This window comes from Lampetra planeri, chromosome 52 (genome assembly GCF_965212315.1).
Source record: "Lampetra planeri chromosome 52, kcLamPlan1.2.h2, whole genome shotgun sequence".
In the NCBI taxonomy this organism is placed as follows: Eukaryota; Metazoa; Chordata; class Hyperoartia; order Petromyzontiformes; family Petromyzontidae; genus Lampetra; species Lampetra planeri.
Window position 1 is genome coordinate 5,299,271 of NC_136158.1, and position 72,089 is coordinate 5,371,359.

Genomic DNA, 72,089 nt, shown 5'->3' on the forward strand with positions numbered 1-72,089 from the left:
TAAAACATAACAAAATAATTCTCACGACGTTTCGGCCACAACGCAAGTAGCCGTCTTCAGATGGAGAACAGGTTTGTCGAGAAGGCAGAGTCGACAGACCTGTTCTCCACCTGAAAACGGCTGCTTGCGTTGTGGCCGAAACGTCGTGAGAATTATTTTATGTTTTATCATTTTATTACTACCCTTCTACCCGACTTTACCGAAAGAACCAAGAAGATGAATCCCTGCAGTCACGAAAGCTTTAAATCGAAATTTATAACTAATAATCAAAACTGCTTCGATTTGGTATCAGTCATTTTAAATGTTGATCAGCACACAATGTATGTGCGATCAATGCTCCATTGCTTGACACATTACTCGATACTAAGTGTACATCACTTTTATACATTTACAGGTGTCCCATAAGTGCTAAACTTGAGGCAATAACCACACATCGCTGCGTTGTACACAGCGAAACAATACATTAAAGGAGTGTAACTCAAGTTTCCAACACGACCGTATTGCCAAATACTTACTTGATACAGCAATCGTGCTGTGACTGTTCCACCTAAAGACGGAAGCTTGTGTTGCCTCCGAAACGTCGTGATTTACTATTTTATTTCTATTATTACTTTTAATTTTATTTTTTACCTACGTGACTTTACCGAAAAAACCTAAGAGTATGAATCCTTGCAGTTACGAACGTTTCAAATCTAGAATTAGTGAATAGCAATCTACAAAATGTTACTAATTTGCCAAATCATAAACCAAGACTGATTAAAAACTCACAACAGCAGCAACATGACTACTGTTACACCAAGTGACTTTTTTATTGTCATTTAAAACAAAACAAAAAACATTACAGGAATGCTTTAAGATGCAAAAAAACAGCCTGAACCCAAAACTGGATCATACTGTCTGGAAAGTAGCAACGCACCGCACATTGCAGACATGTCCACGGAGATTTGGTATCATGACCGACACTTACGCACACATTGCCAAGTCGCTTGTGAGTGTAAGTGCCACACACTTGCATAGAACTCGGCTGGACTGATGACGAAAAAAGGTGCTTCAATTCTGAATGTTCCCTTTGTAGGCCCACGATAGGATTGTGGGTTGCAAGAATCGCTCTGTAAATGTCTCAGGTGAAGGCATTCATAATCACAGGTCTATATTGTAAATACATTTCAGTCAGTATTGAAAATACCCAAAATAGTTACTTATACGTATTCTAACATAGGTTACTGTCATACATATTTACATTTACTTATGTAACTAAACTACATGAGTACGTTTGAAGAGCAGTAGCTCATTTATAAAAGTACTTATCTAACTGAAAGACGTGTCTACATTTTATGAAACCTACCATTGCCTCTTGAAAGGAAATATATTGTTTTGCTTTTCAAAATGGTTTAACAAGCGTGCTTTTGTTGCAACACTGCATTACTCATTTTCTACTGGTGTTACTGCCACACCACCGAAAGATTTGGTTGAATGATCACTACGCACCATTGGAGGAGTGTGGGTCACGAATAACGACCAGGCAAGAAAGTCCATCTCTCCACTTTAAATAATATTTGTATTGTCCATCTGCCTATTGGTCCTTTGAAGGAAACATTTCTAGCGGCATTGTTCCAGCAGGCAAATGCTAGAACGGTGTCGACATTTTTGGTCTCATCAGCAGTCAGCCCTGTCAAACAAATGCTAGAATCATATATTTAAGATATCGTGCCCTTCCTGGTTCTTTCGGTAAAGTCACATAGAAGGGAAATAATAAAATAATAAAGATAAAACAATAAAATAATTCTCATAGTGATAATTCTCATAGTGAGAATTATTATGTTTTATCTTTATTATTTTATTATTTCCCTTCTACGTGACTTTACCGAAAGAACCAAGAAGATGAATCCCTGCAGTCACGAAAGCTTTAAATCGAAAGATATCGTGCCCATCAAGGTCAACAGGAAAACAAACGACCAATGGGCATTCATATTTACTGTGGAGGCCTTCCAATCGGTTCATTACTCATTTGGTTGAATACAATACCCATGCAGAGTTCATAGTATCCTAAGGAGTATAACTTGAAAGGTCGTTGCCTCCAATATGCTTTCTCATTAACAGTTCTTTAAATATAATATATGGTGTAACAATAACGCATGGTCATTATAAACTATTGGCAAAGAGCATCAGGTACTGTAAAATTAAGCAATCACCAGTGTAGCTTATTTTAATATTTCAGCAACTCGTGTCGATTTGTTTCGTGATTTCAGGACGAGACAATGGAGCAGTAATTTTACGACTCATCTTTTAATAACGAGAATGCCATGTCAGCAGACGTAACAACCACCTTACTAGAGCTCGGCAATTTAACACTTAACACGTTAACAAAAAAGGCAAGCATAAACCTGGTGAGCTCTTAAGAATCTTAATTTGGAGCTTACCACGCATCGTCCTACTCATTGACATGCTATTTTTTCTCTAACCCCTCCCTCTCTCCGCCCCCGCCCCCTCTCTCTATTTAAGGCCTCGTCACAGAGACGTTCTCTCTCTGTGTGCCTATGTGTGTTCTCTCTTCATGTATCGTTGTGATATCTGTCTGCTTATATGTCCGTCTATAGTTTTCTGGTTAGATTTTAGTTGCTATGTATTTTATACCTGATGATGATTGCTTGTGTTGCAATCGAAACGTCGTATGCTATTATTTAATTTATTATTTTATCTTTATACGTGACTTTACCGAAAGAACCAAAGAGAAGCTCCTAAGAAGTCATACACAACAGTTCATTAATCATGACCTAATGAGCATGCATGCTTCACCCACTTCGTATGTATAGTGGTCCACGTTCAGGGACTGTCGTCTGGACAGCAATAATAACTAGCGCGCTTGTGGCAGCTGCTGCATGCAAAACTATTGGGGCGTTTCAAGTGCAATTGCAGATTCTCACAGCCAATCGCGTGACATTTAAGTTCTCTTTGGGGAGACTTGGCTGTTCATTCTGCACCATTCTGCACACTCAAGAGGTGGAAAAACTTAACAAAAACACGAGAATAACAAAAATAGTGGGTTCATGGTGCATACTTGGATGCATTTGGGATGTATTTACATGTACAGCCCTTATTGTAAACCCACCGTTAGATGAGGGCTTCCCTACGGGTTTTCGAACACTCTACTAAGTTTCGATTTAAAGCTTTCGTGACTGCAGGGACTCTTCTTCTTGGTTCTTTCGGTAAAGTCACGTAGAATGAAAGTCACAGACTCTGTCTTATCGACAGACCTGTTCTTCACCTGAGGACGGCTGCTTGCGTTGTGGCCGAAACGTCGTGAGAATAATTTAATTATGTGTTATTTTTATTATTTTATTATTTCCATTCTACGTGACTTTACCGAAAGAACCAAGAAGACACTCTACTAAGTTTAACACACAAGCTGTTGCGACCAATATAATCCGAGGTTTTTATGGGTTAGATCGCGTAAATATAAAAGTGTCGTTAAACCTGCCGCCACTGCCCAGAGTGCACTAGTAACGAATTGGCATGTTTTGTTTACTTGATAAACATAAATTTTGATTTAAAGCTTTCGTGACTGCAGGGATTTATCTTTTTGGTTCTTTCAGTAAAGTCACGCATATATTTAAGCCAGCTTAAATATATGCTCCAAGCATGGTGCTGTTTCATTCAGACGCTGTCGCCTCGACAGACCTGGTTATCACCTGAGGACGGCTGCTTGCGTTGTGGCCGAAACGTCGTGAGAATTATTTTATTATGTTTTATTTTTATTATTTTATTACTTCCCTTCTACGTGACTTTACCGAAAGAACCGAGTTGATAAACATAATTGGCTGTGTCGATTGGTGGCTGGTTTGACGACTCATATTTCCGTGACCTAACCTAAAATAAAGTCTATTATGGATAACTCTCCTAAGTTAGTCAGTGGGTTTCTCATGAAGGTGGGACAGCAGTTTACGAGCCCGCACTTCCGATTAGCACGGTTGGATACGTACGGTGCGAAAGAAGTTTAACATACGTAAGTAATGCATAGGAAATGTAGTAGGATCTAAGTGGAAGCATATAAGTATTCTAATGATTTTTGTACAGCACTATTCTTTGCTGCCCACGATGTAACCTCAAAACATAACACCTGTTATGTATGTTGGTCTGCCCATGTAAGGAGTGGGTTCAACCCTAACTTCCGCCAAATATTTATGAGATCAGATGCATTATAGGTGATTTTTGTTCGGATTTAGGATGTAAATGCAGTCTTATTTAAATGATTAACACGCAACAGGGAGTGTTGTCTCCACACTCAAGACTCACACACACAAGATTCTCAACTGTTTACATTAGTCAATTTCAAATTTGATCTTACGAGTTAAGCTACGCGTAGGGTTAAACAGCAGGCAACAACTTGTGGGTCAAATTTCGATTTAAAGCTTTCGTGACTGCAGGGATTCATCTTCTTGGTTCTTTCGGTAAAGTCACGTAGAAGGAAAATAATAAAAATAAAACATAATAAAATAATTCTCACGACATTCAGACGCTGTCTCCCCAACAGACCTGGTCTTCCCCTGAGGACGGCTGCTTGCGTTGTGGCCGAAACGTCGTGAGAATGATTTTATTATGTTTTATTATTTTATTACTTCCCTTCTACGTGACTTTACCGAAAGAACCAAGAAAACTGTGGGTCAGTGCTTTATTTTCTCACTCCAGTCCTTGTGGGCCCAGCAAGGTCTAGGTTTACCAATCCACTCGTCCTTGTGAAGGGGAATTGATGAAGAGATGCACTCACTCTTTTGAGTTGGACGAAATATATATTTGTTGTGATGCTGCGTTGGCACCAGTGCATACGCGCACAAATAACAAAAAAACTCTCATTTGTAAATAACTCTGCCCAAAAAAGGGAAACTATGAATTAGCAACGTTTCAGACAATGACCCTCATCCATTACCAAGTAGTGCTATTGCTCAAAACCTTGCATACCATGTTTCCTTTTAGGGAAGTCATTGACTTTTAAAGTTGGGATACATTTGGGCAACAAGCCTTGCGGTTAAAATCCACTGCTCGCGTGAATCTCATAAAATGTTACATCGATATAACCCTTACTCTCAGTAATTCGCTGTTATCTCCCTGTTAAGTTACCTAATGTGATTTTTACATTTCATGTTATAATTATTCCAATTGTGCATGGATATTTTTTTAACGAAAAAATACATTTGCATAAACCATTCCAGGTAAACCTTGTACATAGCATTGCATATTTTTGACTTCCACTAAGAAAGTGCATACAAGATCAACTTCATAATTTCTATCCACCCTTTCAAGGAAACCAATAACCACTCATGTACAAATGGCAGCAAATCAAGTACATGAGCAATTTTGACTGGCCGCTACGTTCTTGAGTAAATATCATGGGCCGAGTTGAATGGAAGGACGCAATCGCTGATGTCTTTGAGAAGGGACATGGCACAGAGAGACACTGCAAATTATAGTGGCGTGTGTACTAATCCATATGCTTTCACGGTTGTGCCGTACAGCTCTCTGGTATGTGTTTTGGGTTGCATTGCGTGTTGTTTGCCATGTCATGTGTGTCGATCCATGGGCTGGGAAGCTTCCTCAGGAACTGAAAGGAATTCAGTGCCTGAACAAGTGTAATTGGTTGTCTGCGCTGTTGGTTGCCTGCGCTGTTGGTTGCGTGGTTTAATTCAAGCCACAGAAAGGGGGACGCAGCTTAGGACATTTGGTGAACTCCTGTGCGCTTCCAGTTTTTACTCTCTTGCATTTCCACCGAACACAATTCTAATATAGGAATGGTATCATAATACGACTTCAAAATCGATAAATAAGACTGAGGTGTGCCAATCTTTAAAGTTAATAACATATCAATTTAACATAATTGGCAAAAATATCACTTTGTTTCCTCAATTACAATGAGACCCTATGCGAAAATCAGTTGCCATGACCCAGAAATGGAAGATTTTTTTCTGTATTTTATTGCATTTACATAGGGAAAATACAGTAAACAAAAGTTTTTTTTAACACTCCTTTCAGTGATGCTTGTCAGGATTTATAAACGTACAACGTGCCCTCATGTTGTGACACACAACGCGTGCGGAAGATACAAATATTCGTGACTACTTGGTGCCTTCAAGCGTACATCCATCCATTGGTCCCCTAACAGTTCTGAAGCGCTGTCAGGCTGTTGTTCAGCATCTGCAAACTGGCCTGTACGACACAACACACGGCATTAAAATTCGGTAGTTCACGCACACTGTACTAATCTAAAAAACTAAAGTATGTTTTATCTTAATTGGTTTTTTACCCTTCTATCTGGCAACAAAACTGACACCTTTTTTACAAGGAGTCATGTTTGCATAGACCACAATACCTGCAGTCATAATGCAAACAAAAAACATAACTATGATAATGTATGCACTGTCCTTGAAAGTTGATTGGTCCACACCCGAGGTAGCTTTCCTTAGAGCGCGCCTTTTGGCGTCATCTGGTCTAACCCATGTGAGACTAGGCTCTAAGGAAAGCTGTCTCGGGAGTGGACCAATCAACTTTCAAGGACGGTGCATACATTATCAGAGTTATGTTTTTTGTTTGCATTATGACTGCAGGTATTGTGGTCTATGCAAACATGACTCCTTGTAAAAAAGGTGTCAGTTTTGTTGCCAGATAGAAGGGTAAAAAAACAATTATCATATTTTTTACTGCCAAATGAGGTTCCAATGGTATGTTTTATCTTACCATGCAAGGCCCACTTGAGCTATAACAGCTCTTTTTCAGAAGCGACCTGGCCACAAATGATAGCTCAACAAAGCGACGTATCGTCGCGTCGAAATGTATAGCAGCCAAATAGTTTGAACGCATGTTTCTGAGCTTGGAGGGAAAAACCGGATGACCCAGGGAGAACATGCAAACTCCAAATACACAGGCGTCAGGGTCGGGATCGAACCCGCAACCTCTTGCGTACCAGGCGAGGTAGTTAACATTGCTGCTTCTGTTCAGTGTATATACAGCGCTGGATATCCGTATAATCGGTGGATATTCTGTATGCATGTATCTTAGTCCAGAGAACTTTTCCCAGATCGCTGCACCAATTATAATGAATGGGGGAGTCATTTGAAAGCTTAAAATGTAGTTGATGCAAACGAGGTCGAGATGAACAAAAAAATATCCATGACCTGATAATTTGGTTTATCCACTCGAGCATTTGGAAGAGCATGGCACGTGAGGAACCTCATTAAAAAATCAAGTCGGCGTGTTCACGAGAGCAGTGGGTAGTAGCTCATCTCCATTGGCGACCCTGAGGCCATTGTTGGATATTCCACATTCCGACGTGGGGGGGGGGGCAGATAATCCACAGAATACGGAGTGGTAGCTCTTGTAATCTCTCATTTACTTGATACAGCTATCGTGCTGTGACGGTTCCACCAGAAGATGGAAGCTTGTGTTGCCTCCGAAACGTCGTGATTTTTATTTTATTTTACTTTTATTAATTTACATTTTTTACCTACGTGACTTTACCGAAAAAACCTAAGAGTATGAATGCTTGCAGTCACGAAAGCTTCAAATCTAGAACTCCACAGGATGACCACCGCTAACTTCCAACAAAGTGATAGTCAATTTATTGACCCAAGAAAAAGTGATCGGGCGAGTTGAATTGATCTCATGGCTTTTCAACAGTGGGTAAGGTGCACTGACCATTCTAGATTTGAAGCTTTCGTGACTGCAAGGATTCATACTCTTAGGTTTTTTTCGGTAAAGTCACGTAGGTAAAAAATGAAATTAAAGTTAATAAAAGTAATAATAGAAATAAAATAATGATAAAAATCACGACGTTTCGGAGGCAACACAAGTCTCCGTCATCAGGTGGGACCGTCACAGCTAGATTTGCTGTATCAAGTGAGGCAGGGATTCCAAGATGCATCTTGGAATCCCTGCCTCACTTGATACAGCAAATCTAGTAAATCACCTGATGACGGAGAATTGTGTTGCCTCCGAAACATCGTGATTTTTTAAAATTTATTTTTTTATTTAAAAAAATTTCTATTATTACTTTTATTAATTTTAATTTCATTTTTTACCTACGTGACTTTACGGAAAAACCTAAGAGTATGCACTGACCTTGCCACATGAGGTCAGATTGCTGCCACGTGTGACCGTCATTTTGTTTAGGTATGACGGCCATCACGCTTCTATTATATCCCCCGTCGTAAGTTTCATCCCACGGAACAGGCGAATCCTCATAAGGCTGATTACTGCACATCTGAGAAAAATATCTTCAAAGCGCATCGGAATTCTCCAGGATGAAATAAAGATTCTGATTTGCATTTACAGGGTGCTTAAACACTTCATCATCTCAAGAGCGCATTACATCATAATCTCATGTCAACCATACCAAAGGCCCTGTAGCCGACTGGCTTGTTAGTATCATCTGTTAGTATCGTCTGCCAGTGTTAGTATCGTCTGCCAGTGTTAGTATCGTCTGCCTGTGTTAGTATCGTCTGCCAGTGTTAGTATCGTCTGTGTTAGTATCGTCTGCCAGTGTTAGTATCGTCTGCATGTGTTAGTATCGTCTGCCAGTGTTAGTATCGTCTGTGTTAGTATCGTCTGCCAGTGTTAGTATCGTCTGCCAGTGTTAGTATCGTCTGCCTGTGTTAGTATCGTCTGCCAGTGTTAGTATCGTCTGTGTTAGTATCGTCTGCCGGTGTTAGTATCGTCTGCCGGTGTTAGTATCGTCTGCCGGTGTTAGTATCGTCTGCCAGTGTTAGTATCGTCTGCCAGTGTTAGTATCGTCTGTCAGTGTTAGTATCGTCTGCCAGTGTTAGTATCGTCTGCCAGTGTTAGTATCGTCTGCCAGTGTTAGTATCGTCTGCCAGTGTTAGTATCGTCTGCCAGTGTTAGTATCGTCTGCCAGTGTTAGTATCGTCTGTCAGTGTTAGTATCGTCTGCCAGTGTTAGTATCGTCTGTCAGTGTTAGTATCGTCTGCCAGTGTTAGTATCGTCTGCCAGTGTTAGTATCGTCTGCCAGTGTTAGTATCGTCTGCCAGTGTTAGTATCGTCTGCCAGTGTTAGTATCGTCTGCCAGTGTTAGTATCGTCTGCCAGTGTTAGTATCGTCTGCCAGTGTTAGTATCGTCTGTCAGTGTTAGTATCGTCTGCCAGTGTTAGTATCGTCTGCCAGTGTTAGTATCGTCTGCCAGTGTTAGTATCGTCTGCCAGTGTTAGTATCGTCTGCCAGTGTTAGTATCGTCTGCCAGTGTTAGTATCGTCTGCCAGTGTTAGTATCGTCTGCCAGTGTTAGTATCGTCTGCCAGTGTTAGTATCGTCTGCCAGTGTTAGTATCGTCTGCCAGTGTTAGTATCGTCTGCCAGTGTTAGTATCGTCTGCCAGTGTTAGTATCGTCTGCCAGTGTTAGTATCGTCTGCCAGTGTTAGTATCGTCTGCCAGTGTTAGTATCGTCTGTCAGTGTTAGTATCGTCTGCCAGTGTTAGTATCGTCTGTGTTAGTATCGTCTGCCAGTGTTAGTATCGTCTGTGTTAGTATCGTCTGTGTTAGTATCGTCTGCCAGTGTTAGTATCGTCTGTGTTAGTATCGTCTGCCAGTGTTAGTATCGTCTGCCAGTGTTAGTATCGTCTGCCAGTGTTAGTATCGTCTGCCAGTGTTAGTATCGTCTGCCAGTGTTAGTATCGTCTGCCAGTGTTAGTATCGTCTGCCGGTGTTAGTATCGTCTGCCGGTGTTAGTATCGTCTGCCAGTGTTAGTATCGTCTGCCAGTGTTAGTATCGTCTGCCGGTGTTAGTATCGTCTGCCAGTGTTAGTATCGTCTGCCAGCGTTAGTATCGTCTGTGTTAGTATCGTCTGCCAGTGTTAGTATCGTCTGCCAGTGTTAGTATCGTCTGCCTGTGTTAGTATCGTCTGCCAGTGTTAGTATCGTCTGCCAGTGTTAGTATCGTCTGCCAGTGTTAGTATCGTCTGTGTTAGTATCGTCTGCCAGTGTTAGTATCGTCTGCCAGTGTTAGTATCGTCTGTAGTGTTAGTATCGTCTGCAGTGTTAGTATCATCTGCCAGTGTTAGTATCGTCTGTCAGTGTTAGTATCGTCTGCCAGTGTTAGTATCGTCTGCCAGTGTTAGTATCGTCTGCCAGTGTTAGTATCGTCTGCCGGTGTTAGTATCGTCTGCCAGTGTTAGTATCGTCTGCCAGTGTTAGTATCGTCTGCAGTGTTAGTATCATCTGCCAGTGTTAGTATCGTCTGTAGTGTTAGTATCGTCTGCCAGTGTTAGTATCGTCTGCAGTGTTAGTATCGTCTGCCAGTGTTAGTATCGTCTGCCAGTGTTAGTATCGTCTGCCAGTGTTAGTATCGTCTGCAGTGTTAGTATCGTCTGCAGTGTTAGTATCGTCTGCCAGTGTTAGTATCGTCTGCCAGTGTTAGTATCGTCTGCCAGTGTTAGTATCGTCTGTAGTGTTAGTATCGTCTGCAGTGTTAGTATCGTCTGCCGGTGTTAGTATCGTCTGCCGGTGTTAGTATCGTCTGCCGGTGTTAGTATCGTCTGCCAGTGTTAGTATCGTCTGCGAGTGTTAGTTTCGTCTGCCAGTGTTAGTATCGTCTGCCAGTGTTAGTATCGTCTGCCAGTGTTAGTATCGTCTGCCAGTGTTAGTATCGTCTGCCAGTGTTAGTATCGTCTGCCAGTGTTAGTATCGTCTGCCAGTGTTAGTATCGTCTGCCAGTGTTAGTATCGTCTGCCAGTGTTAGTATTGTCTGCCAGTGTTAGTATCGTCTGCCGGTGTTAGTATCATCTGCCAGTGTTAGTATCGTCTGCCAGTGTTTGTATCGTCTGCCAGTGTTAGTATCGTCTGCCAGTGTTAGTATCGTCTGCCGGTGTTAGTATCGTCTGCCTGTGTTAGTATCGTCTGCCAGTGTTAGTATCGTCTGCCGGTGTTAGTATCGTCTGCCGGTGTTAGTATCGTCTGCCAGTGTTAGTATCGTCTGCCAGTGTTAGTATCGTCTGCCAGTGTTAGTATCGTCTGCCGGTGTTAGTATCGTCTGCCAGTGTTAGTATCGTCTGCCAGTGTTAGTATCGTCTGCCAGTGTTAGTATCGTCTGCCAGTGTTAGTATCGTCTGCCAGTGTTAGTATTGTCTGCCAGTGTTAGTATCGTCTGTGTTAGTATCGTCTGTGTTAGTATCGTCTGCCAGTGTTAGTATCGTCTGCCAGTGTTAGTATCGTCTGCCGGTGTTAGTATCGTCTGCTAGTGTTAGTATCGTCTGTGTTAGTATCGTCTGCTAGTGTTAGTATCGTCTGCCGGTGTTAGTATCGTCTGCCGGTGTTAGTATCGTCTGCCAGTGTTAGTATCGTCTGCCAGTGTTAGTATCGTCTGCCAGTGTTAGTATCGTCTGCCAGTGTTAGTATCGTCTGCCAGTGTTAGTATCGTCTGCCAGTGTTAGTATCGTCTGCCAGTGTTAGTATCGTCTGCCAGTGTTAGTATCGTCTGCCATTGTTAGTATCGTCTGCCAGTGTTAGTATCGTCTGCCTGTGTTAGTATCGTCTGCCTGTGTTAGTATCGTCTGCCAGTGTTAGTATCGTCTGCCAGTGTTAGTATCGTCTGCCAGTGTTAGTATCGTCTGCCAGTGTTAGTATTGTCTGCCAGCGTTAGTATCGTCTGCCGGTGTTAGTATCGTCTGCCAGTGTTAGTATCGTCTGATGTCGTCGCTGTACCTTGGCGTGCTTCAGTTCCAGCTCGGCCATCTCCACGAGGTTTTTGCGGAACGCTGCCACTCGCCTCATCTTGAAGTCCATCAGTTCTGAAACAGCGCAATAAAATGCAGGTCAAACGTGCACGGCGAACACACGCATATACGTTCCCATCATCATCAGCCACGATCAATCCTATCTCTGAATAAAGTTCTCACCAAACCATGGTCAATATTTCCCATCCTGCAATGCAACAATCCATCTACACGCTGCCGATTAAACCGGATTTAGTTAAAATTAATCCCTTCGGGGGAGGGGGCTTCTCGTTTGCAAGGGTGTAATAGTTGCAAACTTTGCCAACAAGATTTGTGCAATTTAAAGATTGGTGGCACATACTCTTTGGTTCTTTCGGCAAAGTCACGTAGGATAAAATAAAATGAATCACGATGTTTCGATTACAACACAAGCAATCATCATCAGGTGGGAAAACCTCAAATCTAGATTGGTGGCACATGTTAAAGAGTATTTGGCTGAAGTAAATTTCCACATAAGCCACTTGTGGTTGAACTATAATCTGTGGCCAGGTTGCTTCTGAAAAATATCTACATAGCTCAGTGGGCCTTATCCTGGTAAAATAAAAATAGTAAATAGTTTAAATAGATTTAATCGATCCTTCTGAGCAGTGTATACCCACTCGGGCATATTTTTTTTCCTTCGGGCCCCCACACCATTGTTAGTTTGAACCACCAGCCATTATTCCGCTTACATACGTGTCCTGCACAAGCCCATTTACTTATTTTTGAACAGTCAATACGATTGCTCTAACTCGTGCAAATTGTTTAATCCATGTTCCTTTGTTTCTCAGTGTAATTCTAAGCATGCATTGCGGCATGCTACCATGGCAGGCATTATTCATAATGAAAATTGCCATGATTGTTCAACATCATATTTAGCATTCCAAAAAGCACGCAAACACTCTCGTCCGCTTCTTTATTTTTTATAATTTTTATTCCAGTCCACCTTCAACAGCTGTCCTATGTAAAACTTTGTTGCTGTGCCGTCCCGTTGTGCGATGGGTAACCAAATGGCAACAATCCAAGTGCTGCAAATACTACGACCACTACTTTTATTGAGCTATATTAGCTATTTTTCCGAAGCGACCAGGCCACAATTAGTAGTAGCTCAAGGAAGTGGCTTATCACGTGAGTATTTATAGTAGCCAAATACTCTCAACACACACGCCGATTCTACATGTGGAGGGAAAAACAGGAGGACCTGCAGAAAAATCCACGCGATCAGAGAGGACATGCAAACTCCAAATACACAACAATCGGCATCAGGATTGGGATCGAACCCACGCCCTCCCGCACATCGGGGGCGAGGGAGTTAACATCTCGCCAGGCGTGTACCCTGTCGTGCCGACGTGGAGAGGCTGTCGAACTTGTGCATGGCGACCTTCTGCTGCGTCTCCGCCTGCTGCACGTCCTTGCCCTTGGCACGCGCCTTGTCCAGGGCCCTGCCGGTGTTCTCAGCGTCCACGAGCGAGCGCGCGCGCCGGTACAGCAGGTCCTGGGCACGACGTTAACAACGGTCGTTTGGTGACCTCAACACAGCGGTCGTGGCAGGCTAGGTGCACTTTGAGGCCATGCGAAAGTGTTGAATTAACCGAAAACTATAAACTATTTTTATTTTTCGATTTAAAGCTTTCGTGACTGCAGGGATTCATCTTCTTGGTTCTTTCGGTAAACTCACGTAGAAGGGAAATAATAAAATAATAAAAATAAAACATAATAAAATAATTCTCACGACGTTTCGGCCACAACGCAAGACAGCGTCAGACGCTGTCTTACGACAGACCTGTTCTTCACCTGAGGACGGCTGCTTGCGTTGTGGCCGAAACGTCGTGAGAATTGTATTTTATTGTAAAATTTGTATTATTTTATTATTTCCCTTCTATGTGACTTTACCGAAAGAACCAAGAAGACATTTCGATTTAAAGCTTTCGTGACTGCAGGGATTTATCTTCTTTGTTCTTTCGGTAAAGTCACGTAGAAGGGATATAATAAAATAATAAAAATAAAACATAATAAAATAATTCTCACGACGTTTCGGCCACAACGCAAGCAGCCGTCCTCAGTTGGAGAACAGGTCTGTCGAGAAGACAGCGTCTGAATGAACACCGACAGACCTGTTCTTCACCTGAGGACCGGTTGCTTGCGTTGTGGCCGAAACGTCGTGAGAATAATTTTATTATGTTTTATTTTTATTATTTTATAATTTACATTCTACGTGACTTTACCGAAAGAACCAAGAAAACGGTCGTTTGGTGACCTCACCACAGCCTTCGTGGCAGGCTAGGTGCACTTTGAGGCCATGTGAAAGTGTTGAATAAACCGAAAACTATAAAACTATTTTTATTTTACCAGGTAAGGCCCACTGAGCTATATAGCTCTTTTTCAGAAGCGACCCGGCCACAAATGACAGCTCAACCAAGTGGCTTACCACGTGGAAATGTATTGCAGCCAAATACACGCGTCACCTGCACGCTAGCGAATCATCGCTTGCTGGCAGGCGATGGGACACACAGATCAGGGTGTTCTGGGTTAACAGATTGAGATGACTGGCAGATGCCTTCTTGACTGTGCTCACACACCATTCAGCAATACAAAATGTTGGGGCTAGTACTGTTAGCGAATATATATTCGCTGTGTTTGAGTTTATGTACCTGTTTTTTTATGTGCCTGCGACAATGAGGCACTGATGATGCGACTGCCGAAAAAAGTTTCCCGACAAATGTTTCCAAAAAACTTTGCCATGCAAAGGTGTCTGCAGAGGTGTTTTATAAAATCGGTAAAAACATTGGCAGTCAAATTGCTTGCCATTGCAAAAAAAACTTCACCTGAGTCTTGGAGATCCACTTAATAGTGAAACCAATCGCAGTGTACGAAGATAAATGCTTGGCTTATGCATTTCGATAATGACGGGTTGGTTAAATGTAACACCACAACGGAGTTCACTGCTTTACCTTGGCTGCCTGGGTTTCCCGTACGTAGTATCGCAGGAGATCGGTGAGCTTGAGGTCTTGGTCCGACGCCACCCTGCCCTGCTGCTTCTGCAAGTAGACAAAAGCAACTCCCTCTTACTGTTTGGTTCTTTCGGCAAAGTCACGTAGAAAGAGAAAATAATACATTAAATAATAGCATGCTATTATTTTGAAAATGTATTATTTTCTCTTTCTACGCGACTTTACTTTACCGATTGAACCAAAGAGTAATTCCTGCAGTCACGAAAGCGCCAAATCAAGTTTCCCTCTTACTGAACCTATTGATGGGAAACACTCCAAAGCAGCCATGAGCAGTTTATGGGGCCATCTTTATTACACTTGGTCACCTTGGCCAAAATAATTAGTTCTGATGCCAGTTTTGAGATTATTTAGGCCGAGCTGACCCAGAGAACAGGTTCACACGAGGTTCAGAAATTAATTATTCAGAATGTGCCCGATCTCATTTCGTTACTAGTATAGCACTAGTGTGTAGTGTATAGTGTAGTGTATAGTGTAGTGTATAGTAGTGTAGTGTATAGTAGTGTAGTGTATAGTGGAGTGTATAGTGGAGTGTATAGTAGTTTAGTGTATAGTGTAGTATACTAGTACAGCACACCGGTGTGTTGGAGAGCAAAGCCACAACATTTACAATCTGAGTACGACGTTTCGCCAGTAATTACAAGCAGCGTCATCAGGCAATTGAGCTGTCGCCTGATGAAGCTAGTTGTAATTACTGGCGAAACGTCGTACTCAGATTGTAAATGTTGTGGCTTTGCTCTCCAACACACCGGTTAGTGCTGTACTAGTAACGAATTGGCACATTCTGTTTAAGTGACAAACCTTACTCATTGGCTGTGTCGGGTGGTGGTGGGTTGAACGACACATTTATATAAATATATGCCATCTAACCCAAAAAAAACCTGTATTATGCACTGACCAGTGTGACGAAGTATCATCAAATAACCCCCATGGTGAGGGAATGGCCCCCTCATCAAACAGTGGATTGACAAATGGGCTGCACATGTACCTGTAAACGGCTAGGCTGGGAAGAGAACTATATTGATGGCATCATCGCACACAATGCAGTTTAAATTGACCACAATGCCCATCTTAGCAATATGACATGAACTATTTTATCACCACCACTATCATACATCGTCATCAACAATCACAATTCACATCAAACCCACCACGATCATAAAATACATGTACTGTTGAATGAAAAGACGTAAGTATTAAACAAATAAATAATGGCGTTACTCACGCGGTACTTCTCAAACACGTCAGACGACAGCTGCAAAAATCTATTTGTAAAAAAAAACAGAAAGTGGAAATAAAGTCAGCCTTGTAACACTCTTAAGAGAAATAAATCAACGCGATTAATTTCACGCCCAGAATTTACACACGTAGCAACGAAGGCGAGGTAAATTCACTCAATATTCACCTGCTGAGCTTGGAATATTCCTGCTCCCCAATGCTGTAGAGCCACGTGGAGATGCCAATGTAATCTTCAGAGATATCTATCGAACAAATTGTACATTTGTAAAATTAGACAATGGTAACCATAATAAAGGAAACAAATGTATACACTTAAAATTCAAAGTGGTGTCCCGCAAACATTAGCCCGTTGCGCTATAAACCCAGAGGCCTGAGTTTGATTACCCGCCCACAGTAAACATCAGTGGGGAGTTGTATCTGAACCCTTCCTGGGACCAACCCTGCCATTTAATGAACGCACACTGACCAGTGAGCTGCAGCAAGGTGAACCTCGATGCCCGACAGGGCTTCAAACAACAGTGGATCGACAGATGGCTTTAAATGTGATTAGAGATGATAAAAAAAAACTGATACCACAACCAGTGTGTATATATGTGCCCTGACATTACCGTAATGACCTTCTACGATGTCAAAGATGTTCCAAATTCTCTGAAATATAAGATGCAACCCCCCTACATTTTAAAGTAAAAGTTAGGGGTTGCATTCTACTCCAGTAGAAGGCTGTGTGCATGTGACCAGGCTTTTGTAACTTTTCTGACACTGGACGCAAGTTTGGGATGTCTTACTTTCCAGAGCATCGGCAAATAAGGTAGCAATTATGCAATGCAGTTTCACACGTAGGGCTTTCGCGACCAATATTATTCATAATAAAGGTTTTTGGGTTAGATGGCGTTATTTATAAATGTGTCGTAACCCTCCACCACCCGAAACAAACAGTAAAAAAATGTGTCACGTTTACAAAGGACAAATAGTTGACTACTTTAGCCCACCGGTGTGTTGAAGAGTGAATCAACATTGTTTAAAGTTTGAGTACGACGTTTCGCTGGTAATTACATCCAGCATCATCAGGCGATTTGCCAGAATGGTGAGGCTCTCCACTTGCTCCCGTTCTTAAATAGAGCAGCAGCAGAGTGACGTCATCATGTAACTCATTCAGGTGCAGTGATTTGAGGCGGTGAGGGGGAGGGTATTGTAATGATATAATACATTGGTAATCATTCAATTGTTATTCATTGGTATTGTTTCCCTTACAAGGAATTGTAATTGTATTCTACATTTTATTTAATAATACGCTTCCAGGCCGCAATGCACCGCACAGCGGTAAAATATGCAAGTGCACATACAGTGAGTAATGCACAACGGCACGCATAGGAGCAGCGAATGTTTCAAGTGTCGTCTTTTATGTGGGCTTTCATGACCAATGTTACGATGCGGAAGTTGTTTTTTTGTGTGTCGGATCATGTCGGTATATTGCCAGTCAATAACTATAACCTGTCCACCACCCAGCAGAATGTCTTATGGGCAAATATGCGAAATGATTTGGTTGATTAGGAAAATGAGAATGCTGAAAGGCAAGCAATATTTTGATAATGAACACAGCAAACCCTTTTCGATTTAAAGCTTTCGTGACTGCAGGGATTCATCTTCTTGGTTCTTTCGGTAAAGTCGCGTAGAAGGGAAATAATAAAATTATAAAAATAAAACATAATAAAATAATTCTCACGACGTTTCGGCCACAACACAAGCAGCCGTCCTCAGGTGAAGAACAGGTCTGTCGGGGAGACAGCGTCTGAATGGCCTGTCTCCCCGGCAGACCTGGTCTTCACCTGAGGACGGCTGCTTGCGTTGTGGCCGAAACGTCGTGAGAATTATTTTATTATGTTTTATTTTTATTATTTTATTATTTCCCTTCTACGTGACGACTTTACCAAAAGAACCAAGAACACAGCAAACCCTTGTTAATTTTACACAAATGGGGCTTTGGCCTCGCTGGATTATTCAATATTCCGAATTATGTACAACGGTTACTCCCCAGTGCCTCCTGCCCCGATAAAATCTTCACACACCATACGCATTGACAGACCCTGCATTAATTATATCCAAATCTTTGGATTTGTCTCACAGACTAAGGGATTTATACTACAGTCCCTTTCTACTACTTCTTGATGTAGGTGTAGACGACATTTCTGAGAGGGTTGGTTTGCACAGTGCATCAACAATGTAAAGTCCAAAGCAACGGGTCTGCACTAACGCTCACCACGTATGCCGCCAATAGGCTATGCCTGCGCAGCGCGACTCACGACCTCCTCTTGATACCAAGATCCAGGATGGTCATGTCTATGCGCCGCTTCTCGGTGGCAGCCCCAACAGTCTGGAGCGCTATCATCCCTCTGCACATTCGCAGCATCACCTCAATCGCCTCCTTCAAGAGACACTTAAAAACTCACCTCTACAACCACGTGCGTTCGAGCGACTCTGAGCTTGGCTCCGTGCGTCTGAGTTGCGGCCGTTGCGTCCGCAAATTTGCGCGCGTTATAACTTGCATTATAATTATTATTGTTTTGGTTGTGGTGACGGCGTCGCTCCACGTGCATGCCGAAATTGTACCATTCAGTACGGCAATTCAGCTCATGGCGAATTACTAATACTGCATATATGCCGAAAGCGCAGGCGTGCAGAATTATCCCCAATTATGAATGATCAAATACCGAAATATCGAGGTTTTACTGTGTGTATATATATATTTTTTTATTGTAAAACAACAAGGTTGAATGTTTACTACCCTTGTAATCAAATAAAATCAATCACTCGATTAATTGGCAAAATGTTACTTAGCAAACATTACAGTTTTTCTTCGAAACAAAACTAATATGCATATTTGCCCACGTGACAACTTTATTTGTTTGGCTTTGTTGCTGGGTGGTGGAGGGTTAAAGTTAGAGATTGGCATTATACCCGGAGCCCCATGCGGCTCTTTAAGGCTGCTTCGTGACGCTATTTATTAATTTGAAAAAAAAAATCTCTTTTCGTTACTTCAATTTGTCGACCCCTTGGATCTTACCCAAACGAAACTATTAGCGAGTTTTTAAAAGTGTCGCCACCTACTTTTGTGCGCTCTCGTCATCTTGTCGGCCTTGAGTGCACTCTCCTTCACGCGCATGTGATACTCCAGCAGGAAAATCTTCTCGTGCTCAAAGAACTCATCCGAGTCCTGCACAGAACCCATAAACATTTCACGTCATTCCAGTGCAGCACGGGGCGTTTTAAAGCTTGTTAGAATTTCACAGCAGTGCTCATAACCAGACTTAAGAGAGCACTAGACAGGACACGTTTTCATAAATGTATTGCCATGAACATACAAGGACTTCGTAAAACAACCCTTTCCTTCATGCCTCGCAGACATAAGACTATAAAAGGCATTGTTGGGCAGGCACAAAGAAGTGTCCGAGCATATCTGCTTGTTGAAGAAAAAAAAGCACACAACAGCTTACACACCTATGTGATCAGCCACAGATGCTTGAAATGTTGTTTTACAAAATAATTAAGGGTATATAATTTCACCAAGATGCAATGATATGGTTACTAATGTTTTTTTCAAAACATTGGTTTAACATTTGCGCTACAACATAAAACATAAAATGGTCTATTATTGTGAGTTTTTGTGTGAACGGAAAAAAAAGTGGCACTAGCGGTTCTTCACACTGTACTATGAACCCAACGACCTGAATTTCATTCCCGACCATGGCAAACATCAGCGGGGAGTGACACATAAACCTTTCCTGAACCCCTCTTCAGGAAACCACATTGACCAGCATGGTGAAATATGTTTAAATCCTCATGACCGATAGACAGTCTGTGGGAAGATTTTCATCTATGTTTTGAAACAGGGGATTTAAAATATAATATTACGTCCGTGTCTCAAAAAACGTAGTTTGGATCGATTTAACATCAGTATGCTTTGGTAAAAATGTCTCGTACAAATTAACAGACAGCTGCAATAACAACATTGCAAACTTAGCAGAGAGGTAAAATTGGCTACCAGGCCACCCATGTGTAACGAGAGGGCTTAAAAAATACTCTACCTTTGCTCCGGAAACCAGGACTTCATCAGCTGACTTCATCATGCTCTTCAGGAACCCTCCCAAGATCTCTTTGGTGTTCTTGCCACGCACACTGAGCTGCGAAAACAGTCAAACATCTCAACGTGATCAGACCAATTCACCACTTAACAATTTCCCGTCCCGAGACATCTGCAAGTTGCACGCAAGCGGCTCAGAGTTAATTTTATTTAGAGAGGCATAGCGCTATTGTTTTAAAAAACATTGTATTCACCGCACATAACTGTAGCAACATGACCACACTCTATGATAGCTCACGCCAAACTGTGCCACAAGCCGTCCCCCCGCATGGCCTTGTGGGAGCCTCGCTACCGATAAAGTTATTTCATCTTCTGGTTTCGTTTTGATGATGTACACGCAAGTCATCGAAACGGAATCGGAAGACAAACTGATGACGTACACGGACCACACTGGAACGGGAGAGGGTTATTAATAAAGACTCCCAAACTGTTATACTTGCAAAGAGCTTAAACGTGACTACCTCTTGGTCATACTCCAGGAAAATGTGGAAGTTGCGGTCTTGGCTCAGGATGGGGTGCGCAGCAAGACGGCAGAGGAACACCTCGTGCATGGCCACCGTCTTCTTGAAGATCGCCAAGTATTCTCTGCAGTGGGATGGTCGCACCGCACACAAGAACATAACAGAGTTGTGTTTCCGATGTTCGTACCTTGGTGGGAGGAGGGATAGCCATTCCGTTGAGTAACTCCCAAATTTTGAGAGGAGAAAACAACGAAGTTGTGTTTACTCAAACGCAGGAGTGCCCGAGTGAACGTGACCCGACCCGTGTTGACTGACCCTGTTGGATTTACACAAGATCCGTTACGTGTACAATCTTGCATGTTACCGCGATAATGCATTTAACTCGGCCTCAAAACTGCAAGGTAAATTACACAAATATCCAAATCATCTGGAGTGCTGATCAATACAGCTGTTAACATCCCCAGCGTTTAACAGTACTCTCCTTTTTCGTATTTAATTAATTTACCCACCCAGAAGCATAACAAAAGGCGGCTTAATCTTAGCTGGCTTATCTACATACTGTACTGGACACCTGTGAAAAATAACTTTATAGCTCATCGGATTCCTCCAGTATAAACATTCGGATTCTGATTAAGCTTGAGGGGGCAACCGCTAGTATAACGGAGAGAGCGCGGATGCGAGAATGAGGATCGCTCGCTCGCTCATTTGCAACTCACGCCTCCAGCTCCTGCTTCATCTTGGAGAACTCTTCCTTGGTCATGGTGGCCTCGCCCTCGCCCAGACGCTGCAGCTTCTCGCGGGACGAGTCGAAGTCGGGCCGCGGAGGCGCCGGCGGGATCTGGTCGCACAGGAACAGGACACGCGTACACAACACAAAGAGCCCCCCCCCCCTCCCATACAGCTTTAACAGACTGGTGGGGCAAGTGCTGTTAGTGAGCACCTATGAAGGCCGGAACGGTACACGAGGGGGTGGGTGGCCAGCACCATGCCTGGCCGCCTTTGTCTCCCCAGTGGCGATGTTTACACACTGCACCAGGTACTCATTTGAGGCTGAGTCGATCGAGGGGAGGCCCAGGACCGGCACAGATAGTCGTCACTGGTGTTGGCCGTGAGGGGAGCACTGCGTGCCAACACCGCTACTCTACTACTCCCCTAACCCACGTATATACATACACACACAGACACAAACACGTACAAAGCCACTACATGTACATGTAGTTATAAACAGTTAGCACACTTGCCATTTTCCCAAGATGGTAACACACACTTTGTTCCTCATGTATTTCGAAGTAAAAACTGGGGGCACGTATTAAATAAGGACAGTTCCGACTGATAATTGTCATTCCCAAATCTAGAATTTATCCCAATTAAATATAGAACAATTTTTTACGTGAAGGAGTCATTGGTGCCAGGGCTACACCTGAGAACTTGTTTTAATTAAAGACGACTGTCTCCAATTGAACCAAGGATGTCAACGGTGTCAGCTCAGTACTGACCTCAGCCACCAGACAGTAAACTCGAAATAAAGTCAAGACATGTGAGAAACACCTCGATATATGGTCGACCAAACCAACCTACAAGATACTGAACTGTTGAGCTACCTGGCCACCTCAAAAAATTATGCATAAATTAGTTAAAATTGCACATGTCGGTGTGATAACGCAGCACGACACGCTGACTTATAATTGACAATCCCACGTGTGCGGTGTGGCACAGACGTGTCCGTGTGCTCAATGTATGTTGAACTTCTTTCGCACCATATGTAGCCAACCGTTCGAATTGGGGGTGCGGAGGAAGGACAACAAACTAAACCAGGGGTCGGCAACCAAAATAACGGCATTTTTTAAAAATCCGGTATTTTTTTTTTCTAGATGTCAAGAGCCGCAATGCATGCGAATTACGTCATGAAGCACTCCTTTAAGGAGCCGCATGCGGCTCTGGAGCAGCAGGGTGCCGCCCTCCCCTTGAACTAAACACAAAAAGCCCCACGCGTATCGCTCCCAGGTGCTCGTTCGGCAGGCACTCACGACGATGCCTCCATAGTCCTCGTTCTCCACGTACGAGTCGTGCAGCCAGATGAACTCCTCGTGCTGCCGCGACACCGACAGCTTCCCCTTCTTGAACGTCGGCAGAGACGTCTGTGTGGGCGGACGGGGGGAGGGTGAGGGGGGGTGTGTGACGACACACGACCGTTACTGCGCACCAGAGGTCGCAACCGGGTACCCGATACCTGTACCCTACCCGATACCCGGCTACCCGTACCCGGCCGGGTACACGTTTGCGACCCTGGTGCGGCCGGGTACGGGTAGGCCGTGAGTCACTGGTGAGTAACAGTTTGTCACTCATTTCCCAACGTCTTGTCTCTTCTCACAATTCAAGTTCCTAGAATCAATCCACCCGCGCCTGCAACATGGCTTCATCCCAGAGGTCGCAATCAGGTACCTGATACCCGTACCCTACCCGTACCCGGCCGGGTACGGGTACGGGTACCCGTTTGCGACCCTGGTGCGGCCGGGTACGGGTACGGAATCAAAACCCGTTTGCGACCTCTGCTGCTCACTGCTTATACCCATTTAGCCTCCTCTGTGGCCATCTACTTGGGAACCAGACCTAGACATTGACTTATGAGTTGCAATACGTCGCTACACAAAGTCACATGCAATAATAACTGTGCACCGCTGGAGGTGATAAGGAACTGAAGCTTAAACAGTTATTGGTGGGCGGCAGAGGGAAATGTTGCACAATCACTTGTACTTTACTTCTGGGATTCCATTTCTATGTACTCCACCTTCAACCACACTCGCCAGCATGGTCAAGTAGTGAGATGTATTCATCCAGTGGTAGTTCAGCATGAAACGCAGCCTTAAATTAGTCGAAGCATCGCACAACCGTGTGAAATGGCGACAAGCGGAGTCATTCATTTAGCAGTGGACTAACCACGGTTGATGACACATTAGCACCTATGTGCACACACGTGTATGCGCTTGTGCGCGTAGAGTATTTGTGAGGAACGGTAGTCTAGCGGTTAGCGGGCTGCGCTACGAGCCTCGGCGACCCGAGTTCGATTTCCGCTCATGACCAACACCAGTGACGAAGTATCTGAATCAGTCCTGGGCCTGTCCTAGGTCGACTCGGCCTCAAATGAGTACCTGGTGCAATGTGTAAACATCGCCACTATGGAGACAAAAGCAGCCAGGCATGGTGCTGGCCACCCAACCCCTCCTGTACCGTGCTGGCCTTCATAGATGCTGCTCGCTAACAGCATTTGCACCAAAAGTATTTAAAGGCTATACGGGGGGTCTTTGTCTTTGGAACTTGTGTATGTGCACTGGCCAGCGTGGCCGAGCAGCAGCCGCCCTCACCGTGGTCTGCACCGTGAACTTCACTTTATCTTTTTCGCTCAGCGCATCGGAGATCTCCACCTGCAGCGGGGAATCTGAGGAGTCCTCATCTTCTGCCTAGAGTCAACCGTGCGACGGGAAAAAATAAGTTATATTGAAGAATACTTTTTTTTTAAACACGCTTTAAGGAAATGTACCGTACGAGTAATGGCAGAACTCCACGACTCCAGGAAGTGGCCCCAAGGCTTGGCATAACGTATGGGACTGTGGTGATTTACAGCCAACATTAGTTGAGCATGGACACATTGGGAAGTGGGTTAAAATTGAGTCACAAGATTTGAGGATACGACAACAACAACAGACAGAGTGAGTTCATAGAAAGCGTGTAAAAAGATATTTAAACAATTTTTTGTTTATTTTTTATGATAGAATATGGTATTGTCATCAGTATGACATCAGTATACCAAGTTTGCAGTTATACCACATTGGCAAGTGTGTTAAAATTGAGTTACAAGATTTGAGGATACGACGACAACAACAGAGTGAGTTACATAAAGCGTGTAAAATTATAAAAAAAAATCCACCGATCAGAGACACGGATAATCAAGACTCACGTGTACCCCCGGCAGTATACATGTGTACACCAGTCAAGCCGATCAGCAGTTTGCGTGTTGGTGGGGTAAAGCGAGGCTAACTCCCACCTCTTCCAAGATGTCTGTCCAGCATGGAAGAGAAGGCCAATGTCCTCACTAGACGGGCCCTCTAGAACTCCCTCGGAATGAAGGCTCTTTCACCAACAGTGGCATGAACATGCAGCAATTCATGGTTCATAATAAAGGCTCAGTCCTTTGTTATGTAGTCTAGCCGTAGTCTCAAGCCGCACCTTACCATAATAATAAAAAGTGGGCCGTTCCTGGCCCATCCCCCCCTCAACCAGTATATATACGGAGTAGTATCTCTTGTAATCTCTCATTTACTTGATACAGCTGTCGTGCTGTGACGGTTCCACCTGAAGACGGAAGCTTGTGTTGCCTCCGAAACGTCGTGATTTTTATTTTACTTTTATTAATTTAAATGAAAAAAATGTTTACCTACGTGACTTTACTGAAAGAACCTAAGAATATGAATCCTTGCAGTCACGAAAGCTTCAAATCTAGAATTCATGGTTGTTTAACTTTTATATCTAACTTGCCAAGCCGGTTTATGAATAATGTATAAATATGAAAGCCCTGGTGTAGAATACACCGCAATGTGTAACGTGACCTATCTGCATTCACTTTCCGATGTATGCATACCATTGTACCGTATATTTGTCATATTACAACCTCAAAATATAAGTGTTAGGATTAATATTCTCAGGTTTTTTCGGTAAAGTCACGTAGGTAAAACATTAAAAGTAATGAAAGTAAAATAAAACAAAACAAAAATAAAATTCACGACGTTTCGGAGGCAACACAAGTCTCCGTCATCAGGTGGGACCGTCACAGCCAGATTAGCTGCATCAAGTGAAGCAATGATTCAAAATGTAATCCCTTATAAGCAAGTTGAAGGGGGGGAGGAGAGGGGGGGGGAGTTCATCAGAATGTGGTAGCCAATGAATGGAACGTATCGGGAGGGAGGGGGGGTGGGAGGGGGAGGGAGCCAACAAAACATTTGGCGACGGCTTGGACGCGGCTGCTGCGCACGCCAACACAATGGGCAGAAAGGGGGGAGGGGAGGTCTGATACACATGATAGAACAAAGGAACGAAAATGCCCATGTTTATACCAATGCAGGCTGAAAAATGAAGAGAGTACTGTTAAAAATAACTGGGGATGTTAACACTCGGTGAAGTAAATTAAAATAGTGCCTGTCAGATAAGATGGTCCAAAAAGTGTAATTAAGTCTTTTTTGCGTGGTTAATAACATCTTTCCAGTGATTACTGAGTTTGTACCCATCATCACGGTTGAAATTATGTCTGTGTTTGTATATTTGTATGGCTTCGTGTACAAACCTTTGATGGTAGCCAGGAGGCTTGCAGAGAACCTTGGTCTCGGAAAAGACAATATCATGAGAGCCCGCCGAGTTGTAGCAATGATCGGCAACGGCCGAAGAATCAGTTCTGCCGTGTTTCAGATCTGACTTGTGCTCGCGGACACGATCAGCAACATGACGTTTTGTTTCTCCAATGTAGCAATCACCACAAATGCAACTCAATTTGTAGACTCCAGGATACTGTAAGTCAGGAACGACATCCTTCACAGATGGAATCAGATCACGGATTTTATGCACTGTGCTGAATCGGACTTGGATCTTATGTTTGTTTACAATTTTGGAGATCTTTTTGGTCACGCCTGCTATGTATGGTAACGTGATAGTTTTGGTCGGAGTTTCATGTGGTTGTTTCTGTGTGGTGGGAGAGACAGCTTGGCGGATAGTACGGTCAGAGTATCCGTTCATCCTGAGGGCCCGATGTACATGTCTTAATTCATCAGTCAGGTGGTGTTGGTCAGAAATGCCATGGGCTCTGTGGTATAGCGTTTTGATGAGAGAATTCTTTTGAGATGGGTGGTGGTGGGAATCCGGTTTCAGGTAGGAATCTGTGTGGGTGGCTTTCCTGTAGACAGAATGTCCCAAGGATCCGTCAAGCCTCCTCTTAAACAGAATATCCAAGAATGGTAGTTTACCGTCTTTCTCCACTTCCATGGTGAATCTGATAGATGGGTGTCTAGAATTGATGTGGTCCAAGAAGTGGTTCAATGCTGGGAGGCCATGTGGCCAGATGACGAAAGTGTCATCCACATATCTCTTCCACAGGGAAGGACGCAGGGTGGATGTCTGGATGGCGTCTGATTCAAACTTTTCCATGAAAATGTTGGCTATAACTGGTGACAAGGGGGAGCCCATAGGGGTACCCTCATTCTGTTTGTAGAAGGTGCCATTCCAGGTAAAATAGGTGTTGGTGAGGCAATGCCTAACCAGCGCAGGTACATCAGAATTCAATCCCTGTTGGACTAAGTCCTCAATTATTGTTAGGGTGTCCGGTACTGGGACTTTGGTAAACAAAGATACTACATCAAAGCTGACGAGAATGTCATCAGGAGATAGTACCATGTCCTTAACCATAGAGACTAATTGGGTTGAGTTGAGTACTGCCGAAGAGGTCTTGCCTGTGAAGGGGAGCAGAGTATCTGATAGAAAACGGGCTAGTTTGTACGTCGGAGAGTTTATCGTCGACACGATGGGTCGTAGCGGGGTGCCCGACGTACAAACTAGCCCGTTTTCTATCAGATACTCTGCTCCCCTTCACAGGCAAGACCTCTTCGGCAGTACTCAACTCAACCCAATTAGTCTCTATGGTTAAGGACATGGTACTATCTCCTGATGACATTCTCGTCAGCTTTGATGTAGTATCTTTGTTTACCAAAGTCCCAGTACCGGACACCCTAACAATAATTGAGGACTTAGTCCAACAGGGATTGAATTCTGATGTACCTGCGCTGGTTAGGCATTGCCTCACCAACACCTATTTTACCTGGAATGGCACCTTCTACAAACAGAATGAGGGTACCCCTATGGGCTCCCCCTTGTCACCAGTTATAGCCAACATTTTCATGGAAAAGTTTGAATCAGACGCCATCCAGACATCCACCCTGCGTCCTTCCCTGTGGAAGAGATATGTGGATGACACTTTCGTCATCTGGCCACATGGCCTCCCAGCATTGAACCACTTCTTGGACCACATCAATTCTAGACACCCATCTATCAGATTCACCATGGAAGTGGAGAAAGACGGTAAACTACCATTCTTGGATATTCTGTTTAAGAGGAGGCTTGACGGATCCTTGGGACATTCTGTCTACAGGAAAGCCACCCACACAGATTCCTACCTGAAACCGGATTCCCACCACCACCCATCTCAAAAGAATTCTCTCATCAAAACGCTATACCACAGAGCCCATGGCATTTCTGACCAACACCACCTGACTGATGAATTAAGACATGTACATCGGGCCCTCAGGATGAACGGATACTCTGACCGTACTATCCGCCAAGCTGTCTCTCCCACCACACAGAAACAACCACATGAAACTCCGACCAAAACTATCACGTTACCATACATAGCAGGCGTGACCAAAAAGATCTCCAAAATTCTAAACAAACATAAGATCCAAGTCCGATTCAGCACAGTGCATAAAATCCGTGATCTGATTCCATCTGTGAAGGATGTCGTTCCTGACTTACAGTATCCTGGAGTCTACAAATTGAGTTGCATTTGTGGTGATTGCTACATTGGAGAAACAAAACGTCATGTTGCTGATCGTGTCCGCGAGCACAAGTCAGATCTGAAACACGGCAGAACTGATTCTTCGGCCGTTGCCGATCATTGCTACAACTCGGCGGGCTCTCATGATATTGTCTTTTCCGAGACCAAGGTTCTCTGCAAGCCTCCTGGCTACCATCAAAGGTTTGTACACGAAGCCATACAAATATACAAACACAGACATAATTTCAACCGTGATGATGGGTACAAACTCAGTAATCACTGGAAAGATGTTATTAACCACGCAAAAAAGACTTAATTACACTTTTTGGACCATCTTATCTGACAGGCACTATTTTAATTTACTTCACCGAGTGTTAACATCCCCAGTTATTTTTAACAGTACTCTCTTCATTTTTCAGCCTGCATTGGTATAAACATGGGCATTTTCGTTCCTTTGTTCTATCATGTGTATCAGACCTCCCCTCCCCCCTTTCTGCCCATTGTGTTGGCGTGCGCAGCAGCCGCGTCCAAGCCGTCGCCAAATGTTTTGTTGGCTCCCTCCCCCTCCCACCCCCCCTCCCTCCCGATACGTTCCATTCATTGGCTACCACATTCTGATGAACTCCCCCCCCCTCTCCTCCCCCCCTTCAACTTGCTTATAAGGGATTACATTTTGAATCATTGCTTCACTTGATGCAGCTAATCTGGCTGTGACGGTCCCACCTGATGACGGAGACTTGTGTTGCCTCCGAAACGTCGTGAATTTTATTTTTATTTTTGTTTTGTTTTATTTTACTTTCATTACTTTTAATGTTTTACCTACGTGACTTTACCGAAAAAACCTGAGAATATGAATCATTGCAGTCACGAAAGCTTCAAATCTAGAATTGTTAGGATTAAGTTTTGGGTTTCATTATTTATCTTTCCTGTTTATGACTCACTGCTGCTTTCTGCAGAATAATCGTGACCAATGCTTATGGCTTCTTGCGTTGCGGTCGCCCTGATATGCTATAAAAACAAAACTCGCTGTATACAGTATTCGTTACGTGTATACTGAACTGACATATATCAGTCACACTGAAGCAGACGTTGAGATCCAAACTCGCAGATACCTAACTTCACATAGAGCCACACTCACACAAGAGTGCCGTGTTTTCAGAGACCCAAACTGTCAAAAAACCACAGAATTGCAGAGACCCAGAGGCTCAAATAGAGACCCATACTCACATAGAACCACAGAATTGCAGAGACCCCAAGACTCAAATAGAGATCCATACTCACATAGAACCACAGAATTGCAGAGACCCCAAGACTCAAATAGAGATCCATAGACTCACATAGAACCACGGAATTGCAGAGACCCACAGACTCAAATAGAGATCCATACTCACACAGAACCACAGAATTGCAGAGACCCAAAGACTCAACTAGAGATCTAGACTCACAAAGAACCACAGAATTGCAGAGACCCAAAGACTCAAATAGAGATCTGTAGACTCACGAAGAACCACAGAATTGCAGAGACCCACAGCCTCAAATAGAGATCTGTAGACACAACATATAACCACAGAATTGCAAAGACCCACAGACTCAAATAGAGATCGATACTCAACATAGAACCACAAACTTGCAGAGACCCAGAGGCTCAAATAGAGATCTGTAGACTCACATAGAACCACAGAATTACAGAAACCCACAGACTCAAATAGAGATCTATACTCGGATAGAACCACAGAATTGCAGAGACTCAAAGACTCAACTAGATATCGATACTCACAAAGAACCACAGAATTGCAGAGACCCAGAGGCTCACGGAGAGATCTGTAGACTCACATAGAACCACAGAATTGCAGAGACCCAAAGACTCAAATAGAGATCTCGACTCAGAGAGAACCACAGAATTACAGACCCACAGACTCAAATAGAGATCTGTAGACTCACATAGAACCACAGAATTAGAGACCCAAAGACTCAAATATAGAGCTAGACTCACAAAGAACCACATAATTGTAGAGACCTAAAGGCTCACGGAGAGATATGTAGACTCACATAACCACAAACTTGCAGAGACCCAGAGACTCAAATAGAGATCTAGACTCACATAGAACCACGGAATTGCAGAGACCCAAAGGCTCACGGAGAGATCTATACTCAGATAGAACCACAGAATTAGAGACCCACAGACTCAAACAGAGATCTAGGCTCACATAGAATCACAGAATTGCAGAGACACAAAGACTCAACTAGAGATCTATACTCAGATAGAACCACATAATTGCAGAGACCCACAGACTCAAATAGAGATCTCGACTCAGATAGAACCACATAATTACAGAGACCCACAGACTCAAACAGAGATCTAGACTCACATAGAACCAGAGAATCGCAGAGACCCAAAGACTAAATTCGCATATAACCACATACTTGCTGTAATAGAGTTAAGTTAAATTTCGATTTAAAGATTTCGTGACTGCAGGAATTCATCTTCTTGGTTCTTTCGTTAAAGTCACGTAGAAGGGAAATAATAAAAATAAAACAATGATTAAAAAAAAAATTCTCACGACGTTTCGGCCACAACACAAGCAGCCGTCGGAGTTGTTATCTGTGCGTGCGTAGTAAAAATACAGCTTAGAGAAGAGGGTTGCCAATCCGGATTACAACACCCGCACAAGAAAGCCGCCATTCGCAACGACGCCCCGCCCGTGCCAGGCTAGGTGCACCGTGAAGACAACGGAGACTTTAACCAAAAAAAAATCGATTCACTATAAGCGTGCGCTGGAAGCTCCCGATGGAACACGCACCGACAATCGAAGCTTCGTATATCTCACTGCCATCGTGTTTAATCAGTCACCAGTCGCTACTTTATTAACTTTTATTAAACTTTCGAACGGGCCGCGCCCATTCCACATACTTGATCTGCCGGAGCTGCCGCCATCAACTCCGGGTCATCGTCCACTCCGTCCTGAGGACGACAGTAAGTTTACATTAGCGATGTTGTTGTTGTTGTGTGTTTGTTCTTTGTTTGTTGAGATGGGGGTGGTGGTGAAGCGAGCGGACGAGCTTTGCTTCCTGAGCCGAACGCGCAGGGACCCACCATCATGGTTGCGCCGTGACGTCAGCTGTACACACACAGCGGTGACGTCACTGCGCGCGCGGGTGGGGCGGGGTGAGGGGTGGTGAGGGGGTGGGTGAGGGGTGGTGGTGGTGAGGGGTTGGTGGTGGTGGTGAGGGGTTGGTGGTGGGGAGGGGTGGGTGAGGGGTTGGTGGTGGGGGTGGGTGAGGGGTGGTGGTGGTGAGGGGTTGGTGGTGGGGAGGGGTGGGTGAGGGGTTGGTGGTGGGGGTGGGTGAGGGGTGGTGGTGGTGAGGGGTTGGTGGTGGTGGTGAGGGGTTGGTGGTGGGGAGGGGTGGGTGAGGGGTTGGTGGTGGGGGTGGGTGAGGGGTGGTGGTGGTGAGGGGTGGTGGTGGTGGTGAGGGGTGGGTGAGGGGTGGTGGTGAGGGGTGGGGAGGGGTTTGGTGGTTGTGGTGAGGGGTAGTGGTGGTGGTGAGGGGTTGGTGGTAGGGAGGGGTGGTGAGGGGTTGTGGTGAGGGGTGGGGAGGGGTGGTGGTGGTGAGGGGTTGTGAGGGGTTGGTTGTGGGGAGGGGTGAGGGGTTGGTGAGGGGTTTTGGTGGGGGTGGTGAGGGGTTTGGTGGTGAGGGGTTGGTTGTGGGGAGGGGTGAGGGGTTGTGGTGGGGGTGGTGAGGGGTGGTGGTGAGCGGTGGTGGGGGGGGGGGGGTGAGGGGTGGTGGGGAGGGGTGGTGAGGGGTTGGTGGTGGTGGTGAGGGGTGGGGAGGGGTAGTGGTGGTGAGGGGTGGTGGTGGTGAGGGACGGGGAGGAGTGATGGTGGGGAGGGGTTGGTGAGGGATTGGTGGTGTTGAGGGGTTGGTGGTGGTGGTGGTGAGGGGTTGGTGGTGGTGAGGGGTGGTGGTGGTGAGGGGTGGTGGTGTTGAGGGGTTGGTGGTGGTGGTGGTGAGGGGTTGGTGGTGGTGAGGGGTGGTGGTGGTGAGGGGTGGTAGTGGTGGTGAGGGGTTGTGGTGGTGGTGGTGGTGAGGGGGTGGTGTTGGTGAGGGGTGGTGGTGGTGAGGGAGCAAAGGAGGCTCGTGAAGGACGCTGCTGCTTCTGGGCAGTTGGATGCAGTCGCGACCCCTTCCAGCAACAACAACGAAGCTGTTGAGGAGCAACGCTCACAACAATGAGCGGATAAAATGCGGCAAGTTGTCACAGTAATGGGGTACAGCTGGTGGTGCATCTACCGATCATCTCAGTCATCTTCCCAATCATCATCTCAGTCATCTACCAGTCATCTCAGTCAGGGGCCGTCCATAAATGACGTCACGCAATTTTGGCCGATTTTTGACCCCCACCCTCCCCCCTCGTCACACGGCGTCACAAAAAGTCAGACCCCCCCTCAAATATGACGTCACAAAGCTCTGCCCCCCCCCCAAACCATATATATTTTTTGAAAATAAAAATGCTTCAAATCGCTTTAAACTATTGTCATTGTCGTGCGTATTTAATGTGGCGCTGCACTCTGATGTTGTAGGAGAACACATTTATTAAAAAGGAGGCGTTGGAAAGCTGAAATTGAGCATAAAATTCACTTCAAAATATTCAGCGTCTAACTAAAACTGCAGATGTTCAGAATATTATATTGAAAATCTCTTATAATTATAAAATATTACAAGTAATTAGAACTATTAAAATATACTTGAAACTTTGTAGTAGAACGAAGCAAAATGGAGAGTACAATTATAATAATCACATATTCATTCCACAGAATGAAAAGCTCTGGTAGAATCATTAAAATCTAAATGTTTAATAACAATCATTCCAAAAATTTCAACATTCATGCTTCTCCATTCTCCCATGGAGAAGCTAAATCCTCCTTCATGGAGTAAATAAAAGGTGACCTTAGTAAATTTAAATAATAAAGCAGTTAAAAATGAAAATTAATAAAAATTTGTATTGTTATAACAATTATATTGTTTATATTAATTTAAAATTGCGCATTTTGATGTGACGTCACATTTCTCAACCCCCCCTCCCCCCCTCGTCACACATCGTCACAAATGTCTGACCCCCCTCCCCCCCTATGTGTGTGACGTCATTTATGGACGGCCCCTCAGTCCTGGGTCTGTCCCGAGACACTTCACGTGGCCTCAGAAGTGCACCTGGCCTAGCAGTGGCTAACGGCGGCTATTAAGTATTGGGGAGCAGACGGAGGCGCGCGACGTGACGTCATTTAACTATAAAACTATCTATGACGTCACATTCGTAAAAAGGGGCCGTGTTATGTGGGGGGAAGTGATTAGGTGCGGTGACGTCATTTTACCAATAACTAAATTGATGACGTCATGGCGCGCCTGGAAGTAAAAATTCGTCAAACGACGATGGGGGGTGGGAAGAGACGGGTGACGTGACGTCATTTAACGGCGGGAAGTTTACATTCGTAAAACGGGATCGCGATGTAGGGGACGGAGTTGCACGCCTTGCACGTCATTTATTTTAACGGTGGGAAGTTTAAGTTCGTAAAAAAAAAGGACCGAGATCTGAGGGGGCGGGGGCGATTGAGAAGGAGACTTGCGACGTGACGTCATTTTAACAATACATAAAACAAAATCGGTGACGTCACGGCGGGCGGGAAATTCAAATTCGTGAAACGGGACCGGGATGTGAGGAGACGACGACGAAGCAACGGGGCTACATGACGTCATTATTATTATTTCAGGAAATTCAAATTTCCGAAGTGAAATATTTCTATCACGGTGAGCACACGGCAATTGAAATCCATAAGTCGACGGGTTCGATTTCACCGGCGTGGCAATTGCAAAAGAAAATAGGAACGTTTCCTTCCATCCCTCAGAGTCTGCATTGCAAATTTGCAGATCGACTTAGGGGTCCGTCCATAAATGACGTCACGCGATTTTGGACGATTTTTGACCCCCCCCACCCCTCGTCACACGGCGTCACAAAAAGTCAGACCTCCCCCTCAAATATGACGTCACAAAGCTCTGCCCCCCCCAAAAAAATATAAAACATGCTTCAAAATAGCCTTAAACTATTGTCATTGTAGTGCGTATTTAATGTGGCGCTGCACTCTGATGTTGTAGGAGAAAGCATTTATTAAAAAAGTCTATTTAATTAAGTAGAACGTGTTGTCTATATTTATCTAAAGTTGCGCATTTTTGATGTGACGTCACATTTCTCAAGCCCCTCGTCCCCCTCGTCCCGCATTGAACCATATCGACTTGAAAACTCAATTTCTCTCTACAAGAATACGGGTAAACCGTATGGGATGACAGGTATGACCTTTTATCTGCCAATTTTATATTGGCAGATTCGTGCGTGATTATTCACCAATGACTCTCACTCCACTGCTTTAGAGCTCTTCCTAGTGGATAATCTTTCCACCCAGATGTGGCGTGAGCGAAAATGTGCAGGTCTTGCACCCTGTCATCTTCTACGGCAAGGGTGGGGAACCTTTTTTTATCTGCCAAGGGCCATTTGGATATTTATAACGGAGTGGTAGCTCTTGTAATCTCTCATTTACTTGATACAGCTGTCGTGGCTGTGACGGTTCCATCTGAAGACGGAAGCTTGTGTTGCCTCCGAAACGTCGTGATTTTTATTTTATTTTACTTTTATTAATTTTAATGTTTTACCTACGTGACTTTACCGAAAAAACCTAAGAATATGAATCATTGCAGTCACGAAAGCTTCAAATCTAGAATTAGCCCGTTATATTTGGTCAAACATTTAATTAACTCACCCCTAATGCGATGGCTGGAACTGCTTCTCTTTGGTGAGGCGTGTGATGTTAGCTGGTATTGATGATGTTGCTGCTACTCGCAACTGCTTTGCCAGGTTTGCTCCTAGATTTATTGAATTTCGAGTTCCGCCTGCGGTTGCCTTGGCAGGGCCAAACCCAAATGATTTCGCGGGCCTCATACGGCCCGCGGACCGGACGTTCCCCACCCCTGGTCTACGGGGATGATACGCTCCTAGGTGATCGACCTCCAACTGGAGTGAAGATTGTTGACAGGGGCTTTTGTTTTTATGAACTTTTCTTTTTCGTTTGTTGGCCTTCCCCCGCAACGATTGGCTACGCGCTGTGAGAAATAAGTTCAACACATGTACAGAAGAGGGCAGTGCAGGAAAGTCCATTGTTGTGCAGTACCTGTGTTGGACAGTACTCTGCATGTTCCCTGCCTTCACCAACCGGCACTAACCAGTGTCGTGAACCGGTCAGACAAACACCATGACCAGCACCGGGCGTGGGGGAGACCCTCATCCAGCAGTGGATCGATGAAGGATTGCAACGCAGTGCAACGTAGACATCGATTCAAGGCTCAAAGTTTGTATCACAATTTTTGTTTATTGTACAAAAAAAACAACAACCGACAGAAATTCCACAACAGACCAACTAATAAACAAGCAGTGTCATAGTGCACAGTCACACGGAGAATTGAGAACAACGGCGTGTTGTGGTGTACTCATGACGGAGCCACGGGGACGGGGAAAACACATTCAAATTACTGTAGTCACAAACCGTACCTCTCCATAACAAAGGCTCAGCCTTTTAAGCCTCACCTTACCATATTAATAAAAAAGTGTGCCGTACTTGGCCCTTCCCCCCTCTCCAACCATTATACTGTATATACGGAGTGGTAGCTCCTGCAATCTCTCATTTACTTGATACAGTTGTCGTGGCTGTGACGGTTCCACCTGAAGACGGAAGCTTGTGTTGCCTCCGAAACGTCGTGATTTTTATTTTATTTTACTTTTATTAATTTTAATGTTTTACCTACGTACCGAAAAAAACCTAAGAATATGAATCCTTGCAGTCACGAAAGCTTCAAATCTAGAATTACTGTAGTAACCCCTCGAAGATACAAACAACAGATGAAACATGTTTCGCACAATTGCACTGCACGCAATTACAGTGCAAACCAGGCTCTTAATTTATATGGCAATTACAAATGTGCTGAATTGCATTTACATTTCAGGACGGTGTTGCAGGAGGACCTGCGGCTGAATAAATCATAATGGTTCATGTCAACTTTATCAGGACTTTAGCGAGGTTCTAAGCACACGATGGTGATACATTGAGTTAGGCTCTGAAAGTCAAACGAAAACGCCCTCAAGTACAAAGAAGGCAGTTCTACTTTGAAGCTAAATTACAGGAGACCGGGTTTGAGAATTTTGCCACTTTTGCGACGGTAATGTTTACGCACGCACGTCAACTGAAGTGTAGTAGAACTCTCATCCGTGGTGATGCGGCAGACGAATATCACCGATGCCATTGCTGTACCAGCGACGTCATTGATCAATGACGTTACTCCAATGATTTGCGGTAACAAAATGTGGAATTTGGCGATTTTATCCTTATTCCCACAAAAAAAACAACTTTCAGATGACACGAAGCGTTTCCACAGTAGAATACTGCAGATAATCGAGGAGAAAAAAGGGCTACAGGTTATGGCAATTTTCACGGACCCTACAGCTCCTGCTGATAATAGGAGTCATGGGTAATAGGGCAAACACATGAGGGGATTTCGTTTTAAAGCTTTCGTGACTGCAGGGATTCATCTTCTTGGTTCTTTCGGTAAAGTCACGTAGAATGTAAATAATAAAATAATAAATATAAAACATAATAAAATAATTCTCACGACTGGTTCTTTCGGTAAAGTCACGTAGAAGGGAAGTAATAAAATAATAAAAATAAAATAAAATAATTCTCACGACGTTTCGGCTACGACGCAAGCAGCCGTCTTCAGGTGAAGAATGAGACACTGCCAAGCTAGGAGCTTATATATAAGCTGGGTTGGAGGTGGAGAATTATTTTATTGTATTATGTTTTATTTTTATTATTTTATTACTTCCCTTCTACGTGACTTTACCGAAAGAACCAAGAAGATGAATCCCTGCAGTCACGAAAGCTTTAAATCGAAATTCTCACGACGTTTCGGACGGCTGCTTGCGTTGTGGCCGAAACGTCGTGAGAATGATTTTATTATGTTGTATTGTTATTATTGTATTATTTCCATTCTACGTGACTTTACCGAAAGAACCAAGAAGACATGAGGGGATGTATGTAGTTTTGTATGATAATGTCTCAACTGATGACGGCAGCTGAAATGTGTAATTGGAATGGCGCCAATCCTGGCAAGAAGTCACACACGAACAAAAATTAATCTCATTCAGATCCACAAAAGTTGCAAACAGTTCCAGCCTCCCGATCTCCTGGAGTCTCAAGGTCACCGATCCCGAAAACACTACCTCGTGTTTCATCAATGTAGTGCAGCTCACAATCGGTACGCGGATACCTTTGCCTTCTGTGTCAAGATGGGCGTTCCACTCTTTCGTGACACAAGATGTAAGCTTTTGAAAGGGACATAAAAAATAATGGCTCATTATCCGCAGAAAGGCACTTTTGCCATCTTTGAAATAAAAAAAACATATAATTTACATTCATATCCATGTAGTGGCAGACGAGGCACAATACTTAGATAGCAAGTATAAGGGTTTCCACCTCTGAGGTACAAAAAAAACCCAGTACATAACATGGGAAGGTGAATTAGAATATCTCACAATACCATAAAAGAGAACTACATGTAAATGCATTGTTTTGAGCGGTGTATTCTGATTTAAAAAAAAACTGTGACTTTTAATGTCTCGGGAAATCTACCTAACAACAATGATCCTGGGAAAACCAGGATAGGTGGCAACTCTACGCAAGTAAGAGAGGGGGGAGGGCCTCTTTTACATGGACCCGAGCTCCAATCTTGTCTCGAATGTTAAAACTAAAAAAAAATATTCAGTGACAGAAATGTTTTGGGCAGGCATAAGTTTGCATAAATTAACTAAAATGTTAGGCGCGGTGACGAACGCCTGTAATGTGGCATCTCTCAGGCGAGGGTTGTGAATCAACACCGCCTCCATCACCACACGAGAAGATGCTGTGATACAAGCGTGCCCAGTAGATGGCAGTGCGGTTAATGTTGCTGATCTATCCTATAGAAATTTCCGAGAGATATCCGGTCCCCCTTCGATGCATGAGGTTTTTTTTCGGGGTACTACAATATCCTTAAACGTTATATAATCAAAACGGAATTGGCTAAGTATCCGATTATAAGAACCTTCGAAAACGAGTCTTGAGATTTCATGAGGCTCTCCCGAAAAAAACAGTGGAGTTTTATAAAAATGTAATGCAATCAAGCAATATTGTGTGTGTGTATATATATAAACTTAATTGTCACTCTACGCATCCAGAATTTCTGCAGACCATGCAAGACCACCAACGTTACACAATTACAACCGTCTGATATACTCCGACAAAATACAGGACCTGTGCAAAAGTTGAGCTACCGATGCGACCGAGGAAACTGTTAAGCTCTGACAAAGGGGCCTTAATAAGAAACACATTCATAATCAACGTTTTTGGGTTTAGATCGCGTTATTTATAAATGTGTCGTAACCCTCCACCACCCGACACGGCCAATCAGTAAAAAGTGTCACGTTGACAAAAGACAAATTAGTTCACTGCTTTAGCCCACCGGTGTGTTGAAGCGCGAAACCACAACATTTACAATTTGAGTACGACGTTTCGCCATTCTGGCGAATTGCCCGATGATGCTGGATGCAATTACCAGCGAAACGTCGTACTCAAATTGTAAATGTTGTGGTTTCGCGCTTCAACACACCGGTGGGCTAAAGCAGTGAACTAATTTGTCTTTTGTCAACGTGACACTTTTTTACTGATTGGCCGTGTCGGGTGGTGGAGGGTTACGACACATTTATAAATAACGCGATCTAAACCCAAAAACGTTGATTATGAATAATATTGGTCGCGAAAGCCTGCTACGTGTTAAAGAAACACATTGTTCTTACGTGCATTTTGGCCAGGTCAGTGTACAAGTGGAAGTGTCTCGTACGGCCCAGTGTGCAAACTCTACACATGCCACTGAGAACTCTACAAATACAGAAGCCTCGCTCACTTGCATCCATCACGGAGTGACCAAACACTGACGTTGCTATAGAAAGAGGCTCTGGGCTGTGTTTCCTTTTAGCGCACAAACGTGACTCCCGTTCTGCCTTTGTCTGTCAGTCTTAGCCCCCTTTCGGAGTTTGCTTTTCGCGTCATGGGCCACTAGCCTCTGTGTACTAACGTCTAGACATGTAGTGGAACGCCTGACGTCTGACACGGTTTACACCGGAGCCCAGGTTCCGATGTTGAAGCCTTTTTGTTTATCTCAATTAGGAACACCTGATACCAAGTAATACAACGCAGAGCACGCAAGCGATGTGTTGCGTAGGTATCGGCGGTTGTGTTGTGTAGCTCTCAGACTTTTGTTTTCGGGTTGTACCTCATTGCTGGATACTTGTTTTCAGTCAAAGGCCCGCCTTCCAGTTTTAAGCGTTATCTATTGTGCATTTTAGTGGCAGTCTAGTGTTCCATTTGAGGTGATACTCGAACAAAAAATATAGACACCTTTACCTGCCTCCCTCTATCGTAATCACAATGACACCTGCCCTCCTTGAACCCAGCCCAATCGTATATAAAAAAAAATACAAATACACAATTACCCAGTCAACACCAATTAATGGCATAACTGGTAGACAGCTAACCTTACAGGCCATTGGCTCTACAATAAAAAACCGATATTCACCGATACCCAGAAATAATCTCAGACACCAATATGGTTTTCATTATAATCCTTACATTCTCCAGGCAAACTCCATTTAAAAAAACAACAGCATTGCAAGTTTCCCATGAACAAAAACAATAGGAACGAATTCAAGAATTCACTGTAACTCCATTCCATGCCGAATCAATACAGTCATCGTCTTCCAGAATTTGGGTAGAATTGTGAATGGCTGCTGTTACAGGCAGCCATTGATCATTGGCTCGTATGGCTGGGCCCAATGAAGGTTTTCTGGAAAACCCAAACTGAATTCATTCATGGGTGGGAACAGAGCTACTGATTTATATACAACATATACAGCACTTGCCAAATACCATTAACAAATATTCCATTGACCCCGCAATGATTATCCTGGTGAGAAATGAAGGGGGTTTGAATGTCACCCTGTAAAAAAATTGAAACATTCTAGACTAAAACATATATATATACACACAAAGACCGTGTACCACAATTTTTCCATATTAGGTGACATGCACATTAAAACTCACAATAGCCTTTAATGGGCCTGCCCATACAACACAATCATGCGCAGGGCTTCGTTCCTCACCCGGCACACCACAACCAGAATACCTCTCGCTTTGGGCTGTGCCACCTACTACGCCAGTCTGCCAGCGACCCAGAAAATGTTCGGTACGTAAAAAAGTTAAAGCCTGATTCGTTGCTGTCTGTTCACAGGAACAGACCGCTACTCTGCATCCAGATCTTCGAAGCGCATACACACACACTCACAGTTCCGGCGTATTGTTTTCAAATTTCCCCTCATATTTCCGAAGGAATTACGTTGAAAGGAAGACGACGAGAGTGCATCCGTTTTCAACGTGCACATTTTCATTGGATGATCTGGAGAAAAAACATCTGTCGTGGATCAGATTCTGGGTTTGAATCCAACGAAGTCCTCAGTGCTGAAGTATTCATTCGTGTGAAGACTCACAGCTTCGCTCGCGATTTTATAAAAATGTAAAAAAAGAAATACAACAACAAAAAACCCTGACAGGTCCCCCCCCCCCAAATATAAATGGCTATGTTTGTCCTTATTTTCATGCACGAAAAAAAACAACTCAATTCAATAACAGTCTACATTCGATTGAAAGAAATTAAGCCGCTTGAAAATGGAGAAACCTTTTGAAAAGTTGACCCAATCAGTAACCGTTCCATTCAACTATCGTACTCCTGGTTTTGCATAGAATTGAAAAAGTATATATATACACACACACTCATAAACATTAATGTAAGGCCTACATTGTATAGACATTCAAATTATTCAAGAAAATTAGGGACTGCAATGGCAGTGGTATACGTGCACATATTTCGTTATAAGAAAATAATCATCAATGGGGTGAGTTTTTAAAATGGGTTCGTTGCATGTACAGTATTGAACGAAATGAAATGTAAATGCATGTGCATGTTACGTATATGCCTACGCATATGTTTGACGAATGGTCTAATTTCTCTCACCACCCAGTAAGGACATACACGAGCCGTGGCCAAAGATAATTGAGAACACTACATACCACGCAGCTGTGAATCTAACGTTACGGCTAATATTTAAGACGCTCTCTTTTTGTGCTCAACTTAGAGCAGAATAAGTGCACTAATCTTACGAGGAACTCACCTTAATGTGATCAACTCTGAGTATGTGTGTGTGTATATATATTTTTATCATGCTTTTACTGTAACACTTTTGACCAATTCTGCAGGCAGCCAAAGGGAGAGAACGTGCCCCGCAAGAAGCGACCACCGTGCAGTCGATGGCATCGTGGAATCCCAGTGAGATAAATCGTGCCTGATGATGACTACATAGGCGAAAACGCTCTAAATGCACCGCTGCACGCTTGCGCCGTGCCACTGCATTCCCTGTGACACCGAGGCCGCGGTTATTGTCACGGTGCCATCCACAAGCAACGTGCGCTGATGATAAACCTTTGCGCAGAATCACCCATTACAGTGTTTGTAAAAAAAAACTCATCAGAACGGTTAACAAATAAATTGAACGTTACACAACGTGAACCGCAGCTCAAGGTGCCTTTCAACAGGCGCGCACCCGAGCCCCGTTTGACTGGAACCAAAACCAGTTTCTTGATATTTTTTACCGTTGCCTTTGGATACCTCGTATAAAAAAAAAATTAGGAAAAAAAACCTGAGCAACATATTTTTTTTTATGACTACAGTGGGTGTGGTGTCACCCCCAGAAGGCTGTGGCCTGAAGCTTTGTCAAACTCTTCACTCGGTGCGATTTAATTTTTTAAAAGTCTGCAACTCTGCATTCCTTCAGATGTATTAGCGATGCAGTTGACGCTGTCAGTTTAATAGATTTATGTCCGCAAAGTAACGCGAAGGCATCTAGGCGGTGATGATCAAGCACATTTTTCTTTCCCTTAAAAAAAAGAAGAAAACTTCGGCCTCAAACATTTGTAAAATGTTGGCAATAGCCCGTAAATGTTCTGCAGAGATATCCATCAATCACTCAAGTTAGTCCGCTTTAGAAATAAAATTATTTACCGCCCTTCCTTAAATCAAAAGCTGGACGATTGCCTTGCCTCCTGTCCTGGTTGTAATAGGATAATCCTATTTTCGTAGTAGCTCCTGTTCTGGGAAATCTATAAGTCTTCCGGTGACATTAAAAGTCCCGGTTTTTGTCAAATGTGTAATAATAACAATACTCATACACCACTCAATCAAAACTATTCACTTACATCTACTTATCCCCTCTTTCTGTATCGTCAAATAGTTTTCTTGCCACAATGTCCTGTTTTTTGGATACCTCAAAGGTGACAACCCAAGGTTGTTTGACCATATTTCACCACGCTGGTTAGTGCTGGTTGATAAGGCTGGGGGGGGGGGGATTGCGCCTTGGACCGGTTAAGACACCACTCGCCACTGATTGTTATCTGTTGCGGGGGGGGGGAATCACACTAGCAGCTGGGTTCATATCTCTGTGCGCTAACCGCTGCGCGTGCCGATACGCTTCTGTAAGAATGGAAAAAAAAGAGTCGTGAAGTATTTTGTTTGGTCAAAAGTGTGTGGCTGCACCCACTGGCGAGAGACAAGAGGTCAAATCGCACGCGTCCGCCCGTTGCTGTTCTTGGCCGAATGAGTTTAAAGTAGCGCGTGTGCGCGTGTGCATTTTTTGTTACCACTATTATCAGTAGCATAATGCCCGAAATACTGGGTATCAATGCAGGCTAATGTGGATGTAAAGATTCCCCACCCACGTGAAGGATTTGTTTAAATATGAGTTTCTGGAATGGTCGGGTTTTTTTGTTTTACAAGGAAGTTTGCGTTGTGTGTTTTTAAAAGGAAAATCACTTTTCGCTGATTTATCTTCACACACCATAATATAAAACCTGTTATGTTCGAACATACCTATGAAGTAAATGCTTTACATATATTGCTCAGTTTTTTTCCTCCAGTAGATGTTAAATTGTTTGAATTCACGTTATTGTATTCACCCAAGTATTGGAGTGTGAAACACGCTGCTTGGGATTGTAATTTTTGTTTAATTGTTATGTATATGGGTTTTTATCGCTTCAATTCTTCATGCAAACTATTCCTCTGCCCTGGCACGAGAAAATCATTACTGTACTGGGAGTTTTGAGTGCAGAGCTTTCCAAAGCATTCAGAGGAATCCAAGTTTCTCAATTGTATCAAAATCAGCAGGCACGGTACCGCCACCTAAGATAAGTGCTTTGTGTTTTTCACAAGATATATTTTTAAAGATAATAAAAAACATTATGGATAAGCACGCTTATTACAATTTCCTTATTTATGGAAGCCACGTTCTGAGAAAGACAGGGCGCTGGCTTCTTAATAAAAATATCCTTGCTGCCACAAAATGGCCACCAAACAAAATGGCAACCGCACAAAATGGCCTCCTCCACAAACTAAAAATCAGATTTTCATTCTTGTCGTTTTTTTGCACCATTTGCAAAAATAGTTTTTTGTTGTTGTCGTCGTTGGTTTTGTGTATATTAATAAGTATGTATACATTTTAATTTAGCGGTTGCTGGGCTGCAGCGCCGTCTGGATGCAAGCAGGGCGACGCGTCACTTTGCGCAGCTGTGCGCTGTCGGGGTGGCTTTCGCGGAGGTGCACGACGAAGACCTCCTGGTTGGATGCCGTGAAGCCACACTCCTCGCACACGTACAGCTTGGTGCGCCGCTCCTTGTAGGCGTAGCGCTGCGACACGCCGTGGATCTTCTTGAGGTGCGACTCGAGCGAGCAGCGCTGGGTGAACGCCTTGCTGCATGCCTCGCACTTGTACGGACGCACCCCTGGCACGTGCGTACGCGAGAGATAGAGGAAGCGAAAGCGTAAACCATTTTGGCATCGATAAGTTTGGCATTCAGACATTGTACGATTCCAAAACTATCATTTTATTCTATTGCGACAAATGGTGAAACGTGGAGATATCCGTCGTTAGAAATGATCTGGGAAACATGGCGGATTGTGTGTACTGATGGTGCCTAGTGAAGGCAGACTTGAATACAAATGGTGGAATTAAAATATGGTCCAGAACAGGTTGGAGTGCGTTTGGAAAGCCAAACTTGAAAAGGAAGGGGAATATATGAATTTGGCAAGATAAAAAGAAGAGCACGTGGATTAGAAAGCACACACGGGTTAATTTTGACTGTGTAGCATTAGATACGTGTGTGTGCGTTTATCTTATTGAATTCTCGGTCGGGGTTTTCACTAATACACGCATCTGTAAATTAGACGATGCGCATTTTTCAGGACCAGTTCAGGTTTTTCAGCACCAGTTCAGATACCACTTGCTACCAAAGTCAGCCATGGCCGGGAATGAAACTCCAAATTTCCATGTTCACAGTGTGGCGGTGTGTGCTCTGAACTGTGCCACCACTCCCTGCTCATCTGATATATCCAGTTTTAATTCAATAACAAACCTAACTATATATAAAACAATCCCCCCCCCCCAATCTCTGTCTGTTCCTACCGCCCACTCCACCCACACATCAAGAAGCGAAGCATGCAGAGAGAAAAGGTAAACAAAAAAGTCAGTTTTAAAGGGACCCTCACTTGATCGTATCTCCCAATCATAAACCACCATCATCATCAGCCATGATTTACCCACTGCTTGCTGAAAGTCTCCCCAAGCTGTAGGCATCTGTCGTGGTCTTGCAATGCGACACACCATCTAGCTGCTGCACACGAGCTTATTTAATCGCTCCGTCTCTATGGTAAAGCCACCTCTGCATAATTCCTCTCCCTTCCGGCGACGTGTCTGCCCAAGTCCACTTATGTACGTCTCTAGTATGCGTACGATCTCTCTGCTCTCAGTGTAACTTTAAGCACGCAACGTCTCCACGCTTCTTTGTTCGAATCACGTTGTCAGTGTCCACTTTTGTGAACCATAAATCATGGCGGGTAAAACACTGCTTTCTTGGGCATATTGGTATACAATTTTTCACAATTCAGTTCGGTTTTCATTGCGTGGGTTTGTGGTGGTGAGATGTTATCACCCTCACCAGGTATACAGGAGGTTGTGGGTTTGATCCCGACCCTGACGCCTGCATATTTGGAGTTTACACGTGTCTCTTCCCGTGGTCACGTGTTATTTATCTCTGGGCCCTCCGATTTTCCCCTCCATATTTAGAATCAATATTCACAAGTGAACTGCCACTTGAACATTGAGCTATCATTTTAGATAGCCAGGTCGCTTAGGAAAAAAAGAGCTATATGGCTCAGTAGGTCGTATTTGATTTCGATTTAAAGCTTTCGTGACTGCAGGGATTCATCTTCTTGGTTCTTTCGGTGAAGTCACGTAGAAGGGAAATAATAAAATGAATAAAATAAAACATAATAAAATACAATTCTCACGACGTTTCGGCGACAACGCAAGCAGCCGTCCTCAGGTGAAGAACAGGTCTGTCAGAAAGACATTCAGACGCTGTCTTTCCGACAGACCTGTTCTTCACCTGAGGATGGCATCTTGCGTTGTGGCCGAAACATTGTGACACTTTTATTTTATCATGTTTTATTTTTATCATTTTATTATTTCCCTTCTACGTGACTTCACCGAAAGAACCAAGAAGAGGTCTTATTTGGTTGAAAAAAGATTGGTAGGTGTTGGTGGCTAGTGGAGGAGTGAGCATTGCCAAAAAATTAACCCGTAAAAACAAAGTTTTTCACTATAAATCCTTTATATGCGTGGCGGCTAGAGTCCTCTCGTCCTCTGGCTTGAGATGGCTGCCACCTATGGGTCAGATGATTGCCTGCCACCATTAAGCAATTGGTAATTAAATATAAAAAAAATTCCTAAAAAGTGTAAAGTTATGGAAAACATTTTTCACGAAAATAAATTGTCACGCACAACGAGTCTGTGTGCAAAATGTCAGCTCGATTGGATCACGGGAAGTGTGTTAAAAAACGACCGAAAGATTTGCACGCAAGCAAGCAAGTGAACTTAATATAAAGGATTTAATAAAAAAGGGGCACGACCTCCGCCGCCCTCACCTGTGTGCGTGCGCACGTGGCGCTTCAGGTCGAAGGTGTCGTTGAAGCCCTTGCCGCAGAAGTTGCACACGTGCTTCTTGATGTCGCTGTGGCACTTCATGTGGCGGTTGAGCATGCGCACCAGGTGGAACGCCTTGCCGCACAGGTGGCACGACAGGTGGCCCATGCCGCCGTCCTCCATCTAACGGGGTGGAAACCCGCGCGTGGCGAACCGGGGGGGGGGGGGGTAAGAGTCAGTAGGAACGTGAGGTTACAAGCATTGCCGTGTCATCTTCTTGGTTCTTTCGGTAAAGTCACGTAGAATAATATTTTATTTTATTATGTTTTATTTTTATTATTTTATTACTTCCCTTCTACGTGACTTTTACCGAAAGAACCAAGAAGATGAATCCCTGCAGTCACGAAAGCTTTAAATCGAAATTTTACATTGCCGTGTCGTCCGTTGCGGAAAAATATTGCCGCGATTGTCGCCGCTCGTCTTTAAAAGATCAAATAAATAGTATTTTCATTCCTGAATAAAAAAAAAATTGACAGTAGCTATTCGCCATTAAATCAGTGCATTGCGGACTCGTTGACATAATGGGGGGTTATATGACGTGATAATTTTCAGTGAATTTCATTACGTAATTGAATGTGGCTCGTAAGTGTTGTAGATTGTAGTTATTATAAATATTCACGGCAGCCTGAATTAGAGTGAACTGCAGCTGTATAACCTTTGAGTAACCTGAATAAGTACAAAAGTTACAGCAAAGTACACAAGTAAAACAATAAACATGCTGAACAACAAAGTTAAGGGAAACTGGCATCGCGATAATCGTCGTATTGTGATTTATTTATATTGTTTTATGTCACAAGGTAAGGCTGACAAAATTATTTCGTTATTTTTCAGAAGCAACCTGGCCACAAATGATAGTTCAACGAAGTGGCTTATCGCGTGGAAATTTATAGCAGCCAAACACTCTCAATGCACGTTTCTAAATGTTCTTGGAAAAACCTGAGGACCCGGAGAACATGCAAACTCCAAATATACAGCAGCAGGCGTCAGGGTCGGGATCGAACCGAAGACCTCCTGTATACCAGGCGAGGTATGTAACATCTAATCGCCAATATGGAATCCCCGTCAGAAAGAAGACGTAAAGCTAGGACTCTGTGTTGGCCATGGTTCAGGGATTTGTGTTAGTGATATGGAGGGCCATTGCCATTATATATATATATATTTTCCGTTGAAGGCCGCAGCGTTATTGACGAATGTGTCGATGCTTTTGTTCGCTTCTTAACTGTGCTTGTGCACCACGGCCAACGCAGCAGCAGCATCAGCAGCAACGTCATTTGTGTGAAGTTTTAATCTCTCATCGAGCTACGCGCGACTCTCTTTGCTCATATTGCCCCAAGGAGGAATTTGACCTTCAAATCAATGCCCTTTATGTAGACAAATCAAAATCAGAATATTTGTTTATACTGGAGGAATCCGACGAGCTGTAAATGATTGCACATTGAGATTACAGCACATTCTGTCGTCTTTACGTAAGATAATAAAGTAATTCAAAACAACTTATCCAACATCCCTTTCTTGATAAACTCACTGCTGGATGGAGGCCTTCCCATGCCGCCTGAATCGTGGACGGTTGCTTGACCGTCCACCCCGGCAATTGGAGTTCAAGTCCCGACCAAGGCTAAAGTCAGACGCTTGTGTGATATCCAAACCGCATTGACCAGCGTGGTGAAGTATGGTCAAACAACCCCCGTAGTTTTGTGGTTGGGCTACCCAACAGTGGGATTTACGAACAGCTGTCCAGATAATTATAATTGGAGCATGACAATTTATGAATAGCACTTCGTTTTTATAGCACTGTATGTATAATAAAAACCTGTTTGCGTGTGCAAAATTTATGGATGTTTAAAAAATGTTGACTTTCTGGTTTTGACTTCGCTCTGATTATACAGTCGAACTGTAAGAAATAGTTTCTCTTATACACGAGAATGCATTTTTGAAAGTATTGAAAAACGAGTTTTAAATAGTGGAAAGCCAGAAAATGCGTAACGAGCATAAAATAATTACAAAGCAAAATCTGTTAAATAACAATAAGAAGTGTACGTTAGGATTTCACAGAAACATAATTTAAACAGACTTTAAAAGCCGTGCGAATCTAAAATGGGGAGAAACAAATAAATGTATATAGCGTAGAACATGAAACATACATTTAAATAAAAATACAACACGAAAAGAGGGAAATGTTTAGAGGTGAAGAAAATAAACATTTAAGAATTATATATAAATATATATAAGATTGCGGGTTTCCGTGTTCCATTCCTGTGCGTGTTTGCTCAAGGTCATGACGCAGCAACTGTCAAATCAGAGGCTTTACCCTTCAGATCCTCGAACAGCCGAGAATGCTATTTCACATTTACAACCAAAATATAATAAAAAAAAACAACCCAACTCATTCGTCAACAATAACACTGCGGCCCTAAAAACGACAGAAGAAGATAAATAGGCGACGTTTCGGTCAATGACCATTGTCTTGTGAAGGACCACTGCCCCGAAACGTCGCCTATTATATAATTTTTACGATGTGTCGTGTTGTTAATTGTACCTGTGCACCACTGTCAATGGAGCATCACCAAATGAAAGGTTTTACTTAACATTTAGAAATATATGTGAAGTTGAATGAAGCCACTATTGGTGTGTACCCTTCTTATGAGTGCCCCGGTAACGTTGCACCAACGCTGGCCAAATGTTTCCAACCACATGCCAACATTGGTCGAACGCTGGTTTAACGTTAGTCTAACGGTTCCAATCACTTGTCAACGTTGGATTAACGTTGGTTCAACAGTTCCAACCACGTGCAAACTTTGGGGCCAAGGTTAGTCCGAGGGCTCCAACCATATGGCAACGTTAGGTCCCAACGTTGGTCCAACAATTCCAACCACCTTCTTGGTTCTTTCGGTAAAGTCACGTGGAATGGAAATAATAAAATAATAAAAATAAAACACAAAGAATAATATTTTATTATGTTTAATTTTTATTATTTTATTATTTCCATTTTACGTGACTTTACCGAAAAAACCAAGAAGATGAATCCCTGCGGTCACGAAAGCTTTAAATCGAAATTTCAACCACGTTTCAACCAACGTTGGTCGAACGGTTACGTTGCATATGTACAGGGGAGAGAGCATCGCTGGCCTAAGACCCTGCTGCAATACACGCCAACGTTGGACCTAACGTTCTCAACACTTCCTGGGTTAAATCACCACCTCCATCACCAACCGCCACCGCAGCTCCGATTAGCACGGTTGGCGACGTACGGTGCGAATGAAGTCCAACATACATTGGTTTTGTTTACAATTGCACACACAAAGACAAAGTTCCCCCTTATCGCCTGAACAGACTGTTGGGGCAAGCGCTGTTAGCAAGCCACGCTACACGAGGTGGCCAGCACCACGCCCAACCGCCTTTGTCTCCCCAGTAACGATGATTTTACAGCACCGCACCAGGGTACTTATTTGAGGCCGAGTCGACCTAGGGGGGGGAGGGCCCATGCCCGGTTCAGACAAATCGTCACCATGCGTTGGCCGCGAACGAGAATCGAACTCAAACCCGCCGGGTTCGTCGCACAGCGCGCTAACCGCAGCGCCACCGCTCCCACGCGCGGTGGTTACCCGCACCGCACCTTGGTGATGTCGCTCATCGGTGACGCAGCGCCACCGCTGCCTCCGCAGCTGCTGCTGCTGCCGCTGCAGACGTCCACGCTGCCGCAGCAGCCGCCGCCGCCGCCGCTGCTGCTGCTGCCGCTGCTGTAGTGCATGGGCAGCGCCGTCTCGGCCGTCTGCGAGCCCACGGGCCTCTCCACGGGCGGTGCCTCGTGCTCGCCGGCGTGCGACGGGGACCCACCGCTCGGAGTGCCCCACGCCAGGGGCGTCGGCACGCTCGTCACCATCGCCTCTGTCGGGGAAGAACGATCGTAGTTAGTGAGAGCGCGCGCGTGTTGAACTTCGAGGTTGAGCTCACAATAACGGGCGGAGCGCCGTGTGGATAAAAGCGCAGTAAATTTCGATCTAAAGCTTTCGTGACTGCAGGGATTCATCTTCTTGGTTCTTTCGGTAAAGTCAGGTAGAAGGGAAATAATAAAATAATAAAAATAAAACATATTATATTATGTTTTATTTGTAATAAAATAATAAAAATAAAACATATTTTATTTTGTTTTATTTTTATTATTTTATTACTTCTCTTCTACGTGACTTTATCGAAAGAACCAAGAAGATGAAAGCGCAGTAAGTTGGCACAGGTGGTGCATCAGCCAGTCATCTCGGTCATCTCGGTCAGTCGACCCGTGGCACCTGCTGGGTCTGCCCCGTGAGCTCCTGCCAGCGGGCGTTCGAACACTTCACGTGGCCTCAAGGTGCACATGGCCTGGCACAAACGTCGTGGTGACGTCACCGCCTGAATATGTATTTATGCTGGAGGAATCCGATGAGCTATGAACATTTTTTTTGTGTCCAGTCGGGGCAGTTCAGAACGTCGCAACAACAAACAATTCAAACAACACGACAGGACTGCAAAGTATAGGAAAGGTACAAAAAATAACTTTAAAAAAATCTAAAATGTTTTAAACGTTTTAGCTTAAGAGGTAAATCCCACTAAATTTCCACGCAACACGCTTGGGATTCTGGCAACTATTTTCCTCCGTTGGGGACAACCGTATGGACTGTCCCCGTTCTTCGGATTAACACCAAACACAATTGTGTAACTGCATGTACAATTGAACGGATTCGAAATGTCGGCACGGACCGAATGTTTGTCGTCGTGGGATTTTCGGGGAATGATCCTGGAAGATATGAGGCCACGTCTTGTATACTCTTTAGTTCTTTCGGTAAAGTCACGTAGGTGAAAATAAAAAGAATAATAAAAAAAATTAGCAAAATAATTTTGTAGAATTTTTTTAAAAATAAATTTAGTTATTTTCTTTTTTTTTCACCTACGTGACTTTACCGAAAGAACCAAAGAGTATGGATCCTTGCAGCCACGAAAACTTAAAATCTAGAGGCCACGTCCGTGCATCTTGCCGACAAATTGGCCACCACGTTTGCATCCGGTGACGTCACTTTTGTTGGCAAGAAGAAGCGTTTACAAACGTTGCATCATCTTCGCGACCGGGAAATAATATGTAAAATCCGAAAACAATCCCAAGTTAACATCCGACAATCCGAAACTTTTGCATCTGCAACTCTACTCCGATGTAGGTGGTGGGCAGCCGATCTAAACACCCAATCACGGCGTGCTGATTTTAAAAGGTAATCTAACAATACAACTTTTTTTGAAATATTAAACCCCCCTCCAATTTTTGCATGGAAAATCAAAGTCAAAGTGATTTCCCGCTGGGATGAGCATCGAGGCAGTGAACCCCCGCCCCCCACCCAAGTTCAATAACTTCAACGGCACTTCGGGTTTTCCACATCATATCCGCGGTATGTGTTAAAAACCTCCGGCTGCTCTTCATGACAGCGTTTAGCGGTGTGACACATTCTCTTAGAGGGGTTGCGTAAACAACAAAAACACACAGTGCGGGAAGTGATGCTATCTGCGCTCTGTGATGATGTGTTTCTAGTTGAAGATAACCAGCGTTCGAACGTAACTCTTTTAGCGGTAATAAAGTTTAGGGTTTTTTTTTTACTCTGAGCCAACAGTCGGAGTTTAATACCTTTTCGGTAGCTGAAGGCGCGGCCCTGCAATTTTTTTTACACGCGACACTGCTGGCGGAATGGCCTTCACTCGAGGGAGTTCTCTCTCTCCCTCTGTACCAGCGTGGACGGAACCCTCGTGTTCATCTTCTGAAGTGTTCGCACGTCACCGTGGCGTGCGCGATGACCACAACCACCACCACCACGTGACTTTTCTTTCGTGTTGTGCGCGGTGCTTTTAGCGCCACAGCGCGTGGATTTGTAGCGTTTATTTTCATTTGTTTGCTGGTGACTTTGTGTATTTCATATCGAAATCGCCTCCAGTGCTGTTGCTGCTGGCGGCAATAAAAGTTGTTTCAAATGCATAGTCTCTCTGGGGTATTTGGTCTAATTGTTAACGTTGGCCATTTGCGTCTTCGAAGAGGTGGGACTACCCATAGTTTACCACACCGCACGCTAGCTTGCCGATCGACTGAGCGTGGGTGTTACCCATGCATACTGCTGGGTGAAAACAAATGATATCCTTTGTGGGTCAACAATGTGTTTCAGAGAAGAAGAAAAAACCCACCCATTGTCAATTAAAATGCCGCCTTTCACTGCTGGGGAAAATAATTAGACAGCTCTGAATATAAGCAACGACAAAAAAAATCCATCAATTTCATTCGTTCAGAAACTGTTCAAATATATCGAGTTGCAAATGTAACTGACAACAGCCGTGGAATTTTTTTTATGTACCACGCGCGCACGCACAGAGCCGTCCCAAACCAGTATGAAACTCTATTAAGCCTCTCCCAGAGAGAGAGAGAGAGATAATGCCTCAACAGCATTATTCGTGTATATCCTGGGAGTGGAGCGGGCGATGCACCAGATTAAACCGGGCAGGTATGAGGGTACAGATAGGAGAGCGGAGTGAGTGAGTGGGCAGATAAGGAGCGTTGGGTTGCCAACATGAGTGCGAGATACGGGTCCGAACGGCGGCTGCTCAAGAGTGGAATCGTGTGCGTTATATAAGAAGCGCACATAGGGGGGGTGGGTGGGTGGGTGGTGGGTGCTTCAACATCACAGCCGTCACACGCGCCGTGTGCGTGTGGGACAAAGGAAAGAGGAGTTTCCTGGAAAGGGCGGGCAGCCCTGGGAGGGAGGGAGGGGGGTTGGGATGTTGCTGACACGGCACGCACGCGCGCGCTCCACCGTGGCGACGGGCGCGCGCACGCGAGCCACGTGCCGTGACACACGCGCGCGCACACACACACAGAGACACGCACACACAAAGAACAAAGAACCCCCGTATAGCCTTGAACAGACTGTTGGGGCAAGTGCTGTTAGCGAGCACCTATGAAGGCCGGAACGGTACACGAGGGGGTGGGTGGCCAGCACCACGCCCGGCTGCCTTTGTCTCCCTATTAGCAATGTTTACACACCGCACCGGTTCAGATAATCGTCACTGATGTTGGCCGTGAGCGGGAATCGAACTCGTGTCGCCGGGTTCATAGCGCAGCGCGCTAAACGCTGCACTATCGCTCCCCACACACACACACACAGACACGCAGACACGCACACACACACACAGACACGCACACACACAGAGACACGCACACAGACGCGCAAAGATCCCTCGGGGGGTGGCCTTTTAAACAGACTGTTGGGGCAAGTGCTGTTTAGCGAAGACCGGCACGGCACACGAGGGAATGGTTGGGTGGCCAGCACCACGCCCGGCCGCCTTTGTCTCCCCAGTGGCGAAGTTTACACACCGCACCAGGTACTCATTTCAGTCTGAGTCGACCTAGCGGAGGTGCAGGACTCGTGGACCACCAACCCGACCTTCAGCGTGAAGTTCAAAGTTTGTCTAACTCAGTGCAACGTTGTCTTTATTGTTTGGGGTCCGTGGCTGTTTACGTTATCCAGCGCATGCCACACTTACGCATGGCTCCCCTCTCAACCTTTCGCTGCCGTTGCAAACCCGCGTATCGCTCCGCCCGTTAAAGCTGCCGTTGCCGCTGCAGCTGCTACTGATGCTGCTTACTCTTTCTGTAAACGCGTGCGTGTTTGTTGAACTTCTTTCGCACCGTACGTTGCCAACCGTGCTAATCGGAGGTGCGCAATGGCCCGGGTGGCTGGTACTTCGAGCAAGTGGATTTTTTTTTGTTTGACTCAGAAATAAAAAAATGTTTGAGGTTGATCGCGGAAAACATCTCAAATATTTATTTAGAATAAACAAAAAACGGACACCAAGAACATCCCCCTCCACCCCGCCCCCTCCGCCCCACACCCCGCCCCCCTTCACCCCGCCCTTCCGCCCCCCCTCCCATTCCAAACGCTTTTCGTTTTATTTTCGTTCCCATTTTCAATCCAAATATGCAAATCGATGGCTGTTCACCTTTGACACACCACATTGGGCCCATCATCGTCTCCCCGCCCACAAGGTCGATTAAGCGAGTACCACTTTGGAACAGCCGTTGTCCTACTATGGACAGACGCAACCCCTGCCATAGCAATGTGGAATTTCCACCGCTGGCTTCATGCTCAAAGTTAGGCACCAGAGGCGTTTGATTTTTGTTTGTTGATGCGGGAGATGAGATACTTTCAGCTTGTTAAGTAAAGGATGATAAATAAGTTAGAATTAGATGTACACCTGTCTAACGAGAGCTATACCTGTCAGGTGTATGCATGCCCGTGTTGAGATTTGTTTGTGTGTGCTACCAGTCAGGGTTTGGCTCGAATCGTGCACGAGTTGTATTTGCAATGCCTAAGAGACGTGTACAATTCTGAAGTGAGAGCACAACTCAAAATCACAGGTTATTTACGACTGCAACTGTGAATGTATTTTAGCATTATTATTCATATGTGAATTTGTGGTCGGTATGTATGTGTGTGTGTTGAACTTCAATCTTGATTTGAAGCTTTCGTGACTGCAGGAATCCATACTCTCTGGTTCTTTCGGTAAAGTCACGTAAGGTAGAAATAAAATGAAATAAAACAAATCACGACGTTTCGATCGCAACACCAGCGGTCGTCATCAGATGCTGTGGTTGTCCCACGTGATGAGGTTCGCTTGTGTTGCGATCGAAACGTCGTCATTTGTTTTATTTCATTTCTACCTACGTGACTTTACCGAAAGAACCAAAGAGTATATTGAACTTCTTCTTGGTTCTTTCGGTAAAGTCACGTAGAATGGAAATAATAAAATAATAAAAATAAAACATAATAAAATAATTCTCACGACGTTTCGGCCACAACGCAAGCAGCCGTCCTCAGGTGAAGAACAGGTCTGTCGGGAAGACATTCAGACGCTGTCTTCCCGACAGACCTGTTCTTCACCTGAGGACGGCTGCTTGCGTTGTGGCCGAAACGTCGTGAGAATAATGTTATTATGTTTTATTTTTATTATTTTATTATTTCCATTCTACGTGACTTTACCGAAATAACCAAGAAGATGAATCCCTGCAGTCACGAAAGCTTTAAATCGACATTTATATTGAAATTCTTTCGCACCGTACGTAGCCCACCGAGCTCATCGACTGTGCGGGGGGGGGGGGGAATTGGATGACTGATTAACTCACTAATCTGTCGGAACAAAATACAATTTGCTGAAGATGATCGCAATTTGCTTCGTAATCGGCTTCCTTTTCGGTTCGATCAAATCACTAACTATGAACCTTCGAAATCTTTCGATTGATTTTGAACACTCCTCCGTTGTCGTCATTGTTGTTGTTGCAAACCTTTTGGCGTCATCTGGTCCAACCCATGTGCGACTAGGCTCTAAGGAAAGCTGTCTCGGGTGTGGACCAATCAACTTCAAGGACAGTGCATACATTATCAGAGTTATGTTTTTTGTTTGCATTATGACTGCAGGTATTGTGGTCTATGCAAACATGACTTCTTGTAAAAAAGGTGTCAGTTTTGTTGCCAGATTGAAGGATAAAAAAACAATTATCAGGATCAAAATGCTCATCTGAGCAGGAGATCACTTTTGCCTATTTTCTCTTTCGCCTATTTTCTCTTTCTCCCTCTCCCGCTCTCGCTGTGTCAACAACGATCGAGGCGCGTGTCGTTCCGCACAGCGCGAAGATCGAAGGGAGTGTTCGTTGTGAATGAGGTAGCCGCGGGGGAGCGGTGGTGCAGCGGTTAGCGCGCTGCCATACAAACCCCCGGCCGCCCCGGGTTCGATTTCACGCTCACGGCCGCCAACACCAGCGACGACAATTACCCGAACCGGTTCTGGGCTTCCCCTAGGTCGACTCAGACTCAAACGAGTACCTGGTGCGGTGCTGTAAAATCATCGTCGCTGGGGAGACAAAGGCGGTCGGGCGTGGTGCTGGCCACCTCGTGTACCGTGGCGGCCTTCATAGGTGCTTGCTAACAGCACTTGCCTCAACAGTCTGTTACAGGCTGTACGGGGGATCTTTGTCATTGTGAGTTACCGGTTGGGTGACCCCCCCCCTCCCTCCTCTCCACAGTGTCTGAACTTGACCCGCAGCAGTAACGTTAACCGCACGCGGCTTCAGCGTTGGCTCCACTCCTTAGCCCAATTACGGCACCGAAGCAAAGGGTGCACGTTTCTGAACTTCCACGCCCCACCACAACCACCACCGCAACTAACACCACTCCCTGCCTCTGTCCAACAGTCGTTCAGCAGGTCACGTGTGGTGGGGGTGCAGTGTGGGTAATCTCCTCCACGACGTCCGGCCAGTGTGGAAGAGTAGGCCAAAGTACTCTCTGCGAGAGGTAAAACTCTCGATGCATTTCGAGCAGAAGGCCCATCCGCCAGCGGTGGCGTGGGCAGGAAATTTCAGGGCTGCGCTTTTTTATGTTTTACTTGACCTTTTCTGAATGTGTGTGTGTGTGTGTCACGATTAAGGGATATATTCCACGAGGGTTTCCACTGCCTCTTGCGTCCACAATAAAGGTTATTTTGGGTTAGATCGCGTGGATATAAATGTGTTGTTAACCCACTACCACTCGAAACAGCCAATTAGTAAAGTTTGTCACGAAAATAAAAAGTGGCAATTGGCTACGACTGCAGCAGACCCGGAGTGTTGGAGAGTAAAACCCACGACATTTTTTTTATCCTCTTGGTTCATTCGGTAAAGTCACGTAGAAGGGAAATAATAAAATAATAAAACATGATAAAATAATTCTCACGACGTTTCGGCCACAACGCAAGCAGCCGTCCTCATTTTCCACCTGAGGACGGCTGTTTGCGTTGTAGCCGAAACGTCGTGAGAATTATTGTATTATGTTTTATTTTTATTATTTTTTATTTCCCTTCTACGTGACTTTACCGAAAAAACCAAGAAGATGAATCCCTGCAGTCACGAAACCTTTAAATCGATTTTTTTAGTCCTGCTGATTAAAACAACAACAACAACAACAACCACCAGCTTCATCGGGCGATTTGCCAGAATTGTTGTAGAAGTCGTGCTGTTTTCGGTCTTGCGTGGTTTGCGGAGTGCTCATCCACAGCGCGGCATTTATATTTAGAGAGAGCGAGAGAGAGACAGAGAGAGAGGGAGACGTCACCCAAATGTGGCAACTGCGTGCTGCCACGTTGCAGCGAGTCACAGCGACGAAGGTGTCGCCACCAACGCTCATCGTTGCGTGTCGGCCGCGTCTAATCCGTGACGTTTAAAGAGGCGAGAGTCGTGATGAATGTGCGCTTGAAAATCAGCTGATTTGCATGCGGTTGAGGATTGAAATTCCCAACGTCGCTCCGGTCAGTGATGGAATCATTTGTTCCAGTGGGCGTTGTGGGGGGAGGGGAATGAACGGAGGAGCGGTGGCGCAGTGGTTAGCGCCACTAACATCAGAACCGATCCTTACACCGCGCCACCACATTTAGCAACCTGCGCTGACTAAAACGGTGAAGTATGTTCAACCCCCCCCCCCCCGCGCGCCCACCTCCGCACACCTCCCCACCCATGACCGACGTGGATTTAGGATCACTTAGTGGATGGACAACGGCTGGAATATAACTGTACAATAGAATTATATCCCCCTAACCGCCCCCCCCCTCAATTAATTATTGTATGTTGAACTTCTTTCGCACCGTACGTAGCCATCCGTGCTGATCGGAGGTGCGGCATTTTTTTTTGGGGGGAGGGGAGGAAGAAATCACGAATCTCTTTAGAGTCGAGACTTTATCGAGATAAACAAAAAAAATGCTCTCTCTTTTTTGTTTAGTTTTTTTTTGCGCGTGTGTTACATCGTTTCAGTAAAATGCCACGCCGCTGACAGACCCCCGCAAAGTCACGGCGCCGTGCCCTGCGGGCAAACTTCCTCGAACTCGCGAGGCGAAGACACCGATGGCTCGGATTCTATCGCCCTCTGCCGTTTAAGATGGGAGAGAGGTTCTTTTTGTTTTTGTTGTTTCGCTTTGAAGAAGAGGACTTCGAAATCATTCATGAGGCTGTGCGATGTATTTAACCTTGCACTGATCTGGCCGATGCAATACTGCAGCGCACGCCGTACAGAATAATCTGGTGCTGTTGTAATGTTCACAACGGCCTTTATTTAAATTTCGATTTAAAGCTTTCGTGACTGCAGGGATTCATCTTCTTGGTTCTTTCGGTAAAGTCACGTGACTTTACCGAAAGAACCAAGAAGACCTTTATTTACCCATGAGCGTATTCCCGAGTCTCAAGGCATTTTTTGTATTGTCAGGAGGGCCCTGCCACATTGGGAAGTTTGTCCAATTCCACGAATGTCCAGATTGGCTCCGTGTGGAAAGAAAACCCACCACGCACACGAGGGGAGGGACACTGAAAGCGCCGCACGGATGGATTCAATGATCCGTAGCGGTGCTGCCATCTCCTGGACACCCCGCGGATACCGATCGCGTTGCTCTTTTCCTGCTGTCCCGCAAGTATTGAGACAGATGTCGACTGGTCAAAGGCGACGAGTAAATGACTCGAACCTTGATAGTGGCCACGTTGGCTCAGATGTGAGACCGCTGAGCGGCTGGGTTCGAATTCAGGTTTCAATCGCGCCGTGATTAAACCGAGTTTTGAGGAGTAGAGAGAGAGCTCAGTCACCAATGACTGCAACACGAATAAATAAAGAAACATCTCGCCGCAACACAGGCGATGTCTCGCTGAATTAAGCGGAGGTAGTGTTCGACACGAGGGCTTGCATTCGCAGTGTTGCGAGATTTCCGAATGGATTATTTGTCTTCGTCACGAGACCATTGCCGATTGCGCTTCCTCGGAATATGCTCGAGAGCAATGGTGAGAATCACCGTACGTGTCATACAACACCAACAGCAGCAGCAGCAGCTGGGCATCGATGCGGTGAGATGAACGGGCACGGAACAGATGCCCGCACGAGAGCACACGATGCACATTCCGTGTTGTGGATCACTCGGAGGAAGCGCGCATTGACAGGCGAATCCGCGACCGTCTGGATGCGTGACCAACTGGTAGTTAAACGCGGTCGCTCGCATTAATTTACCGATTCGAAATCGTCAGTCAATGCTTCCGCAAATCCAGCGCGACAAATACCCTTAATTAGTTATAATTATCGATAACATTCTACACGATTTACGTTCACAAATGTCACAGCGAATTAAAATGGTCCCACATTAACGCAGATGACGTGCCCTACTAATCTAATAGGGGTGACTGCTATTGCTGCCAAAAGATCACTGAGCCAGGTAAGGCAGGTGAGGCGATTGAAGCGAGGCAGCTGAGTATACCTGGGGTGTAGCGTATGCCAGTGCAACAGGTGAGTGATGCCGGTAACTTTACCTGTGCCGAGACAGGTGGAGTGAGACAGCTGAGTTACTTTTGACGCAAATAGTTGAGTCGGGTGAAGCAGGTGGGTCGGGTAAGTGGGAGCAGGTGAGGTCCGTACCTGTGGGTGTAGTTATACCAGGAGACACAGTGAGCCTGGCGAGTGAGCCGGGTGAGTTACCTGGGATGTAGTGATCTGCTCGTTCATCGTCCCGTAGCTGACTCCAAGCTTGTCGGCTGCCCTGGCTGGGGCAGCGCTTCTTGACGAGGAAAGCTCTGGGCATGACTGACCTCTCTCTGTCACCTCCAACGTCGTAGATTGAAAGAAGAAGAAAAATACAAGAACTGCACTCAAACTAAAACACGCTGACGTTCAATCGATTGTAACGCGCGTGCGTGCGTGCGTGTGCGTCTTCTCTGTCTACGCGTGTCTGAGCGCACGAACGGCCGTCTCTCTGCGTCGTATCTCAGTCGGTGTGTTCATAACAGTCTCTGGTCTAACAGTCTCCTTGCTCTGCTCCACACAGCCTGTTATCGTCGAGCTGGCTGTGCTGGTTTGCTCGCGACCATTCCGTTAGGGAGCTCGTGTTCAAACCCGCGTCGCTATATATACCTGCAACGCACGCGCGCGCGCGCGCACCCTTCACCTGTGCGCGCCAGGCGCACGCGCAGTCGGTGGGATAACGGTGACACCTGTCCGACCGGATCGCGTCAGCTGATCGGGCGCAACCGCACCCTCGCATGGGGTCCCCACCCCGAACTCACTCACCTGGTTCAGACTCATGCCGTGTCGAACTCGCCTGGCTCGCTATGAACGTCACCTGCCTCACCACAACTCACCTGGTTCAGACTCATGCCGTGCCGAACTCACCTGGGCTCGCTATGAACGTCACCTGCCTCACCACAACTCACCTGGTTCAGACTCATGCCGTGCCGAACTCACCTGGGCTCGCTATGAACGTCACCTGCCTCACCACAACTCACCTGGCTCAGACTCATGCCGTGCCGAACTCACCTGGGCTCGCTATGAACGTCACCTGCCTCACCACAACTCACCTGGCTCAGACTCATGCCGTGCCGAACTCACCTGGGCTCGCTATGAACGTCACCTGCCTCACCACAACTCACCTGATTCAGAGTCATGCCGTGCCGAACTCACCTAGGCTCGCTATAAACGTCACCCGTCTCACCGCAAGCTTACCACAACTTACCTGGTTCACCACACGCTCACCTGGCTAATCACACAATCCCAGACTCACCTTTCTCACACCAATCTCACCTGTCGCCCCGAATGCGCCCGTCTCATTCACCGCACCGATATCGCTGACCCATCACCGCTCAATTCCCCTAACCCAAACTCACCTGCCTCACTCACTCCACCCCTCACCACTACGCCTTGCATGCCCCTGCGCTCACTCTCACCGTCCGTCACTCTCACCTCACCTGTTCCCTCTCACCTCATCCTAACCCCCCCCCCCACCACCTCTCTCACCTGTACAGCTTTTAATTTGCTCACACGCTCTCGAACAGACGCAGAACACCCGCAGGGCTCTCTGCGTTCGCACCGCATGGACTCATCCATCACGGTACAGTAGGTTATTCTGACCAGTTTAGCCTCCTGCAACACCGCTTGGAAGTGCTGTTGGCGAGCACCTATTGAAGGCCACGTGTGGTGTGTGCAGGGAAACGAGACCACGCACAAAGCCGCCTTTGTCTCCCCCAGTGCTGAAGAACAAGAAAACCAGACCACGCAAAAGCTACTCCGGTGCAGATTTTTATTGGGGGAGAAATTAGTAAAAAAAAAAATATTATACACTACACCAGATACTCATTTAAAGGCTGAGTCGACCTAGCGGAGACCCGACCGGGACTGATTGTTTGACCATACTTCACCACTTATGGTCAGTGCGGGTCAATGAAGTGGGAGCCGTTCGGGTATCACTCGCCACTGAGGTTAGACGTGAGCGGGAATACAACTTGGGTTGCTGGGGTTCGTAGCGCAGTGCGCTAACTACTGCGCCACCGCTCCGCCAACACGTATCACACACACACATACGGCCTTACGTCTCCCCCTTATGCGTCGTTTCGCCAATACGTCGTCACTTTGTGAACACAACCGCCAGCTGATTTGCGTCGCCTCGACCCCCCCACCACCAACCCCCCCACCAACCCCCCCACCAACCCCCCCACCAACCCCCCCCACCAACCCCCCCACCAACCTCCCCACCAACCCCCCCACCAACCCCCCCACCAACCCCCTCACCAACCCCCCCCACCAACCCCCCCCACCAACCCCCCCACCAACCTCCCCACCAACCGCCTCACCCACCCCCCCACCAACCCCCCCACCAACCTCCCCACCAACCCCCCCACCAACCCCCCCCACCAACCCCCCCACCAACCTCCCCACCAACCGCCTCACCCACCCCCCCACCAACTCCCCCCACCAACCGCCTCACCAACCCCCCCACCAACCCCCCCACCAACCCCCCCACCAACCTCCCCACCAACCCCCTCACCAACCCCCCCACCAACCCCCTCACCAACCCCCCCACCAACCCCCTCACCAACCCCCCCACCAACCCCCTCACCAACCCCCCCACCAACCCCCCCACCAACCCCCCCACCAACCCCCTCACCAACCCCCCCACCAACCCCCCCCACCAACCCCCCCACCAACCCCCTCACCAACCCCCCCACCAACCCCCCCACCAACCCCCTCACCAACCCCCCCACCAACCCCCCCCACCAACCCCCCCCCCACCCACCCCACACTTAACGTCGCTGACAGCGTCGTTGGCGTACATGTTGTTTATGTCATTTATTGTGGAAATTCCGTCAGTTCCTATGATCACTGTTTCATTGCTTTCATGGCTTTATTTTGGTGATTTCGAAAAGTGTATTGGTTTAGCCATGTTTGTGTTGTTGTAGTACAGAGTTAGACTGATGGCCTTAATCTAAGTTGTCTTGTGGTTGTTGTTGGTTGTTTGACTTGCATCCCACTGGGATTTTTGCACACAGCGTTGGTGTACGGTGCTTTTTCTGCAATATTTTGCTGTCTTTTCTTGGATTTTCTGTTTGCACATAGTCACATATTCACTTTATGTTCATGTTTTTGTTTTTGTTTGTTGCGGTTGCACCCGATTCAAGAGCCGAATGGCTCACAGGGCTCTACCTAATAAATGAACTTGAACTTGAATCCATTCTCATTATCCGTCGTCTCTCAACCTTGGCCTCCAGCACCCACGACGTCCCTGTCGATCGCTTCGTTTGAACGTCGTCTCGATATTCGTCGTCGCACCTTTCAGAATCGCGACGTTAACCGGGATCCGTGATAAGGGTTTTTGTTTTTTAGGGTTAGATCGCGTAAATAATATAAATGTTGTGTCGTTAAACCCGCCACCACCCGACACAGCCAACTAGTAAGGTTTGTCACGTAAACAGAACGTGGCCAATTCGTCACTAGTACAGCACTAGTGTGTAGTGTAGTGTATAGTGTAGTGTATAGTGTAGTGTACTAGTACAGCACTAGTGTGTAGTGTAGTGTATAGTGTAGTGTATAGTAGTGTAGTGTATAGTGTAGTGTATAGTGTAGTGTAGAGTGTAGTGTATAGTGTAGTGTATAGTGTAGTGTATAGTGTAGTATACTAGTACAGCACTAGTGTGTAGTGCATAGTATAGTAGTGTAGTGTATAGTGTAGTGTATTGTAGTGCAGTGTATAGTGTAGTGTGTAGTAGTGTATAGTAGTGCAGTGTATAGTGTAGTGTGTAGTGTATAGTTATGTAGTGTATAGTAGTGGAGTGTATAGTAGTGTAGTGTATAGTAGTGTAGTGTATAGTAGTGTATAATAGTGTAGTGTATAGTGTACTAGTGTATAGTAGTGTAGTGTATAGTGTAGTGTAGAGTAGTGTAGTGTATAGTGTAGTGTATAGTAATGTAGTGTATAGTGTAGTGTATAATAGTGTAGTGTATAGTAGTGTAGTGTATAGTAGTGTAGTGTATAGTGTAGTTTATAGTAGTGTAGTGTATAGTGTAGTGTATAGTCGTGTAGTGTATAGTGTAGTGTATAGTGTAGTGTATAGTCGGGTAGTGTATAGTAGTGTAGTGTAAAGCAGTGCAGTGTATAGCGTAGTATACTAGTACAGCACTAACCGGTGTGTTGGAGAGCCAAGCCACGACATTTACAATCTGAGTACGACGTTTCGCCAGTAATTACAACTAGCTTCATCAGGTAACAGCCAAATCTGTCTGTCACCTGATGATGCTAGTTGTAGATTAAACCCCAAAAAAACACATGTACTTGGGCTGTGAATGTTTGTCATTGGAGGTTTTCAGTGGTGCAGGATAAAGAAGACGTCAGATTTTGAAATCTGTGAACCGGGATATTACTCTTTTGTATATACAGGGTGGTTTAGAAAGATGGACCCAATTTTAAAGCAGGATATTTCACGATGGGAACATGTTACATTTACAGAAAAAGTTGCAAACGGTTTAATGAGTTATTAAGTTTTACTAACCATTTTATAAATGCTCTATGTGCCCTCCGCCTGCTGTACGGACAACATCGAGACGATAGTTGAATTCGTCCCAAACGCCTCTCAAAGTGGCTTCTTCCACTGAGGTCACCGCTGCCGTGATTCTGTTTTCGAGGTCATCCAGATCAGTCGCTAACGGTGGCACAAAAACACCAGGGGCCTTTGACGCATCCCCACCAGAAAAAGTCGCAGGGTGAGTTGATGTCTGGGGGTGATCTTGGGGGCCAAGAGTGAAACGCCAAGTCTTGGGGTCCCGTACGACCTCTCCAACGTTGAGGCAGTGGGTCTTGCGAATGACTGAGGCTAGGGGCTGTTTGTGCGCTGGGAGAGGCATCCAGCGGTAATCATTTGAAACTCTATGCCTCGCCCTTCCAAGTGGTAAGAGTTTCATTCATGGGCTGTTCATGGTTGCAGAGATATAGCGATTTCAAATCGGGTCTATATTTTGCAAACACCCTGTATATGTTCTTTGAACAACGTGGTGAATATAGCGGCCTCTAGCGGCCGTAGGGGTCATTTGCATCTCCGATTAGCACGTTTGGCTGCGTACGGTGCGAAAGAAATTTAACAAACGGTACACCCACCTGGATTCATTCCATACCAATTGATTCCTACACACGCGGGCGCGATTGAATGAGTGCATCGTGAGCTTAATGATAACAACATAATTCGATTTTAAATCGACTGACCGATGCACTAAAGGTCCCGCTAGGCTAAAGTTACTGAACGAGATTGTACGGCTCAGGAAATGCGCTCCTGTTCCTGGAGGTTACCAGATGCTCAATCGCTCCATCTCCGCCACGGTGGTCCTCTTAGATGCATCCTACATTTCGTGTGGGTGTGGGGTGTGATGCGGTGTGGGTAGCGGTAGTGTAGCGGTTCGATTCCCGCTCACGGCCAACACCGGTCCTGGGCCTCTCCTAGGTCGACTCAGCCTAAAAGTCATAACTGGTGCGGTGTATAAACATCAAACACTAGGGAGACAAAGGCAGCCGGGCGTGGTGTTGGCGAGCCACCCCCTCGTGTACTGTGCCGGCCTTCATAGGTGCTCGCTAACAGCACTTGCCCCAACAGTCTGCTATGGCTATACTGTGGAATTTTTGTCTTTGGGTGTAATGCATCCAGTGCGTTATTCCACATTATCATGGCCGAGAGCCGCTCTGCCCACAGGTCAACCCAGTGTTCGTGTTAAAATGCCCCCCCCCACCCGCCCCCTACAATTATTTACGGTTTAACCATTAGTTATATTATTGTCATCAAATAACCAAAACAATGTTGTAGGAACTTTACAAATACGCGTTTGTCCTCGGAAGCATTTAATTTTATTAGCAACAAAAACTGTGGACATCGCGCCCTCTGCTTTCTAGCGCTGGTTTTTTGTGAAATATTTTACCGCTGATTTTGTTGGGACATACTCTTTGTTTTCATCGGTAAAGTCACGTAGGTAAAAAAACTTATATGAAAAAACAACTAAATTAAATCACGACGTTTCGGAGGCAACACAAGCTTCCGTCTTCAGGTGGAACCGTCACAGCAAAATTATTTTATCAAGTGACGGTTCAAGTGACAATTACTGTATCCCTTGATTCAGTCATTTTGCTGTGACGGTTACACCTGAAGACGGAAGCTTGTGTTGTCTCTGAAAAGTCGTGATTTAATTTAGTTGTTTTTTCATTAATTTTTTTACTTACGTGACTTTACCGAAAAAAACAAAGAGTATGAATCCTTGCAGTCACGAAAACTTCTAATCTAAAATTTGTTGGGACAATTAGTTTTATTTCTAAATCGATTTTTTTTAAAGTTGTCTAGTACCTGGTGCGGTGTGTAGTAAACATCGCCACTGGGGAGACAAAGGCGGTCGGGCGTGGTGCTGTTCACCCTCCCTCTCGTGTACCGTGCCGGCCTTCGTAGGTGCGACTCGCTAACAGCACTTGCTCCTACGGTCCGTTAAGGCTACACGGGAGCTCTTTGTCTTCGGTGTTACCCTGAGGCACTCATCGAACTCTGCACTCATTCCTCGCCTCGTACTCGCGACGTTTCGATCGCAACACAAGCGACCTTCATCAGGTGGGACAACCACGGCGAGAAAATGCTGAAGTCGTCGTGATTTGTTTTAATTTATTTTATTTTCCTACCTACTTGACTTTACCGAAAGTACCAAAAAGTATGGGATTCCTGCAGTCATGAAAGCTTCAAATCAAGATGCGTACTCAGAAGTTCGTAGGTTCGACCCTGCACCCTGACGATGCCTGCTGTTGTATTTGTGGTGGAGTCCGCGTGGGTCACGTGGATCGTTCCCCACCCCTCCCCCCCTCCGCATTTAAAAACAATTGGCCGCTACTAAAATTCTAGATTTGAAGCTTTCGTGACTGCAAGGATTCATACTCTTAGGGTTTTTTCGGTAAAGTCACGTAGGTAAAACATTTAATTAAAAGTTAATAAAAGTAATAATGGAAATAAAATAAATTAATAAATCACGACGTTTCGGAGGCAACACAAGTCTCCGTCATCAGGTGGGACCGTCACAGCTACAGTGATGCAGTAATTTTAGCTGTGACGGTCCCACCTGATGACGGAGACTTGTGTTGCCTCCAAAACGTCGTGATTTGTTATTTTATTTTATGTCCATTATTACTTTTATTAACTTTTAATTTTATTTTCTACCTACGTGACTTTACCGAAAAACCCTAACAGTATGCGCTACTATAAATGTCCACGTGCGGTGGTGATGATGATATAAACCCACCCCCACCCCCCCCCCCCATTTGATGAGCTATCAAAACGTGTGGCCAGCTCGCCTCTGTGGTGGCTTCAAAAGAAGTCGTCCTAAGGTTATTCCTCCACCGCCCCACCCAGCATAGCCCTCATTCACTCTCAAGAACGCCCGTGTCTTATCTAGTTTTTTCGGGAAAGACCTACGCCACTTAGGTATAGGTCTCTCTCTCTCTTTCCGCGGCTGTACCGGACAATCGAGCATTCTTTGGTGACTGGAGCGACAGGAATCCGGATAAACTGGAGAGAGAAAGAGAGAGACAGAGACAGAGAGAGAGAAAGAAAAAGCCCCTCGGACAATGGGTCTCATCAATCAAATCGGCAGAGGGATGCGTCGCTGCGACATCATCGCTGTAGCCACCTCGTGCCAGGCACTTTCGTTTGCCCCGCGCACGAGGGATGTGGGTGCCTCATGAATAATATTCGGTCGCGTTCAAACTACACTCGATTTGAGACCAGCAAATCTCTCATTCGAACGTTTTCATTTTTTTTGTGCGGTCCAAAACCATTCAGATTAATTCCCGGCTTGCTCCACCCAATTGTAGCACAAATCCAATCCGTGGAGTGACGTCCGGGTTCTGCGCCAGGCCCCGGCAAAATCCCTCCACGTGACCATCCACGATAGCCACCCATGATGCACGCCGAGTAACATTTTACACCCACGCTCTATAATTTCGCCAGAATAACGTTGAAGGGCAATGGCCCCGTCTTGCTGAAGGGTAGATGATAGGGCTGGCTGTTGGTTGTGGACGTGCATCGGGACATGAGCACGATGGCCTCGGAGCAAGACGAGCCACCTGGGTTCAAGTTCAATCCCCGAACCGGGCAACTTTCTGCATGTAGTTTGTGGAGTGGCTCATGCAGCCAGCTATGGCTGCAGGGTTTTGGTAGTACATGTTGTTTATGCCATTTATTGTGAAAATTCCGTCACAGTTCCTATGATTGCTTTTTCATTGCTTTCATGGCTTTATTTTGGTGATTTCGAAAAGTGTATTGGTTTAGCCATGTTTGTTTGTTGTAGTACAGAGCTAGACTGATGGCCTTAATCTAAGTTGTCTCATGGTTGTTGTTGTTGTTGTTTGACTTGCATCCCACTGGGATTTTTGCACACAGCGTTGGTGTACGGTGTTTTTTTCTGCAATATTTTGCTGTCTTTTCTTGGATTTTCTGTTTGCACTTAGTCACATATTCACTTTAAGATGTTTTTTGTTCATGTTTTTGTTTTTTGTTTGTTGCGGTTGCACCCGATTCAAGAGCCGAATGGCTCACAGGGCTATACCAAAAAATGAACTTGAACTTGAATGTTCCCTATCCCGTCATGGAGGTGTTTTCTTTGGATTCCTCGCACAGTTGATACAATAACAAAGAAATAGCCATGCAATTGAACTGGCATTGGGCAAAATATCGCAGTGGTGAAACCAAAAATAAATCGGCTAATTATTTGGAATAACACACTGATGTTTATTTTTTTTTGGGGGGGGGGGGGGGGGGGGCAACAGCATCGCCATACCCGCTACTTTAGATCACACGGCGGGACAATCCTGAAAGGGAGTCTTGAGACTCAGTGAGGCTCTACCGGGAAAACAAACGTAGTCGGAGTAATGACGTAGAGTCCCTTATTGATCCACTGCTGGCTGACAAAGACAAATACAAAGATCCCCCGTATAGCGCCTATGAAGACCACCACGGCACACGAGGGGGTGGGTGGCCAACCACCACGCCCGGCCGCCTTTGTCTCCCCAGTGGCGATGTTTACACACCGCACCAGGTACTCATTTGAGGCTGAGTCGACCTAGGGGAGGCCCAGGACCGCTTCAGATAATCGTCACTGGTGTTGGCTATGAGCGGGAGTCGAACGTAGTGGCACGCGCATCGATTTTGCTTTCGTTCATTTCATGTCAAGAGAAAGTAGAGCACGGAATGTTTTTCGATTCGTGGGCTCGATAATCCATACTCTTTGGTTCTTTCGGTAAAGTCACGTAGATGAAAATAAAATTAAATAAAAATTGAATAAAAATAAATAAACGTAAATTAAATCACGACGTTTCGATTGCAATACAAGCAATCATCATCAGGTGTGAAAATCACAGCTAGAATTTTTTTTTACGAAAGTCCATAACGCGGTGTTCTTTAGGAACGCAACCATCACTGTGTTATAGGAGAACAGACTTTACTTTGGTTTTAATCAAAGTACCGCGCGACTCTCGTTCACCACGCCTGGCCATCATTGTGGAGGAGGAGGACGACGAGAAGGTGGTGGGCAAATATCCACTCGAGGGGCCTTCTAGAGCTACCACCAGCAGAGGCTCATCCGCCAGCGGTCTCGTGAGCAAGCAATTGCAGGGACTGCACCTTTAACTTTTTTTTTTCCCCACCGTAGTTTTCCCGGTTCGGATTGCCGAAATTAAATTCCAGATTGGAATTCACGTGCGCTCTGAAAAAGCAAAAAAAACGAGTTCGTTTCGCAGCAGCTGCCAATCCACTGCAGGATGACGGCTGTGTGAGCGCGGGAGTTGTTTGACCATACTTCACCACTGCTGCCCACCGCCGTTTGCTAAAGGGGTGGTGGGTGGGGTGCCCAGGAGCGCCTTCGTCCGTCACTCGCCACTGACGTTGGCCGTGCCAGGGAACTGAAATCGAGTGATTGGGTTCATTCTTGCCGAGTGAGATAACCACTTTGCCACCACTCCGCCGCACCCACTTCCTGTACAAGACTCAAGCCGGAGTGTACGGAGCTGTGTGGTGACGCTCACGTGGATATTCCACATTCCCACGGCAGGAGCCAGTCTCTCCATAAGACGACCCGAGTGTGGGGGTTTGCTCACGTCCAAGCGGTACTGTTAATAAAATCTCTCCGTTTTTTTGTTTGTTATTTTGCCGGTTACCGTTGTGGTTTGGCGTTACGTAAATCTGGCCGATTTCACTACTCGCTGTGTCGGCTACGAAACACAAAGCAGTTGAGCGTCGCTCGGAGGAGTCTCAGTGGTAGCTCTGCTACATCCGCATCCGTGCACCGCTCTCCCGGGAGATCCGAGCACTGACGGCTACCAGTCACCTCGTTGACCTGACCACGTGCAGGGGCACAATCGGAATAAAATCGTAGGATGGATGAAAACATTTTTTTTGTTACTAAAAAAATATACGGATTTTTTTAAAATATTTTACTCAAGAACCCAGAACACGGGCGTCACAGAGGAAGAAGACAGCGCTTACGAACACATTTATTAAAAGACAACTCGGCGAATGCCTCCGCGATTAGATGAATAAATAAGCAAATAAATAACTAAACTACTTGCGCGACGGAAAAAACCTCCCAAAAATAGCGCAAAAGGACGTGGCGACGCATCCCTTTATATAGACGGAATTCCTGCGGTTTTGGTGTTGACGCTCGGGCCAGGTATTGCAGCTATGATTAAAAAAAACCCCCAGGTAGAGTGCCTTGCAGCGCGAGGTGAGGCCAGGCTATTTTAGGAAGAGCTGGAATGCAAAACTCCCCCACCAACACCACCACCACCGCCCCCGCTTTTTATGTATCATCGGAGTGACACGGCTCATCGAATCCGTGACATTCTGTTACTCGGAACTCACAATTTGCCATCGTCCGCCGTCGCCGCAGTTATAACAGGTGCGCGTGAATGCCCTAAACTTTGTGAGAGTGGGAGTGTAGATCAGATGACGATAGACGGACGAGAGACGAGGGGTGGACAGATGATCGGTCGGTCGCGAACTCTTCACAACGATTCTAGATGTGAAGCTTTCGTGACTGCAAGGATTGATACTCTTAGGTTTTATCGGCAAAGGCACGTAGGTAAAAAATAAAATTAAAATTAATAAAAGTAATAATAGAAATAAAATAAAATTATGAATCACGACGTTTCGGAGGCAACACAAGCTTCCGTCTTCAGGTGGAAATTCCTCCCGTAGAGGGTATTAATTCTAGATTTGAAGCTTTCGTGACTGCAAGGCATACTCTTAAGTTTTTTCGGTAAAGTCACGTAGGTAAAAAATAAAATTAAAATTAATAAAAGTAATAATAGAAATAAAATAAAATTATGAATCACGACGTTTCGGAGGCAACACAAGCTTCCGTCTTCAGGTGGAAATTCCTCCCGTAGAGGGTATTCATTCTAGATTTGAAGCTTTCGTGACTGCAAGGCATACTCTTAAGTTTTTTCGGTAAAGTTACGTAGGTAAAAAATAAAATTAAAATTAATAAAAGTAATAATAGCGAACTGTCGAGAACGCGATGCCAGCCAGCCGCTGGTATCGGTTATCGTGATTTTTTTGGTTTGTGAACGAAAAAAAAACATTCTTTTAGTTTGCCTCTCTGAGATTCAGGTATTTGAAGGCAATCCGAAGAATCCCGAGAATCCACTTTTATGATTTCCGCTTGCTGCTTCGACTGCTTGGCTGTTGCTGTTTCACTTGCGACCCCTTTTCAAGAGCATCGCAGCGGGTCTTCGCGATTGTGGCTGCTGATTGCTTGTTGTTCAAACCTCCTCCCCCAGCAGCAGCAGTGGCAGCAGCAGCAGCAGCAGTGGCATGAAAACAACACCCGGGGCTTGTTGCGCAGAAATGTAAACAATCACGTGCACGCGCACGCACGCGCGAGCCATCCCACGTGTTGCACGCTCTGCGTTTGTTTGCCTCCCCCCGTACTTTGCACCACTACCACCGTGGGGGTTGTTGTTGTTTTGTTTGTTGTTTGTAACGTTCTTAGCAGCCGCTACTTGGACGTTTCTGTGATTAAAGGAGCTTTCTAACTCAGCGGATTCCTCCAGTACAAATACATATTGGGATTCTGATTAATGCCGCTTATGTTGAGTGGATAAAATGCGACGTTCTAGCAACATTTTATTTTTTTATCTAAACGAGTTTATTACTTAACAACAGGTTTTATCCTTTCTGGCTATAAAACAGTTGTGTCAAGATGTTAAAACACCAAACATAATCTTTGTTCAAGGAATCCTGTCTGCATT

At 45.2% G+C, this 72,089-nt stretch overlaps 2 protein-coding genes across 2 annotated transcripts; both read right to left on the minus strand.

Moving 5' to 3' along the window:
* Window positions 1-5,945: 5,945 nt before the first annotated feature.
* On the minus strand, window positions 5,946-31,337 carry LOC144734581 (sorting nexin-6-like). The gene is made up of 14 exons (XM_078616828.1): window positions 31,275-31,337; window positions 31,092-31,142; window positions 23,955-24,050; window positions 22,620-22,730; window positions 21,309-21,430; window positions 20,593-20,716; window positions 20,076-20,171; window positions 19,099-19,204; window positions 16,160-16,235; window positions 15,980-16,019; window positions 14,698-14,784; window positions 13,082-13,241; window positions 11,697-11,782; window positions 5,946-6,198 (listed from the first exon to the last, which is right to left on the minus strand). The coding sequence occupies exons 1-14, from the start codon at window positions 31,278-31,280 to the stop codon at window positions 6,148-6,150; spliced, it is 1,212 nt and encodes a 403-aa protein (XP_078472954.1). The 5' UTR covers window positions 31,281-31,337; the 3' UTR covers window positions 5,946-6,147.
* Window positions 31,338-35,572: 4,235 nt separating this feature from the next.
* LOC144734584 (putative transcription factor ovo-like protein 3) lies at window positions 35,573-60,473 on the minus strand. Its single transcript, XM_078616835.1, has 4 exons — window positions 59,984-60,473; window positions 50,065-50,336; window positions 46,394-46,574; window positions 35,573-44,193 (listed from the first exon to the last, which is right to left on the minus strand). The coding sequence occupies exons 1-4, from the start codon at window positions 60,084-60,086 to the stop codon at window positions 43,916-43,918; spliced, it is 834 nt and encodes a 277-aa protein (XP_078472961.1). The 5' UTR covers window positions 60,087-60,473; the 3' UTR covers window positions 35,573-43,915.
* Between the last annotated feature and the right edge of the window lie 11,616 nt (window positions 60,474-72,089).

Excerpts from the sequence above, each read along its gene's own strand:
- LOC144734581 (XM_078616828.1), bottom strand. Across the intron at positions 24,051-31,091 it reads CGGCAGCTCCGGCAGATCAA|GCAGAAGATGAGGACTCCTC; the intron begins GTATGTGGAATG and ends GGTTGACTCTAG. Across the intron at positions 14,785-15,979 it reads ACGTGTTTGAGAAGTACCGC|AAGCAGCAGGGCAGGGTGGC; the intron begins GTGAGTAACGCC and ends GTCTACTTGCAG.
- LOC144734584 (XM_078616835.1), bottom strand. The coding sequence starts at position 60,086 with ATGCCCAGAGCTTTCCTCGTCAAGAAGCGCTGCCCCAGCCAGGGCAGC. Across the intron at positions 50,337-59,983 it reads AGCAGATCACTACATCCCAG|AGGCGATGGTGACGAGCGTG; the intron begins GTAACTCACCCG and ends CTTCCCCGACAG. Across the intron at positions 46,575-50,064 it reads CGATGAGCGACATCACCAAG|ATGGAGGACGGCGGCATGGG; the intron begins GTGCGGTGCGGG and ends CCACCCCGTTAG.